Source organism: Zea mays, chromosome 5, assembly GCF_902167145.1.
Source record: "Zea mays cultivar B73 chromosome 5, Zm-B73-REFERENCE-NAM-5.0, whole genome shotgun sequence".
In the NCBI taxonomy this organism is placed as follows: Eukaryota; Viridiplantae; Streptophyta; class Magnoliopsida; order Poales; family Poaceae; genus Zea; species Zea mays.
Window position 1 is genome coordinate 219,178,710 of NC_050100.1, and position 72,089 is coordinate 219,250,798.

A 72,089-nucleotide genomic window follows, 5' to 3' on the forward strand; every position below is an offset into this window, starting at 1 on the left:
TTCTTCCTCTTCAACTTGAACATCCTGTGCTCCCCCTTGATCATGCGCCTCCACTTGAGGTACCTGTTCGTCACCTTGGGTTGGAGGATGCACTATAGTTGAGGAAGACGGTTGATCTTGCTCCAAATGTTCTTGAGGCCGTACATCTCCAATCGCCATGGTGCGTATCGCGGCCGTTGGAACGTCTTCTTCATCTACATCATCAAGATCAACAACTTGCTCTCTTGGAGAGCCATTAGTCTCATCAAATACAACGTCGCTAGAGACTTCAACCAAACCCGATGATTTGTTGAAGACCCTATACGCCTTTGTATTTGAATCATAACCTAATAAAAACCCTTCTACGGCTTTGGGAGCAAATTTGGAATTCCTACCCTTCTTCACTAGAATGTAGCATTGTCGGCGTTTCGGGACAGGGGGGTCCCTAAGCCGACGAGTGAGTGTGCTGCGTGCCCCAGCCCAGATGGGTCGAGCGCGTGGGCGAGCGTGAAGGGGGGAGAGGCGAGGTGGCCCGGAGTCGAGCGTGAGAGAGGTGGAAGTCCCGCGGCCTTCGTGTTCGTCCCGCGCCCAGGTCAGGTGCGCTTGCAGTAGGGGGGTTACAAGCGTCCACGCGGGTGAGGGAAGCGAGCGGCCCCAAGGGAGCGCCTGTCCCGTCCTCGGTCCCGCGCGGCCAACCCTCTCTAAGAAGGCCCTGGTCCTCCCTTTTATAGTCGTAAGGAGAGGATCCAGGTGTACAATGGGGGGTGTAGCAGAGTGCTACGTGTCTAGCGGAGGGAGAGCTAGCGCCCTGGGTACATGCCAATGTGGCAGCCGGAGAGATCTTGGCACCTTGCTGGCGTGATGTCGTGGCTGTCGGAGGTGCATCGGAGCCTGGCGGAGGGACAGCTGTTGGAGCGGTCGAGTCCCTGCTGACGTCGTCCTGCTTCCGTAAGAGAGCTGGGGGCCACAGTCGTCATAGAGCTTGTGGAGCGCCATCATTGCCCATCCGGCGGAGCTGGCCGGATGGGACGCCGGTCTTGTTCTCCGTGACCCGGGTCGATTCGGGGTAGGATGATGATGGCGCTTCCTGTTGACGTGGCGGGTCTGTGCCCTAGGCAGGGTGACGTGGGGGCTCCTCCGAAGCCGAGTCTGTCTTCTGTTGCCGAGGCCGAGCCCGAGCCATGGGGTCGGGCGAGGCGGAAGTCGTTCGGCCGAGGCCAGGGCGGAGTCCGAGCCCTGGGGTCGGGCGAGGCGGAGTTTCGTCGTCTTCCGGGTGTTAGCCCGAGTCCGAGCCCTGGGGTCGGGCAGAGCGGAGTTCGCCGTCTTCCGGGTGTTAGCCCGAGTCCGAGCCCTGGGGTCGGGCGGAGCGGAGTTCGCCGTCTTCCGGGTCTTAGCCCGAGTCCGAGCCCTGGGGTCGGGCGGAGCGGAGTTCGCCGTCTTCCGGGTCTTAGCCCGAGTCCGAGCCCTGGGGTCGGGCGGAGCGGAGTTCGCCGTCTTCCGGGTCATAGCCCGAGTCCGAGCCCTGGGGTCGGGCGGAACGGAGTTCGCCGTGGCGCTTTTGGCAAGGCCTGACTGCCTGTCAGACTCACTCTGTTGAGTGGTACTGTAGTCGGAGTGGCGCAGGCGGCGCTGCCCTTCTGTCAGACTGGCCAGTGGAGCGGTGGAGTGATGGCGGTCACTTCGGCTCTGCCGGGGGCGCGCGTCAGGATAAAGGTGTCAGGCCACCTTTGCGTTAAATGCCCCTGCAATTTGGTCAGTCGGTGTGGCGATTTAGTCAAGGTTGCTTCTGAGCGAAGCCAAGGCCTCGGGCGAGCCGGTGATGTGTCCGCCATAAAAAGGGGGCCTCGGGCGAGACGGAAGCCTCTCGAGGTCGGCCGCCCTTGGCCGAGGCTAGGCTCGGGTGGAGCGTGATCGAGTCACTCGTGTGGACTGATCCCTGACTTAATCGTACCCATCAGGCCTTTGCAGCTTTACGCTGATGGGGGTTACCAGCTGAGAATTAGGCGTCTTGAGGGTACCCCTAATTATGGTCCCCGACAGTAGCCCCCGAGCCTCGAAGGGAGTGTTAGCACTCGCTTGGAGGCTTTCGTCGCACTTTTTTGCAAGGGGACCAGCCTTTCTCGGTTGCATTTCGTTCCGGTGGGTGCGCGCGAGCGCACCCGCCGGGTGTAGCCCCCGAGGCCTCGGAGGAGTGGTTACACTCCTTCGAGGTCTTAATACCTCGCATAACGCTTCGGCTGGTCTGGTCGTTCCCTCATGCGAACTGGCCGTAGCCCGGGTGCACGGTCGGGGCCCAAGCTCTCGGGCTGGTATGTTGACGCTGTCAACGATTTGGCCGGAGCCGGTTTTTGCGAGAGCAGCCCCCGAGCCTCCGCACAGGGCGAGAGGACGATCAGGGACAGACTCGACTTTTTACATACGCCCCTACGTCGCCTTTCCGCAAGGAGGAGGGGGGGAGTGCGCCATGTTACCCTCGATGGGCACCGAACATGGTGTCTCCGGTGAGCTGCAAGCGGGTAATCCGAGTGGACGTCCGTGCCCCGTTCGTTGGGGGTCGGCTAGGGGCCCAGAGGCACGCCCAAAAGTACCTGCGGGTGATTTGCCGGACCCGGTCCCCTGGCGACGGGGTCCGAGGGCTCGATGCCTCCCTCCGATGGGATTCCGTTACAAGATCGTTCCCGCTGGTCTCGGAAATGTCCTAGGGTACCTTGGGAGCGCAGCCCGAGCCTTGGTTATGTATCGAACGTACCCCTGGTCATCCCTCGCTCGGTGTCTGAGGCGACTGTGAACCCTTCGGGGGCCAGCCTTCGAACCCCTGATCAGTAATGGGCGCGGAGCCCGAGTAGCCTGAGGCGGCCATGGAACCCTTCGGGGGGCTGGCCTTCGAACCCCTGACCAGTAGTGGGTGTCGGGCCCACGCGATCTGGGGCGACTGTAGAACCCTTCGGAGGGCCAGTCTTCGAACCCCTGATCAGTAGGGGGGGCTCGGAGCCCGGTTCCTTCGCGGAGAAGGGTCCCTTTCAGGGTATCCCCCTTTCCCGGTCCCTGTTGCAAGAGATAGAGAAAGAGGAAAAAGGAAAAGGATACGAAATCGAATGACGTGGCGTACCTTTTCAGACGCGGTTATTACGGCGAATGGTGAAGCGTTGCGCGCTCCTCCCGCCAGAGGCGCCGTGTGTCCCGCCGCGGAGTTAATGCGACGGGGCGAGTGGTTGACGGGACGGCCGTTGCGCGTGCGCGATCCGTTCGAGGAACGGGTCACGAGTGTACCGTCTTCGCGCCGTGAGAGGAGGCTCTCTTGCTGTCCCAGGGTGGGACGTGAGCCTGGCTGACGACGTGACTGCTGCGCCTGCCCGCCTGTCATCGCTATTACTGCCGGCCCACTTTCGGTCGCTTTGACCGACGCGCCAGGCTGGCGCTGTTGGGTCGCCTCGAGTCGCGGCATAGGCTCCGCAACCGAAGAGGCGCGATGGTGGCACAAGTGGCGGTGCGGTTGCTTGCATGCAGCAACTGGCGCGCCGGGTGCTTGACGCGTGGGCCTGGGCTTCCAAGCTGGCGTGTCAGAAGTCGGAGAAGCACGTCCACCTGGCGCGGTTGCATGCCGCCTGCATGGCTGCCCGCCCCTTCCGCCCGTTGGTCTGGACCAAAGTGGGGGGTTGCTTGTGTCCGCTGGACGGTCGTGCGCACCACGCGCGGCGGTTTGGCTTCTTCTGCCCTGAGCCGGTTTGCATGACATGCGGGACCCAGCCCCCGAGTCGCAGGGGAGGGCCTTGGAGCGTGTTGGAGAAGACTCAGCCCGCGGCGCCTGGGGGCGCACGTAGGGAGAGTTGCCTTTAAAAGGAGGGAGACTCCTTTCGGGAGGCAACCATGTCTTCTTCCTCCCTTATGCGTCGTGTCTTTCCATCTTCCAAGCCCCCGGATGGGGGGTATCCGCCGCCTTTCCGCCTCCTCGTTGGAGGAACGCAACTCCATGGGAGTTGGTACCTCTCAGCCATCGTTCGGCTTCAAGGATTTTCATCACGCAGCCCGGTCGCACCCCTCCACCGGCGGTCACCCGAGATGGCGACCTCCGGCTTGATGGTGGGGGAAAGCGAGCCGGGCTGCGGCCTCTGCCCCTCCCTCAGCCTCAAGGATTTTCATCACCAAGGCTGGGGAGGGGAGAGTGCCGAGTTGGGGTCGGCCCCTGCGTGGACGGTGGCCCGCTCCTTCACTCAGTGATGGGGGGAGGAGCGGGTGTTGCCCGTGGCGTCCGGCAGCTGCAGCGTGCCCGGTCTTCAGCCGCGAGTGGCTTCGGGGCCGCTTGCGGCGCCTGCGTCCGCCACGGCAGCTGGAAGAGGTTCTTCCGCCGGCGCGGTGGCCGGGGCCGGCCACGGGCTGACCTCCAACTTCTCGACCTTCTGCCCGTCCCTGCCTCACAAGTTTTGGCACGGGCGGGGGCCTCCTGGCAGCGGCATCCATCCTGAGGTCAGTGCTGCCGCTGTTCGGCCCCCGGAGCAGAAGTCGTCGTCGTCGCTGCTGCCGGAGCAGGTGGCGCGCCGTTCGTCGGCCTTCCGTTGCTCCGCAGGCCTTCCCCCTCGGAGGGGGGTTGTTCGTACCTGCGGAGGGGGAACCGGAGTTCCGTTTGTAACAGCATCTTGAATGCCAGTGTTCTTTGTTCATTGTGGCTGTCGGGGCCTGAACATGTACGTAATTTTGGCACGGAGCCGTGTTTTTTCCTCATTTTCGAGCACTAAGCTTCGCCTGTTGATTATCTGAACCGCTTTACCAAGCATGAGTCGCCCCGTGTCAAGGTGACGGGTGAGGTATCCGTATCCCGGAGGCGTAGGAATCCCTCGGTCCGTTCGGCCTTGTTGTCTGGGGCTCCTCTAGCTTAGTTAAAGAGACCCCTCGGTCGCCCTTCGATGGACCGAGGTCAGGGGTAGCGATATCAGTATGAACAGAGGCGGAGTTGGCTCGAGAATGGGAACCTGGTTGGCCGGAGCCTAGTTGTGTTGTCCGTCAGTGGAGCCGACGCCAAAGTCGATCAGCCGAGGCCTCGGGTCGGGCTGGCGCCCTCGGAAGCTGGTTGACCGAGGCCTCAGGGGCAACCGGCCGAGCCGCCTGCTCGGGCCGGATTCCCAGAGGAGTCCCTGAACCGCGCCGCCGTCCGAGGCCGGGTCGGACTTTGCTGAAGACGCCGTCGATGCCGAGGGTGCTATGGCTCCCTTCAGCGTGAAGACCCGAGCCTGCAGGATCAGATCATCTTGTAGCGTGTGCTTTCTGCGGCCGCCGGGGCCAGAAAAACACACCCTCGCCGCGCTTGCGAAGCTGCGTCTTTTTTTTTCTCTCGTTTCGAGCATCTGGACTCTGTCGGTAACATGGATGTTTGTGTGAGCGAGAGTTGCTTCTCGCGGAAGGGACGAGTGAGGTATCCGTATCCCAGAGGCGTGGGAATCCCTCGGCTCGGTCGGCCTTGCCGCTTACGCGTACTTTCACCCGTCCATGAGGCCCTGTCCCCGACTTAGTCGAGAAAGCTTGAAGGACTGCTTGGGCAGGAGAGCTTCCAAACGTGAAGACTTGTTCGGTCCACGGAGTCGCTTTATCCGAGCGCAAGTTACTTATCGCAGAAGGTGATGAGTGAGGTATCCGTATCCCGGAGGCGTAGGAGTCCCTCGGCTCGGTCAGCCTTGGCTGCTTACGTGTACTCCGTCGTTTCCAGGATCCGCTTTCCGAAGTAGTCAAGAAGCACGAAAGAAATCCTGCTAAAAAGAGACCCTTTTTCGAGGAAAAATTCGACGCAGAGGGGGTCTCCCCCCTTTTAGCCCCCGAGGGAGGGTCGGGCTTTGCCGAGGCTAGGCCGACCCTTCCTTGACGACTAAACTTTGCGTAGGTGCGAGGTATATGAACAACTTGAAAACATCTTAAGGGTAGAAGCGACGTAGCTGTTTGATGTTCCAAGCGTTACCGTAGATCTCGCCTTGACTGTTGGCCAGCTTGTATGTTCCGGGCTTCAGAACTTTGGCGATGACGAATGGCCCTTCCCAGGGGGGCGTGAGCTTGTGCCTCCCTCGGGCGTCTTGCCGTAGCCGAAGCACCAGATCGCCCACCTGGAGGTCTCGGGACCGGACCCCTCGGGCGTGGTAGCGTCGCAGGGACTGCTGGTACCGCGCCGAGTGTAGTAAGGCCCTGTCCCGAGCCTCCTCCAGCTGGTCCAGTGATTCCTCTCGGCTAGCTTGGTTGCTTTGATCGGTGTAGGCCCTCGTCCTCGGGGAGCCGTATTCCAGGTCAGTGGGCAAGATGGCTTCAGCCCCGTAGACCAGGAAAAACAGCGTGAAACCCGTGGCACGACTCGGCGTCGTCCTTAGGCTCCAGACCACCGAGGGGAGTTCCTTCATCCATCGCTTGCCGAATTTGTTGAGGTCTTTGTAGATCCGAGGCTTGAGCCCTTGTAGAATCATGCCGTTGGCACGCTCTACTTGCCCATTCGACATGGGGTGAGCCACGGCGGCCCAGTCCACCCGGATATGGTGATCCTCGCAAAAATCCAAGAATTTTTTGCCGGTGAACTGGGTGCCGTTGTCGGTGATGATGGAGTTCGGGACCCCGAAGCGATGGATGATGTTGGTGAAGAACGCCACCGCCTGCTCGGACCTGATGCCGTTCAGAGGTCGGACCTCGATCCACTTGGAGAATTTGTCGATGGCGACCAGCAGGTGCGTGTAGCCCCCGGGCGCCTTCTGCAAGGGACCGACGAGGTCCAGACCCCATACAGCGAAGGGCCAGGTGATGGGTATCGTCTGTAGAGCCTGAGCGGGCAGGTGAGTCTGCTTCGCATAGAATTGGCACCCTTCACAGGTGCGGACAATTCTAGTGGTGTCGGCCACCGCCGTTGGCCAGTAGAAGCCTTGTCGGAAAGCATTCCCGACAAGGGCTCGGGGCGCTGCGTGGTGGCCGCAAGCCCCCGAGTGTATTTCTTGCAGCAGTTCCCGACCTTCGGCGATGGGGATGCATCGCTGGAGGACGCCCGAGGGGCTGCGATGGTAGAGCTCCTCTTCGTCGCCCAGCAAGACGAACGACTTGGCGCGTCGCGCTACCCGCCGAGCCTCGACTTGGTCAAGGGGTAGCTCTCCTTGACGGAGATATTGCAGGTACGGGGCCTGCCAATCTTGATCTGGCGTGGCCCCGCTCTGCTCTTCCTCGACGTCAAGTGCCTCGCCCTCGGGGGCCGAGGGTTCCTCGGGCTGTGCCGAGGGTACCTCGGGCGCGTCGTCGATCTTGACGGAGGGTTGATGCAGATCCCGGGAGAAGACGTCCGGGGGGACCGTCGTTCGCCCCGAGGCTATTTTAGCCAGCTCGTCTGCAGTTTCGTTGTAGCGCCGAGCGATGTGGTTGAGCTCGAGCCCGAAGAACTTGTCTTCCAGGCGCCGCACCTCGTCGCAGTAGGCCTCCATCTTCGGGTCGCGGCAGTGGGAGTTCTTCATGACTTGGTCGATGATGAGCTGCGAATCACCGCGAGCGTCGAGGTGTCTGACCCCTAGCTCGATGGCGATCCGCAACCCGTTGACCAGAGCTTCGTACTCGGCCACATTGTTGGACGCCGGGAAGTGGAGGCGCAGCACGTAGCGCAGGTGCTTCCCGAGGGGTGAGATGAAGAGCAGGCCCGCGCCGGCTCCCGTCTTCATCAGCGACCCGTCGAAAAACATGGTCCAGAGCTCCGGTTGGATCGGAGCCGTTGGCAACTGGGTGTCGACCCATTCTGCCACGAAATCCGCCATCACCTGGGACTTGATGGCCTTCCGAGGGGCGAACGAGATCGTTTCGCCCATGATTTCCACCACCCACTTTGCGATCCTGCCCGAGGCCTCTCGGTACTGGATGATCTCCCCCAGGGGGAAGGATGACACCACAGTTACCGGATGAGACTCGAAGTAGTGTCGCAGCTTCCGCCTTGTCAGGATCACGGCATACAGCAGCTTTTGAACTTGTGGGTAGCGGATCTTGGTCTCGGACAGCACTTCGCTGACGAAGTAGACCGGCCTCTGAACGGGCAATGCATGCCCTTCCTCTTGTCTCTCGACCACAATCGCGGCGCTAACCACCTGAGTGGTCGCGGCGACGTAGACCAAGAGGGCCTCTCCATCCGCCGGGGGCACCAAGACAGGCGCCTTCGTAAGGAGCGCCTTCAGGTTGCCGAGGGTTTCCTCGGCCTCAGGGGTCCAAGCGAAACACTCGGCCTTCCTTAAGAGGCGGTACAGAGGCAGACCCCTTTCGCCGAGGCGTGAGATGAAACGGCTCAGGGCCGCGAGGCATCCCATGACCCTCTGTACCCCTTTTAAGTCCTTGATGGGTCCCATGCTGGTGATGGCTGCGATCTTCTCCGGGTTGGCTTCGATGCCTCGCTCGGAGACGATGAACCCTAGGAGCATGCCTCGGGGCACCCCGAAAACACACTTCTCAGGATTGAGCTTGACTCCTTTCGCCTTGAGACACCGGAATGTCACTTCAAGGTCGGAGAGGAGGTCGGAAGCCTTCCTTGTCTTGACTACGATGTCATCGACGTAGGCCTCGACTGTGCGACCGATGTGTTCGCCGAACACATGGTTCATGCACCGTTGGTACGTCGCGCCCGCATTCCTCAAACCGAACGGCATGGTGACATAGCAGTACATGCCGAACGACGTGATGAAAGAAGTCGCGAGCTGGTCGGACTCTTTCATCCGGATCTGGTGATACCCTGAGTAGGCATCGAGGAAGGATAGGGTTTCACACCCAGCGGTGGAATCCACGATTTGGTCGATGCGAGGTAGAGGGTAGGGAACCTTCGGACATGCTTTGTTGAGACCAGTGTAGTCTACACACATCCGCCATTTCCCCCCTTTCTTCCTCACAAGCACAGGGTTGGCAAGCCATTCGGGATGGAATACCTCTTTGATGAACCCTGCTGCCATTAGCTTGTGGATCTCTTCGCCAATCACTCTGTGCTTCTCCTCGTCGAATCGGCGCAGAGGCTGCCTGACGGGTCGGGCTCCGGCCCGAATATCCAGCGAGTGCTCGGCGACATCCCTCGGTATGCCGGGCATGTCCGAGGGACTCCACGCAAAGACGTCGGCATTTGCGCGGAGAAAGTCGACGAGCACTGCTTCCTATTTGGGGTCGAGCCCAGAACCGATCCGGACCTGCTTGGTGGTGTCGCCACTGGGGTCGAGAGGGACGGCCTTGACCGTCTCCGCTGGCTCGAAGTTGCCGGCATGACGCTTCACGTCTGGCACCTCCTTGGAGAGGTTCTCCAGGTCGGCGATGAGGGCCTCGGACTCGGCGAGGGCCTCGGCGTACTCCACGCACTCCACGTCGCATTCGAACGCGTGTTTGTACGTGGGGCCGACGGTGATGACCCCGTTGGGGCCCGGCATCTTGAGCTTCAGGTAGGTGTAGTTGGGGACAGCCATGAACTTCGCGTAGCATGGCCTCCCTAGTACGGCGTGGTAGGTTCCTCGGAACCCGACCACCTCAAACGTCAGGGTCTCCCTTCGGAAGTTGGAGGGCGTCCCGAAGCAGACGGGGAGGTCGAGTCGCCCGAGGGGCTGGACGCGTTTCCCAGGGATGATCCCGTGGAAGGGCGCAGCGCCTGCTCGGACGGAGGACAGATCGATGCGCAGGAGCTTGAGGGTCTCAGCGTAGATGATGTTGAGGCAGCTGCCCCCATCCATCAGGACCTTGGTGAGCCTGACATCGCCGACGACGGGGTCGACGACGAGCGGGTATTTCCCCGGGCTCGGCACATGGTCGGGGTGGTCGGCCCGGTCGAAGGTGATGGGCTTGTCGGACCAGTCTAGGTAGACTGGTGCCACCACCTTCACCGAGCAGACCTCCCGGCGCTCTTGCTTGCGATGCCGAGCCGAGGCATTCGCCGTATGCCCTCCATAGATCATGAAGCAGTCGCGGACCTCGGGGAACTCTCCTGCTTGGTGATCTTCGTTCTTGTCGTCGTCGCGGGCCCTGCCACCCTCGGCGGGTGGCCCGGCCCTGTGGAAGTGACGCCGGAGCATAACGCACTCCTCGAGGGTGTGCTTGACGGGCCCCTAATGGTAGGGGCACGGCTCCTTGAGCATCTTGTCGAAGAGGTTTGCACCTCCGGGGGGCTTCCGAGGGTTCTTGTACTCGGCGGCGGCGACAAGGTCCGCGTCAGCGGCGTCGCGTTTCGATTGCGACTTCTTCTTGCCTTTCTTCTTGGCGCCGCGCGGAGCAGACGTCTCGGGAGCCTCTTCCGATGGGCGGCCCTGGGGCTGCTTGTCCTTTCGGAAGATAGCCTCAACCGCCTCCTGGCCAGAGGCGAACTTGGTGGCGATGTCCATCAGCTCGCTCGCCCTGGTGGGAGTCTTGCGACCCAGCTTGCTCACCAGGTCGCGGCAAGTAGTGCCGGCGAGGAACGCGCCGATGACATCCGAGTCGGTGATGTTGGGCAGCTCGGTGCGCTGCTTCGAGAATCGCCGGATGTAGTCCCGGAGCGACTCCCCCGGCTGTTGCCGGCAGCTTCGAAGGTCCCAGGAATTCCCGGGGCGCACGTATGTGCCCTGGAAATTGCCAGCGAAGGCTTGGACCAAGTTGTCCCAGTTGGAGATCTGCCCCGGAGGCAGGTGCTCCAACCAGGCGCGAGCAGTGTCGGAGAGGAACAGGGGGAGGTTACGGATGATGAGGTTGTCGTCGTCCGTTCCACCCAATTGGCAGGCAAGGCGGTAGTCCGTGAGCCACAGTTCCGGTCTCGTTTCCCCCGAGTACTTCGTGATAGTAGTCGGGGGTCGGAACCGGGTCGGGAATGGCGCCCGTCGGATGGCCCGACTGAAGGCCTGTGGACCGGGTGGTTCGGGCGAGGGACTCCGATCCTCCCCGCTGTCGTAGCGCCCCCCGCGCCTGGGGTGGTAGCCTCGGCGCACCCTTTCGTCGAAGTGGGCCCGACGGTCGCGCCGATGGTGCTCGTTGCCGAGGTGGCCCGGGGCCGCAGGCGCGGTGTTGCGCGTGCGCCCGGTGTAGACCGAGGCTTCCCGCACGAATCGGGAAGTCGCGGCCTGAGGTTCCGAGGGATATCCCTGCCTTCGGGAGGCAGTGCTTTCGGGCCGTCGGGCCGCAGCGCCTTCCAGGAGATTCTTGAGCTCTCCTTGGATTCGCCGACCCTCGGTGGTTGATGGCTCCAGCATTGCGCGGATGAGCATCGCTGCGGCTGCCAGGTTCTGACCAACCCCGCTGGATGCAGGCGGCGGCCTGACCCTGACATCGTTGGCGACGTGATGCTGGAGACCTTGGGGCAGGCGACGTATTTCTCCGGCCCGGGGTTGGCCCACCCATGCCTGTCCGACGTCCCGACGGACCGGCTCAAGCGCTCCTGTTTCCTCGTTGAGCCTGGCTTGCGCCTCGCGGACTTGCTCGAGTTGTGGGTCGTAACCCCCCGCCGGAGCGGGGACCACAGCTAGCTCCCGTTGGATGTCGGCGCGAGGCACCGGCCTAGGGAGATCACCGTCCTCTGGCATGCCGAGATGGTTGCCTTCGGAGGGATCCCCTAGCTCGATGTGGAAACATTCGCAGCTTGGGCCGCAGCTCTCGTCGCCAAGGCTGCGGCTCCCGTCGGAACAGTCGGATAGGCAGTAGTCACATGCGGTCATGAAGTCCCGCATGGCACTGGGGTTGCCAAGTCCGGAGAAATCCCAACAGATGCTGGGATCGTCATCTTCCTCGGACCCAAAGGGCCCGTAGGTCGAGACGTCCATCAGTCGGTCCCAAGGCGACCGCATACAAAACCCCAGTGGGGTTGCATTCGCCTCAATGAGAGCGCCCGCCAAAGCGAGGTCGTTTGGCGGGTTGAGGCCGAGTCGAAATGACGCAAGATGGGAGTTAGTCGGTACCTTTTGGTCGACGAGGAGCGACGTAGTCACATCGGGGACTGGTTGCACCGTCATCTCAGGTACGAGGGCGACGTCCTGCAGGCTTTCCGCGAGCGCGCCGGCGTCGTCTTCTTGCTCGGGGTCGGCGTGTCGCGGGGGGACGGCGCTTGCCTCCGTCTTGAACGCGAGGTCGACGTCCGGCGTGCCTTCCGTCGGGACGTCGGGGCGTCGATTTGCTCGACGGCCGACGAAGCGCGGCCTCCCGCCTGGCCTTGATGGCCCCGCCTCCTCCTCCGTTGGCGGGGGAGAGAACGGAGCGAGCCCGAATGTTGCTCTTCCACCACGCGGGGAAGAGGTTGTCGATTCCGCCGCCGGCGGGCGGGTTGTCGGCCGCCATTGTCGTTGTCGCGCGGCGGTGGAAGAAGTATCATGTCGTAGCTGCTGTCGAAGGACATGAACTCAAGAGTCCCGAAACGAAGCACCGTCCCGGGGCGGAGAGGTTGCTGGAGACTGCCCATCTGGAGCTTGACGGGGAGTCGTTCGTCAGCACGCAGCAGGCCCCTACCTGGCGCACCAACTGTCGGCGTTTCGGGACAGGGGGGTCCCTAAGTCGACGAGTGAGTGTGCTGCGTGCCCCAGCCCAGATGGGTCGAGCGCGTGGGCGAGCGCAAAGGGGGGAGAGGCGAGGTGGCCCGGAGTCGAGCGTGAGAGAGGTGGAAGTCCCGCGGCCTTTGTGTTCGTCCCGCGCCCAGGTCAGGTGCGCTTGCAGTAGGGGGGTTACAAGCGTCCACGCGGGTGAGGGAAGCGAGCGGCCCCAAGGGAGCGCCTGTCCCGTCCTCGGTCCCGCGCGGCCAACCCTCTCTAAGAAGGCCCTGGTCCTCCCTTTTATAGTCGTAAGGAGAGGATCCAGGTGTACAATGGGGGGTGTAGCAGAGTGCTACGTGTCTAGCGGAGGGAGAGCTAGCGCCCTGGGTACATGCCAATGTGGCAGCCGGAGAGATCTTGGCACCTTGCTGGCGTGATGTCGTGGCTGTCGGAGGTGCATCGGAGCCTGGCGGAGGGACAGCTGTTGGAGCGGTCGAGTCCCTGCTGACGTCGTCCTGCTTCCGTAAGAGAGCTGGGGGCCACAGTCGTCATAGAGCTTGTGGAGCGCCATCATTGCCCATCCGGCGGAGCTGGCCGGATGGGACGCCGGTCTTGTTCTCCGTGACCCGGGTCGATTCGGGGTAGGATGATGATGGCGCTTCCTGTTGACGTGGCGGGTCTGTGCCCTAGGCAGGGTGACGTGGGGGCTCCTCCGAAGCCGAGTCTGTCTTCTGTTGCCGAGGCCGAGCCCGAGCCATGGGGCCGGGCGAGGCGGAAGTCGTTCGGCCGAGGCCAGGGCGGAGTCCGAGCCCTGGGGTCGGGCGAGGCGGAGTTTCGTCGTCTTCCGGGTGTTAGCCCGAGTCCGAGCCCTGGGGTCGGGCGGAGCGGAGTTCGCCGTCTTCCGGGTGTTAGCCCGAGTCCGAGCCCTGGGGTCGGGCGGAGCGGAGTTCGCCGTCTTCCGGGTCTTAGCCCGAGTCCGAGCCCTGGGGTCGGGCGGAGCGGAGTTCGCCGTCTTCCGGGTCTTAGCCCGAGTCCGAGCCCTGGGGTCGGGCGGAGCGGAGTTCGCCGTCTTCCGGGTCTTAGCCCGAGTCCGAGCCCTGGGGTCGGGCGGAACGGAGTTCGCCGTGGCGCTTTTGGCAAGGCCTGACTGCCTGTCAGACTCACTCTGTTGAGTGGTACTGTAGTCGGAGTGGCGCAGGCGGCGCTGCCCTTCTGTCAGACTGGCCAGTGGAGCGGTGGAGTGACGGCGGTCACTTCGGCTCTGCCGGGGGCGCGCGTCAGGATAAAGGTGTCAGGCCACCTTTGCGTTAAATGCCCCTGCAATTTGGTCAGTCGGTGTGGCGATTTAGTCAAGGTTGCTTCTGAGCGAAGCCAAGGCCTCGGGCGAGCCGGTGATGTGTCCGCCATAAAAAGGGGGCCTCGGGCGAGACGGAAGCCTCTCGAGGTCGGCCGCCCTTGGCCGAGGCTAGGCTCGGGTGGAGCGTGATCGAGTCACTCGTGTGGACTGATCCCTGACTTAATCGTACCCATCAGGCCTTTGCAGCTTTACGCTGATGGGGGTTACCAGCTGAGAATTAGGCGTCTTGAGGGTACCCCTAATTATGGTCCCCGACAAGCATTTACTCCCAAAAACACGAAAATATGATACATTAGGTTTGTTACCGGTTAGCAGCTCATACGACGTCTTCTTGAGGAGGCGGTGAAGGTAGACCCTGTTGATGGCGTGGCAAGCCGTGTTCACGGCTTCCGACCAAAAGCACTCGGGGGTCTTGAATTCTCCAAGCATAGTCCTCGCCATATCTATGAGCGTCCTGTTCTTCCTCTCTACCACACCATTTTGCTGAGGTGTGTAGGGAGCGGAGAACTCGTGCTTGATCCCCTCCTCCTCAAGAAACTCCTCCACTTGAAGGTTCTTGAATTCGGACCCGTTGTCGCTCCTTATCTTCTTCACCTTGAGCTCAAACTCATTTTGAGCTCTCCTTAGGAAGCGCTTGAGGGTCCCTTGGGTTTCAGACTTATCCTGCAAAAAGAACACCCAAGTGAAGCGGGAAAAGTCATCAACGATAACTAGACCATACTTACTTCCTCCTATGCTCAGATAGGCGACGGGTCCGAAGAGGTCCATATGTAGCAGCTCCAGGGGTCTTGATGTTGTCATCACATTTTTGGTGTGATGAGAGCCTCCCACCTGTTTCCCTGCTTGACAAGCTGCACAAGGTCTATCTTTTTCGAAATGAACATTGGTTAGACCTATCACGTGTTCTCCCTTTAGAAGCTTGTGGAGGTTCTTCATCCTCACATGTGCTAAGCGGCGATGCCACAGCCAGCCCATGCAAGTCTTAGCCATTAAGCATGCATCTAGACCGGCCTCTTCTTTTGCAAAATCAACTAAGTAAAGCTTGCCGTCTAGTACACCCTTAAAAGCTAGTGAACCATCACATCTTCTAAAGACAGACACATCTACATTTGTAAACAAACAGTTATATCCCATATTGCATAATTGACTAACAGATAGCAAATTATATCCAAGAGACTCTACTAAAAACACATTAGAGATAGAGTGCTCATTTGAGATTGCAATTTTACCTAACCCTTTTACCTTGCCTTGATTCCCATCACCGAATATTATTGAATCTTGGGAATCTTTATTCTTGACGTAGGAGGTGAACATCTTCTTCTCCCCCGTCATATGGTTTGTGCATCCGCTGTCAATAATCCAGCTTGAACCCCCGGATGCATAAACCTGCAAGGCAAATTTAGGCTTGGGTCTTAGGTACCCAACTCATGTTGGGTCTTGCAAGGTTAGCACAAATATCCTTAGGGACCCAAATGCAAGTTTTGTCTCCCTTGCATCTTGCCCCTAATTTTCTAGCAACTATCTTCCTATCCTTTCTACAAATAGCAAAAGAGGCATTTAAAGCATGATATATTGTAGAAGGTTCATTTACTTTCCTAGGAACATTAACAACATTTCTCCTAGGCACATTATGAACAGCATTTCTCCTACCAACATTTCTACCATGCACATAAGAAGAACTAGAAGTAAACATGGCATGAGGATCAAAGGCATTAGATGCATTACAACTCCTATAAGCATTTCTAGGTTGTCTTCTATCATAGTACATAAAGGCATGGTTCTTTTGCACACTACTAGCCATAGGGGCCTTCCCTTTCTCCTTGGCGGAGATGGGAGCCTTATGGCTTGTCAAGTTCTTGGCTTCCCTCTTGTAGCCAAGTCCATCCTTAATTGAGGGGTGTCTACCAATCGTGTAGGCATCCCTTGCAAATTTTAGCTTGTCAAATTCATTCTTGCTAGTCTTAAGTTGGGCATTAAGACTAGCTAATTCATCATTTAATTTGGAAATTGAAACTAAATGATCACTACAAGCATCAATGTTAAAATCTTTACACCTATTACAAGTTTCAACAATTTCTACACAAGAATTATATTTACTAGCTACTTCTAGTTTAGCATTTAAATCATCATTAAAACTTTTTAACTTAGCAATAGTTTCATGACAAGAAGATAATTCACTAGAGAGCATTTCATTCCTCTTAATTTCTAGAGCAAGAGATTTCTGAGCTTCTACAAATTTATCATGTTCTTCATACAACAAATCTTCTTGCTTTTCTAAAAGTATATTTCTATCATTCAAGGCATCAATCAATTCATTAATTTTGTCTACCTTGGTTCTATCTAATCCCTTGAATAGACATGAGTAATCTATCTCATCATCATCACTAGACTCATCCTCACTTGAAGAAGCATAAGTACTAGTATTATGAGTGCTTACTTTCTTCTCCCTTGCCATGAGGCAAGTGTGACGCTTGTTGGGGAAGAGGGATGACTTGTTGAAGGCGGTGGCGGCGAGTCCTTCATTGTCGGAGTCGGACGAAGAGCAGTCCGAATCCCACTCCTTGCCAAGATGAGCCTCGCCCTTTGCCTTCTTATAGTTCTTCTTTTTCTCCCTCTTGTTCCCTTGATCCTGATCACTATCATTGTCGGGACAGTTAGCAATAAAATGACCAAGCTTACCGCATTTGAAGCATGAGCGCTTCCCCTTGGCTTTGGTCTTGCTTGGCTGTCCCTTGCGACCTTTAAGCACCGTCTTGAATCTTTTGATGATGAGAGCCATCTCTTCATCATTAAGTCCGGCCACCTCAATCTGTGCCACCTTGCTAGGTAGCGCCTCCTTGCTTCGTGTTGCCTTGAGAGCAAGGGGTTGCGGCTCGTTGATCGGACCATTCAAGGCGTCGTCCACGTACCTCGCCTCCTTGATCATCATCGCCCGCTAACGAATTTCCCAAGAACTTCTTCAGGCGACATCTTGGTGTACCTGGGATTTTCACGTATATTGTTCACCAAATGAGGATCAAGAACGGTAAATGACCTTAGCATTAGGTGGACGACGTCGTGGTCCGTCCATCGCGTGCTCCCGTAGCTCCTTATTTTGTTGATAAGGGTCTTGAGCCGGTTGTATGTTTGTGTCGGCTCCTCGCCCCTTATCATCGCGAACCGTCCAAGCTCGCCCTCCACCAACTCCATTTTGGTGAGCAAGGTGACGTCGTTTCCCTCATGAGAGATCTTGAGAGTGTCCCAGATCTGCTTGGCATTGTCCAAGCCGCTCACCTTGTGATACTCGTCCCTGCACAAAGAGGCTAGCAACACAGTAGTAGCTTGTGCATTTTTATGAATCTGTTCATTAATAAACACAGGGCTATCCGAGCTATCAAATTTCATTCCACTTTCCACAATCTCCCAAATGCTTGGATGGAGAGAAAACAGGTGAGTACGCATTTTGTGGCTCCAAAATCCGTAATCCTCTCCATCAAAGTGAGGGGGCTTGCCAAGTGGAATGGGGAGCAATTGAGCATTTGAACTATGCGGGATGCGCGAATAATCGAAAGAAAAGTTTGAGTTAACCGTCTTTCGTCTATCGTAGTCGTCGTCGTCCTTTTGGGAGGAGGAAGATTCGTCGCTGTCGTAGTAGACAATTTCCTTGATGCGCCTTGTCTTCTTCTTCCTCCCGTCTTTTCTTTTGTGGCCCAAGCCTGAGTCGGTGGGCCTGTCATCATTGGGCTCGTTGACGAAGGTCTCCTTCTCCTTGTCATTGATCACCATCCCCTTGCCCTTAGGATCCATCTCTTCGGGCGGTTAGTCCCTTTCTTGAAGAGAACGGCTCTGATACCAATTGAGAGCACCTAGAGGGGGGGTGAATAGGTGATCCTGTAACACTTCAAAATCTTAAGCCACAAAACTTGATTAATTGTTAGCACAGTAATTTGCCAAGTGGCTAGAGAAGGGTCTCAACACAACACAATAACCAAGAGATATCAATCACAGAGATGGCACGGTGGTTATCCCGTGGTTCGGCCAAGACCAACGCTTGCCTACTCCACGTTGTGGCATCCCAACGGACGAGGGTTGCAATCAACCCCTCTCAAGCGGTCCAAAGACCAACTTGAATACCACGGTGTTGCTTTGCTTTTCTTAATCCCACTTGCGAGGAATCTCCATAGCTTGGAGCCTCTCGCCCTTACAAAAGATGTTCACAAAGAATCACGGAGCAAGGGAGGGATTATCAACTCACACACGACACAAAGATCACAGCGAATACGCACATGCAAAACCCAGACTTGAGCTCAAAAGACTAGCACACTAGAACGGAGCTCAAATCACTAGAATGTCGAACAAGTGCGCAAGAATGAAGTGTGAGTGATCAATGATGCTCAAAGGATGCTTGGTATCCTCTTCCATGCGCCTAGGGGTCCCTTTTATAGCCCCAAGGCAGCTAGGAGCCGTTGAGCACAAATCTGGAAAGCCATTCTTGCCTTCTGTCATCGGGGGCACCGGACAGTCCGGTGCACACCGGACACTGTCCGGTGCCTGATTTCCTTCCTTAAATAGCGAAGCCGACCGTTGGCAGACTTGGAGCCGTTGGCGCACCGGACATGTCCGGTGCACACCGGACAGTCCGGTGCCATCTTCTAGCCGTTGGCTCAGCCACGTGTCTCGCGCAGATTGCGCGGCCGACCGTTGGCCTGGCCGACAGTTGGCTCACCGGACAGTCCGGTGCACACCGGACAGTCCGGTGAATTTTAGCCGTACGTCGCCGGTGAATTCCCGAGAGCGGCCACTTCGCTCGAGCCAGCCTGGCGCACCGGACACTGTCCGGTGCACCACCGGACACTGTCCGGTGCACCACCGGACAGTCCGGTGCTCCCAGACACAGCAGATTCTTGGCTGCTCGAGCCAAGACATTTCCAATTGGATTTTTCCTGTTTCCAGCACTTAGACACAATACATTAGTCCATAAAACAATGTACTAAGTCTGAGAAACATACCTTTATGCTTGATTTGTACTTTGTCCACCTTTTTACACTTAGATACTTGTGTTGGACACTAAATCACCAAAACACTTAGAAATGGCCCAAGGGCACATTTCCCTTTCAGAATGCTATAGCTCTTGTAAGGTGTAGGAAGTCTGAAAACTTGGATGCCATGAATGTGGGTTGGTTGGGGGTATTTATAGCCCCACCCACCAAAAGTGGCCGTTGGGAGGCTGTCTGTCGCATGGCGCACCGGACAGTCCGATGCGCCACCGGACACTGTCCGGTGCGCCAGCCACGTCACCCGACCGTTAGGGTTCGACCGTTGGAGCTTCTGTCTTCTGGGTCACCGGATAGTCCGGTGGTGCACCGGACAGCCACTGTACACTGTCCGGTGCGCCTTCTGGCGCTGCTCTGACTCTAGCGCGCACTGTACCGCATTGAATGCGTTTTGCAGACGACCGTTGGCGCGAAGTAGCCGTTGCTCCGCTGGCACACCGGACAACCCGGTGCTACACCAGGCAGTCTGGTGAATTATAGCGGAGCGGCTCCCAGAATTCCCGAAGGTGGCAAGTTCGGAGTTGAGTTCCCTGATGCACCGGACACTGTCCGGTGCGCCAGACCAGGGCACACTTCGGTTGTCTTTTGCTCCTTTTGTTTGAACCCTTTCTTTTGACTTGTATTGGTTTGTTGTGAACCTTTGGCACCTGTAGAACTCATAATCTAAAGCAAACTAGTTAGTCCAGTAATTTGTGTTAGGCAATTCAACCACCAAAATTCATATTGGAAAAGGTTTGATCCTATTTCCCTTTCAATCTCCCCCTTTTTGGTGATTGATGCCAACACAAACCAAAGCAAATATAAAAGTGCAGAATTGAACTAGTTTGCATAATGTAAGTGCAAAGGTTGCTTGAAATTGAAACCAATATACTTATTCAAATAGATGCACATGGAGGGTTTTTCTTCTTATTAAAAATTTTGGACCACGTTTGCACCACGAGTTTTGTTTTGCAAATCCTTTATAAAATTCTTTTCAAAGTCCTTTTGCAAATAGTCAAAGGTAAATGAATAAGATTTTGAGAAGCATTTTCAAGATTTGAAATTTTCTCCCCCTGTTTCAAATGCTTTTCCTTTGACTAAACAAAACTCCCCCTTAATGAAATCCTCCTCTTAGTGTTCAAGAGGGTTTTGGATATTAATTTTTAAAGAGGGTATACCAATTGAAATTATATCAAAAGTAAGATTCCGATTGAGAAATTCTTTTCTTAACTCAAATTTGAAAGACTATATTTTTGAAATTTGTGGTGATGCAGTCCTTTTGCTTTGGGCTAATACTCTCTCCCCCTTTAGCATGAATCGCCAAAAACGGATACTTGTGAGTGAAATATAAGCCCTTTGTAACTACTTTCTCCCCCTATGGTAAATAATATATGAGTGAAGATTATACCAAAGTTGGAGAGGTGTGCGGAGCGACGGCGAAGGATGAATGATTCGATGGAGTGGAGTGGAAGCCTTGTCTTTGCCAAAGACACCATTTCCCCTTTCAATCTATGACTTAGCATAAGGTGCACTTGAAAAACACATTAGTCATAGCACATGAAAGAGATGATCAAGGGTATAGATATGAGCTATGTGTGCAAAGTATCAATCAAAATTCCTAGAATCAAGAATATTTAGCTCATGCCTAAGTTTGGTAAATGTTTGCTCATCTAATGGCTTGGTAAAGATATCGGCTAATTGTTCTTTGGTGTTAACATATGCAATCTCGATATCCCCCTTTTGTTGGTGATCCCTTAGAAAATGATACTGAATGGCTATGTGTTTAGTGCGGCTATGCTCAACGGGATTATCCGCCATGCGGATAGCACTCTCATTATCACATAGAAGAGGAACTTTGGTTAATTTGTAACCATAGTCCCTAAGGGTTTGTCTCATCCAAAGCAATTGCGCGCAACAATGACCTGCGACAATATACTCGGCTTCGGTGGTAGAAAGAGCGACAGAATTTTGCTTCTTTGAAGCCCAAGACACCAGAGATCTTTCCAATCATTGGCAAGTCCCTGATGTGCTCTTTCTATTAATTTTACACCCTACCCAATCAGCATCAGAATAACCAATTAAATCAAATGTGGATCCCCTGGGGTACCAAAGTCCAAACTTAGGAGTATAAACTAAATATCTCAAGATTCATTTTACGGCCCTAAGGTGAACTTCCTTAGGATCGGCTTGGAATCTTGCACACATGCATACGGAAAGCATAATATCCGGTTGAGATGCACATAAATAGAGTAAAGAACCTATCATCGACCGGTATACCTTTTGATCTACGGATTTACCTCCCGTGTCGAGGTCGAGATGCCCATTGGTTCCCATGGGTGTCTTGATGGGCTTGGCATCCTTCATTTGAAACTTGGTGAGAATATCTTGAATATACTTTGTTTGACTGATGAAGGTTCCCTCTTGGAGTTGCTTTACTTGAAAGCCTAGAAAATATTTCAACTCCCCCATCCTAGACATCTCAAATTTTTGAATCATGATCCTACTAAACTCTTCACAAATAGATTTGTTAGTAGACCCAAATATGATATCATCAACATAAATTTGGCATACAAACAAATCATTCTCAATGATTTTAGTGAATAAAGTAGGATCAGCTTTTCCGACTTTGAAGCCATTAGTGATAAGAAAATCTCTTAGACATTCATACCATGCTCTTGGGGCTTGCTTGAGCCCATAAAGCGCCTTAGAGAGTTTGTAAACATGGTTAGGATACTCACTATCTTCAAAGCCGGGAGGTTGCTCAACATAGACCTCTTCCTTGATAGGTCTATTGAGGAAGGCACTCTTCACGTCCATTTGGTAGAGCTTAAAGTCATGATGAGTAGCATAGGCAAGTAATATTCGGATTGACTCAAGCCTAGCTACGGGTGCATAGGTTTCACCGAAATCCAAACCTTCGACTTGTGAATACCCTTTGGCCACAAGTCGTGCCTTGTTCCTTGTCACCACACCATGCTCATCTTGTTTGTTGCGGAAGACCCACTTGGTTCCTACAACATTTTGGTTAGGACGTGGAACTAAATGCCATACCTCATTCCTCTTAAAGTTGTTGAGCTCCTCTAGCATCGCCAACACCCAATCCGAATCTTGAAGTGTGAAGCGTCCCGAATCCTCTGGGACTCAAATGTGATACAATTACTAGTCCCAGGAGGCTAGTAAACACATTTATACATCAGATGATACCAAATCTGCTTAAACGAGACAAACCTACAAAGGTGGCGAACAACTTTAAGAGTTGGTCCACAACTCGGGACATATCATCAGAGTGGGGCTAAAGCAGCCCGATATACGCAGCGAAGCAATTCAGCGGTCCAACAGCCACAAGCAAGGTTGGGAACAGTCGTAGCTCTTACCTGATCTCCTTTTTCTGAAAAAACAACAAATAAGCAAGGGTGAGTACAAACGTACTCAGCAGCCCACCTTCACCCGCGGAATGGGGAAATCAGATATAATGCATGGAATATTGTCGGGGACCATAATTAGGGGTACCCTCAAGACGCCTAATTCTCAGCTGGTAACCCCCATCAGCATAAAGCTGCAAAGGCCTGATGGGTACGATTAAGTCAGGGATCAGTCCACACGAGTGACTCGATCACGCTTCACCCGAGCCTAGCCTCGGCCAAAGGCAGCCGACCTCGAGAGACTTCCGTCTCGCCCGAGGCCCCCTTTTTATGGCGGACACATCACCGGCTTGCCCGAGGCCTTGGCTTCGCTCAGAAGCAACCTTGACTAAATCGCCGCACCGACTGACCAAATTGCAGGGGCATTTAACGCAAAGGTGGCCTGACATCTCTATCCTGACACGCGCCCCCGGCAGAGCCGAAGTGACCGCCGTCACTCCACTGCTCCACTGGCCAGTCTGACAAAAGGACAGCGCCGCCTGCGCCACTCCGACTGCAGTGCCACTCGACAGAGTAAGTCTGACAGGCAGTCAGGCCTTGCCAAAGGCGCCACGGCGAACTCCGCTCCGCCCGACCCCAGGGCTCGGACTCGGGCTAAGACCCGGAAGACGGCGAACTCCGCTCCGCCCGACCCCAGGGCTCGGACTCGGGCTAAGACCCGGAAGACGGCGAACTCCACTCCGCCCGACCCCAGGGCTCGGACTCGGGCTAAGACCCGGAAGACGGCGAACTCCGCTCCGCCCGACCCCAGGGCTCGGACTCGGGCTAAGACCCGGAAGACGGCGAACTCCGCTCCGCCCGACCCCAGGGCTCGGACTCGGGCTAAGACCCGGAAGACGGCGAACTCCGCTCCGCCCGACCCCAGGGCTCGGACTCGGGCTAAGACCCGGAAGACGGCGAACTCCGCTCCGCCCGACCCCAGGGCTCGGACTCGGGCTAGCACCCGGAAGACGACGAAACTCCGCTTCGCCCGACCCCAGGGCTCGGACTCCGCCCTGGCCTCGGCTGAACGACTTCCGCCTCGCCCGACCCCTTGGCTCGGGCTCGGCCACGGCAACAAAAGGCAGACTCAACCTCGGCTTCGGAGGAACCCCCACGTCACCCTGCCTAGGGCACAGACCGCCACGTCAACAGGAGGCGCCATCATCATCCTACCCCGAATCGACTCGGGTCACGGAGAACAAGACCGGCGTCTCATCCGGCCAGCTCCGCCAGAGGGGCAATGATGGCGCTCCACAAGCTCTATGACGACGGCGGCCCCCGGCTCTCTTACGGAAGCAGGACAACGTCAGCAGGGACTCGACCGCTCCAACAGCTGTCCCTCCATCAGGCTCCGCCGCACCTCCGACAGCCACGACATCACGCCAGCAGGGTGCCCAGATCTCTCCGGCTGCCACATTGGCATGTACCTAGGGCGCTAGCTCTCCCTCCGCTAGACACGTAGCACTCTGCTACACCCCCCATTGTACACCTAGATCCTCTCCTTACGACTATAAAAGGAAGGACCAGGGCCTTCTCAGAGGAGGTTGGCCGCGCGGGACCGAGGACGGGACAGGCGCTCTCTTGGGGCCGCTCGCTTCCCTCACCCGCGTGGACGCTTGTAACCCCCCTACTGCAAGCGCACCTGACCTGGGCGCGGGACGAACACGAAGGCCGCGGGACTTACACCTCTCTCACGCTCGACTCCGGCCACCTCGCCTCTCCCCCCTTCGCGCTCGCCCACGCGCTCGACCCATCTGGGCTAGGGCACGCAGCACACTCACTCGTCGGCTTAGGGACCCCCCTGTCTCGAAACGCCGACAGTTGGCGCGCCAGGTAGGGGCCTGCTGCGTGCTGACGAACAGCTCCCCGTCAAGCTCCAGATGGGCAGTCTCCAGCAACCTCTCCGGCCCGGGACGGTGCTTCGTTTCGGGACTCTTGAGTTCATGTCCTTCGATGGCAGCTACGACATGATACTTCTTCCACCGCCTCGCGACTACGACAATGGCGGCCGACAACCCGCCCGCCGGCGGCGGAATCGACGACGTCTTCCCCGCGTGGTGGAAGAGCAACATTCGGGCTCGCTCCGTTCCCTCCCCCGCCAACGGAGGAGGAGGCGGGGCCGTCAAGGCCAGACGGGAGGCCGCGCTTCGTCGGCCGTCGAGCGAATCGACGCCCCCAACGCCCCGACGGAAGGCACGCCGGACGTCGACCTCGCGTTCAAGATGGAGGCAAGCGCCGTCCCCCCGCGCCACGCCGACCCCGAGCAAGAAGACGACGCCGGCGCGCTCGCGGAAAGCCTGCAGGACGTCGCCCTCGAACCGGAGATGATGGCACAACCAGTCCCCGATGTGACTACATCGCTCCTCGTCGACCAAAAGGTAACGACTAACTCCCATCTTGCGTCATTTCGACTCGGCCTCAACCCGCCAAACGACTTCGTTTTGGCGGGCGCTCTCATTGAGGCGAGTGCAACCCCACTGAGGTTCCGTATGCGGTCGCCTTGGGACCGACTGACGGACGTCTCGACCTACGGGCCCTCTGGGTCCGAGGAAGATGACGATCCCGGCATCGGTTGGGATTTCTCCGGACTTGGCAACCCCAGTGCCGTGCGGGACTTCATGACCGCATGTGACTACTGCCTATCCGACTGTTCCGATGGAAGCCGCAGCCTTGGCGACGAGAGCTGTGGCCCAAGTCGCGAATGTTTCCACATCGAGCTAGGGGATCCCACCGAAGGCAACCATCTTGGCATGCCGGAGGATGGTGATCTCCCTAGGCCGGTGCCTCGCGCCGACATCCCACGGGAGCTAGCTGTGGTCCCCGCTCCGGCGGGGGGTTACGACCCACAACTCGAGCAAGTCCGCGAGGCGCAGGCCAGGCTCAACGAGGGAACAGGAGCGCTTGAGCCGATCCGTCGGGACGTCGGACAGGCATGGGTGAGCCAACCCCTGGCCGGAGAAATACGTCAGCTGCCCCAAGGTCTCCAGCACCGCGTCGCCAACGATGTCAGGATCAGGTCGCCGCCCGCATCCAGCGGGGTCGGTCAGAACCTGGCAACCGCAGCAATGCTCATCCGCGCGATGTCGGAGCCGTCAACCACCGAGGGTCGGCGAATCCAGGGAGAACTCAAGAATCTCCTGGAAGGCGCTGCGGCCTGGCGGGCCGAGAGCACTGCATCCCGAAGGTAAGGATATCCCTCGGAACCTCATGCCGCGACTTCCCGATTCATGCAGGAAGCCTCGGTCTACACCGGGCGCACGCGCAACACCGCGCCTGCGGCCCCGGGCCACCTCGGCAACGAGCACCATCGACGCGACCGTCGGGCTCACCTCGACGAAAGGGTGCACCGAGGCTACCACCCCAGGCGTGGGGGGCGCTACGACAGCGGGGAGGATCGGAGTCCCTCGCCCGAGCCACCCGGTCCGCAGGCCTTCAGTCGGGCCATCCGACGGGCGCCATTCCCGACCCGGTTCCGACCCCCGACTACTATCACGAAGTACTCGGGGGAAACGAGACTGGAACTGTGGCTCGCGGACTACCGCCTTGCCAGCCAACTGGGTGGAACGGACAACGACAACCTCATCATCCGTAACCTCCCCCTGTTCCTCTCCGACACTGCTCGCGCCTGGTTGGAGCACCTGCCTCCGGGGCAGATTTCCAACTGGGACGACTTGGTCCAAGCCTTCGCTGGCAATTTCCAGGGCACATACGTGCGCCCCGGGAATTCCTGGGACCTTCGAAGCTGCCGGCAACAGCCGGGGGAGTCGCTCCGGGACTACATCCGGCGATTCTCGAAGCAGCGCACCGAGCTGCCCAACATCACCGACTCGGATGTCATCAGCGTGTTCCTCGCCAGCACCACTGGCCGCGACCTGGTGAGCAAGCTGGGTCGCAAAACCCCCACCAAGGCGAGCGAGTTGATGGACATCGCCACCAAGTTCGCCTCTGGCCAGGAGGCGGTCGAGGCTATCTTCCGAAAGGACAAGCAGCCCCAGGGCCGCCCATCGGAAGAAGCTCCCGAGGCGTCTGCTCCGCGCGGCGCCAAGAAGAAAGGCAAGAAGAAGTCGCAATCGAAACGCGACGCCGCCGACGCGGACCTTGTCGCCGCCGCCGAGTATAAGAACCCTCGGAAGCCCCCCGGAGGTGCAAACCTTTTCGACAAGATGCTCAAGGAATCGTGCCCCTACCATCAGGGGCCCGTCAAGCACACCCTCGAGGAGTGCGTTATGCTTCGGCGTCATTTCCACAGGGCTGGGCCACCCGCCGAGGGTGGCAGGGCCCGCGACGACGACAAGAACGAAGATCGCCCAGCAGGAGAGTTCCCCGAGGTCCGCGACTGCTTCATGATCTACAGAGGGCATGCGGCGAATACCTCGGCTCGGCACCGCAAGCAAGAGCGCCGGGAGGTCTGCTCGGTGAAGGTGGCGGCGCCAGTCTACCTAGACTGGTCCGACAAGCCCATCACTTTCGACCGGGCCGACCACCCCGACCATGTGCCGAGCCCGGGGAAATACCCGCTCGTCGTCGACCCCGTTGTCGGCGATGTCAGGCTCACCAAGGTCCTGATGGACGGAGGCAGCTGCCTCAACATCATCTACGCCGAGACCCTCAAGCTCCTGCGCGTTGATCCGTCCTCCGTCCGGGCAGGCGCTGCGCCCTTCCACGGGATCATCCCTGGGAAGCGCGTCCAGCCCCTCGGGCGACTCGACCTCCCAGTCTGCTTCGGGACACCCTCCAACTTCCGAAGGGAGACCCTGACGTTCGAAGTGGTCGGGTTCCGAGGAACCTACCACGCCGTGCTAGGGAGGCCATGCTACGCGAAGTTCATGGCCGTCCCCAACTACACCTACCTGAAGCTCAAGATGCCGGGCCCCAACGGGGTCATCACCGTCGGCCCCACGTACAAACACGCGTTCGAATGCGACGTGGAGTGCGTGGAGTACGCCGAGGCCCTCGCCGAGTCCGAGGCCCTCATCGCCGACCGGGAGAACCTCTCCAAGGAGGTGCCAGACGTGAAGCGCCCTGCCGGCAACTTCGAGCCAGCGGAGACGGTCAAGGCCGTCCCCCTCGACCCCAGTGGCGACACCACCAAGCAGATCCGGATCGGTTCCGGGCTCGACCCCAAATAGGAAGCAGTGCTCGTCGACTTTCTCCGCGCAAACGCCGACGTCTTTGCGTGGAGTCCCTCGGACATGCCCGGCATACCGAGGGATGTCGCCGAGCACTCGCTGGATATTCGGGCCGGAGCCCGACCCGTCAGGCAGCCTCTGCGCCGATTCGACGAGGAGAAGCGCAGAGTGATTGGCGAAGAGATCCACAAGCTAATGGCAGCAGGGTTCATCAAAGAGGTATTCCATCCCGAATGGCTTGCCAACCCTGTGCTTGTGAGGAAGAAAGGGGGGAAATGGCGGATGTGTGTAGACTACACTGGTCTCAACAAAGCATGTCCGAAGGTTCCCTACCCTCTGCCTCGCATCGACCAAATCGTGGATTCCACTGCTGGGTGCGAAACCCTGTCCTTCCTCGATGCCTACTCAGGGTATCACCAGATCCGGATGAGAGAGTCCGACCAGCTCGCGACTTCTTTCATCACGCCGTTCGGCATGTACTGCTATGTCACCATGCCGTTCGGTTTGAGGAATGCGGGCGCGACGTACCAGCGGTGCATGAACCATGTGTTCGGCGAACACATCGGTCGCACAGTCGAGGCCTACGTCGATGACATCGTAGTCAAGACGCGGAAGGCTTCCGACCTCCTCTCCGACCTTGAAGTGACATTCCGGTGTCTCAAGGCGAAAGGAGTCAAGCTTAATCCTGAGAAGTGTGTCTTCGGGGTGCCCCGAGGCATGCTCCTAGGGTTCATCGTCTCCGAGCGAGGCATCGAAGCTAACCCGGAGAAGATTGCGGCCGTCACCAGCATGGGACCCATCAAGGACTTAAAAGGGGTACAGAGGGTCATGGGATGCCTCGCGGCCCTGAGCCGCTTCATCTCACGCCTCGGCGAAAGAGGTCTGCCTCTGTACCGCCTCTTAAGGAAGGCCGAATGTTTCGCTTGGACCCCTGAGGCCGAGGAAGCCCTCGGCAACCTGAAGGCGCTCCTTACAAAGGCGCCTGTCTTGGTGCCGCCGGCGGACGGAGAAGCCCTCTTGGTCTACGTCGCCGCGACCACTCAGGTGGTTAGCGCCGCGATTGTAGTCGAAAGGCAAGAGGAAGGGCATACGTTGCCCGTTCAGAGGCCGGTCTACTTCATCAGCGAAGTGCTGTCCGAGACTAAGATCCGCTACCCGCAAGTTCAAAAGCTGCTATATGCTGTGATCCTGACAAGGCGGAAGCTGCAACACTACTTCGAGTCCCATCCGGTAACTGTGGTGTCATCCTTCCCCCTGGGGGAGATCATCCAGTGCCGAGAGGCCTCGGGCAGGATCGCGAAGTGGGCGGTGGAAATCATGGGCGAAACGATCTCGTTCGCCCCTCGGAAGGCCATCAAGTCCCAAGTGTTGGCGGATTTCGTGGCCGAATGGGTCGACACCCAACTGCCAACGACCCCGATCCAACCGGAGCTCTGGACCATGTTTTTCGACGGGTCGCTGATGAAGACGGGGGCCGGCGCGGGCCTGCTCTTCATCTCGCCCCTCGGAAAGCACGTGCGCTACGTGCTGCGCCTCCACTTCCCGGCGTCCAACAATGTGGCCTAGTACGAAGCTCTGGTCAACGGATTGCGGATCGCCATCGAGCTAGGGGTCAGACGCCTCGACGCCCGCGGTGATTCGCAGCTCGTCATCGACCAAGTCATGAAGAACTCCCACTGCCGCGACCCGAAGATGGAGGCCTACTGCGACGAGGTTCGGCGCCTGGAAGACAAGTTCTTCGGGCTCGAGCTCAACCACATCGCTCGACGCTACAACGAAACCGCAGACGAGCTGGCTAAGATAGCCTCGGGGCGAACGACAGTCCCCCCGGACGTCTTCTCCCGGGATCTGCATCAACCCTCCGTCAAGCTCGACGACACGCTCGAGCCCGAGGTACCCTCGGCTCAGCCCGAGGTACCCTCGGCTCAGCCCGAGGTACCCTCGGCACAGCCCGAGGTACCCTCGGCCCCCGAGGGCAGAGCACTGAACGTCGAGGAAGGGCAGAGCGGGGCCACACTAGATCAAGATTGGCAGGCCCCGTACCTGCAATATCTCCGTCGAGGAGAGCTACCCCTCGACCAAGTCGAGGCTCGGCGGGTAGCGCGACGCGCCAAGTCATTCGTCTTGCTGGGCGACGAAGAGGAGCTCTACCATCGCAGCCCCTCGGGCATCCTCCAGCGGTGCATCTCCATCGCCGAAGGTCGGGAACTGCTGCAAGAAGTACACTCGGGGGCTTGCGGCCACCACGCAGCGCCCCGAGCCCTTGTCGGAAATGCTTTCCGGCAAGGCTTCTACTGGCCAACGGCGGTGGCTGACGCCACTAGAATTGTCCGCACCTGCGAAGGGTGCCAATTCTATGCGAAGCGGACACACCTGCCCGCTCAGGCCCTGCAGACAATACCCATCACCTGGCCCTTCGCTGTATGGGGTCTGGACCTCGTCGGTCCCTTGCAGAAGGCGCCCGGGGGCTACACGCACCTGCTGGTCGCCATCGACAAATTCTCCAAGTGGATCGAGGTCCGACCTCTGAACAGCATCAGGTCCGAGCAGGCGGTGGCATTCTTCACCAACATCATCCATCGCTTCGGGGTCCCGAACTCCATCATCACCGACAACGGCACCCAGTTCACCGGCAAAAAATTCTTGGATTTTTGCGAGGATCACCATATCCGGGTGGACTGGGCCGCCGTGGCTCATCCCATGTCGAATGGGCAAGTAGAGCGTGCCAATGGCATGATTCTACAAGGGCTCAAGCCTCGGATCTACAACGACCTCAACAAGTTCGGCAAGCGATGGGTGAAGGAACTCCCCTCGGTGGTCTGGAGCCTAAGGACGACGCCGAGTCGTGCCACGGGCTTCACGCCGTTTTTCCTGGTCTACGGGGCTGAAGCTATCTTACCCACTGACCTGGAATACGGCTCCCCGAGGGCGAGGGCCTACACCGAACAAAGTAACCAAGCTAGTCGAGAGGAATCGCTGGACCAGCTGGAGGAAGCTCGGGACAGGGCCTTACTACACTCGGCGCGGTACCAACAGTCCCTGCGACGCTACCACGCCCGAGGGGTCCGGTCCCGAGAACTCCAGGTGGGCGACCTGGTGCTTCGGCTGCGGCAAGACGCCCGAGGGAGGCACAAGCTCACGCCCCCCTGGGAAGGGCCATTCGTCATCGCCAAAGTTCTGAAGCCCGGAACATACAAGCTGGCCAACAATCAAGGCGAGATCTACGGCAACGCTTGGAACATCAAACAGCTACGTCGCTTCTACCCTTAAGATGTTTTCAAGTTGTTCATATACCTCGCACCTACGCAAAGTTTAGTCGTCAAGGAAGGGTCGGCCTAGCCTCGGCAAAGCCCGACCCTCCCTCGGGGGCTAAAAGGGGGGAGACCCCCTCTGCGTCGAATTTTTCCTCGAAAAAGGATCTCTTTTTAGCAGGATTTCTTTCGTGCTTCTTGACTACTTCGGAAAGCGGATCCTGGAAACGACGAGGTACACGTAAGCAGCCAAGGCTGACCGAGCCGAGGGACTCCTACGCCTCCGGGATACGGATACCTCACTCGTCCCTTCCGCGAAAAGCAGCTCTCGCTCACACAAACATCCCTGTTACCGACAAAGTCCAGATGCTCGAAACAAGAGGAAAAAAGACGCGGCTTCGCAAGCGCGGCGAGTGTGTGTTCTTCTGGCCTCGGCGGCCGCAGAAAGCACACGCTACAAGATGATCTGATCCTGCAGGCTCGGATCTTCACACTGAAGGGAGCCGTAGCACCCTCGGCATCGACGACGTCTTCAGCAAAGCCCGACCCGAGGCCTCGACTGATCGACTTTGGCGTCGGCTCCGCTGACGGACAACACGGCTAGGCTCCGGCCAACCAGGTTCCCATTCTCGAGCCAACTCCGCCTCTGTTCATACTGATATCGCTACCCCTGGCCTCGGTCCACCGAAGGGCGGCCGAGGGGTCTCTTCAACTAAGCTAGAGGAGCCCCAGACAACAAGGCCAAACGGGCCGAGGGATTCCTACGCCTCCGGGATACGGATACCTCACCCGTCACCTTGACATGGGGCAACTCATGCTTGGTAAAGCGGTTCAGATAATCAACAGGCGAGACTTAATGCTTGAAAATGAGGAAAAACACGGCTCCGTGCCGAAATTACATACACGTTCAGGCCTCGACAGCCACAATGAACGAAGAACACTGGCATTCGAAGTGCCATTACAAACGGAACTCCGGTTCCCCCTCCGCAGGTACGAACAACCCCACTCCGAGGGGGAAGGCCTGCGGAGCGACGGAAGGCCGACGAACGGCGCGCCATCACCTGCTCCAGCAGCGGCGACGACGACGACTTCTGCTCCGGGGGGGCCGAACAGCGGCAACACTGACCTCAGGGTAGATGCCGCTGCCAGGAGGCCCCCGCCCATGCCAAAACTCGTGAGGTAAGGACGGGCAGAAGGCCGTAGAAGTTGGAGGTCAGCCCGTGGCCGGTCCCGGCCGCCGCGCCAGCGGAAGAACCTCTTCCAGCTGCCGTGGCTGACGCCGGTGCCGCAAGTGGCCCCGAAGCCACTCGCGGCTGAAGACCAGGCACGCTGCAGCTGCCGGACGCCACGGGCAATGCCCGCTTCTTCCCCCATCACTGAGTGAAGGAGCGGGCCACCGCCCACGCAGGGGCCGACCCCAACTCGGCACTCTCCCCTCCCCAGCCTTGGTGATGAAAATCCTTGAGGCTGAGGAAGGGGCAGAGGCCGCAGCCCGGCTCGCTTTCCCCCACCATCAAGCCGGAGGTCGCCATCTCAGGTGACCGCCGGCGGAGGGGAGCAGCCGGGCAGCATGATGAAAATCCTTGAAGCCGAACGATGGCTGAGAGGTACCAACTCCCATGGAGTTGCGTTCCTCCAACGAGGAGGCGGAAAGGCGGCGGATACCCCCCATCCGGGGGCTTGGAAGATGGGAAGACACGACGCTTAAGGGAGAAAGAAGACATGGTTGCCTTACGAAAGGAGTCTCCCTCCTTTTAAAAGGCAACTCTCCCTACGTGCGCCCCCAGACGCCGCGGGCTGAGTCTTCTCCAACACGCTCCAAGGCCCTCCCCTGCGACTCGGGGGCTGGGTCCCGCATGTCATGCAAGCCAGCCCAGGGCAGAAGAAGCCAAACCGCCGCGCGTGGTGCGCACGACCGTCCGGCGGTCACAGGCGACCCCCCATTTCCGCCCAGACCAACGGGCAGAAGGGGCGGGCAGCCATGCAGGCGGCATGCAACCGCGCCAGATGGACGCGCTTCTCTGACTTCTGACACGCCAGCTTGGGAACCCAGGCCCACGCGTCGAGCAACCGGCGCACCAGTTGCTGCATGCAAGCAACCGCACCGCCACTTGTGCCACCATCGCGCCTCTTCGGTTGCAAAGCCTATGCCACGACTCGAGGCGACCCAACAGCGCCAGCCTGGCGCGTCGGTCAAAGCGACCGAAACTGGGCCGGCAGTAATAGCGGTGGCAGGCGGGCGGGCGCAGCGGTCACGTCGTCAGCCAGGCTCACGTCCCATCCTGAGACAGCAAGAGAGCCTCCTCTCACGGCGTGGAGACGGTGCACCCGTGACCCGTTCCTCGAACGGATCGCACGCGCGCAACGGCCGCCTCACCAACCACTCGCCCCGTCGCATTAACTCCGCGGCGGGACACGCGGCGCCTCCGGCAGGAGGAGCGCGCGGCGCTTCACCTTCGCCGTAATAACCGCGTCAGAAAAGGTACGCCACGTCGTCCGATTTCGTATCCTTTTCCGTTTTCCTCTTTCTCTATCTCTTGCAACAGGGACCGGGAAAGGGGGATACCCCGAAAGGGATCCTTCTCCGCGAAGGAACCGGGCTCCGAGCCCCCCATTACTGATCAGGGGTTCGAAGGCTGGCCCTCCGAAGGGTTCAACAGTCGCCTCAGATCGCGTGGGCCCGACACCCACTACTGGTCAGGGGTTCGAAGGCCAGCCCCCCGAAGGGCTCCATGGCCGCCTCAGGCTACTCGGGCTCCGCGCCCATTACTGATCAGGGGTTCGAAGGCTGGCCCCCGAAGGGTTCACAGTCGCCTCAGACACCGAGCGAGGGATGACCAGGGGTACGTTCGATACATAACCAAGGCTCGGGCTACGCTCCCGAGGTACCCTAGGACATTTCCGAGACCAGCGGGAACGATCTTGTAACGGAATCCCATCGGAGGGAGGCATCGAGCCCTCGGACCCCGTCGCCAGGGGACCGGGTCCGGCAAATCACCCGCAGGTACTTTTGGGCGTGCCTCTGGGCCCCTAGCCGACCCCCAACGAACGGGGCACGGACGTCCACTCGGATTACCCGCTTGCAGCTCACCGGAGACACCATGTTCGGTGCCCATCGAGGGTAACATGGCGCACTCCCCCCCTCCTCCTTGCGGAAAGGCGACGTAGGGGCGTATGTAAAAAGTCGAGTCTGTCCCTGATCGTCCTCTCGCCCTGTGCAGAGGCTCGGGGGCTGCTCTCGCAAAAACCGGCTCTGGCCAAATCGTTGACAGCGTCAACATACCAGCCCGAGAGCTTGGGCCCCGACCGTGCACCCGGGCTACGGCCAGTTCGCATGAGGGAACGACCAGACCAGCCGAAGCGTTAAGCGAAGTATTAAGACCTCGAAGGAGTGTAACCACTCCTCCGAGGCCTCGGGGGCTACACCCGGCGGGTGCGCTCGCGCGCACCCACCGGAACAAAATGCAACCGAGAAAGGCTGGTCCCCTTGCAAAAAAGTGCGACAAAAGCCTCCAAGCGAGTGCTAACACTCCCTTCGAGGCTCGGGGGCTACTGTCGGGGACCATAATTAGGGGTACCCTCAAGACGCCTAATTCTCAGCTGGTAACCCCCATCAGCATAAAGCTGCAAAGGCCTGATGGGTACGATTAAGTCAGGGATCAGTCCACACGAGTGACTCGATCACGCTTCACCCGAGCCTAGCCTCGGCCAAAGGCAGCCGACCTCGAGAGACTTCCGTCTCGCCCGAGGCCCCCTTTTTATGGCGGACACATCACCGGCTTGCCCGAGGCCTTGGCTTCGCTCAGAAGCAACCTTGACTAAATCGCCGCACCGACTGACCAAATTGCAGGGGCATTTAACGCAAAGGTGGCCTGACATCTCTATCCTGACACGCGCCCCCGGCAGAGCCGAAGTGACCGCCGTCACTCCACTGCTCCACTGGCCAGTCTGACAAAAGGACAGCGCCGCCTGCGCCACTCCGACTGCAGTGCCACTCGACAGAGTAAGTCTGACAGGCAGTCAGGCCTTGCCAAAGGCGCCACGGCGAACTCCGCTCCGCCCGACCCCAGGGCTCGGACTCGGGCTAAGACCCGGAAGACGGCGAACTCCGCTCCGCCCGACCCCAGGGCTCGGACTCGGGCTAAGACCCGGAAGACGGCGAACTCCGCTCCGCCCGACCCCAGGGCTCGGACTCGGGCTAAGACCCGGAAGACGGCGAACTCCGCTCCGCCCGACCCCAGGGCTCGGACTCGGGCTAAGACCCGGAAGACGGTGAACTCCGCTCCGCCCGACCCCAGGGCTCGGACTCGGGCTAGCACCCGGAAGACGACGAAACTCCGCTTCGCCCGACCCCAGGGCTCGGACTCCGCCCTGGCCTCGGCCGAACGACTTCCGCCTCGCCCGACCCCTTGGCTCGGGCTCGGCCACGGCAACAAAAGGCAGACTCAACCTCGGCTTCGGAGGAACCCCCACGTCACCCTGCCTAGGGCACAGACCGCCACGTCAACAGGAGGCGCCATCATCATCCTACCCCGAATCGACTCGGGTCACGGAGAACAAGACCGGCGTCTCATCCGGCCAGCTCCGCCAGAGGGGCAATGATGGCGCTCCACAAGCTCTATGACGACGGCGGCCCCCGGCTCTCTTACAGAAGCAGGACAACGTCAGCAGGGACTCGACCGCTCCAACAGCTGTCCCTCCATCAGGCTCCGCCGCACCTCCGACAGCCACGACATCACGCCAGCAGGGTGCCCAGATCTCTCCGGCTGCCACATTGGCATGTACCTAGGGCGCTAGCTCTCCCTCCGCTAGACACGTAGCACTCTGCTACACCCCCCATTGTACACCTGGATCCTCTCCTTACGACTATAAAAGGAAGGACCAGGGCCTTCTCAGAGGAGGTTGGCCGCGCGGGACCGAGGACGGGACAGGCGCTCTCTTGGGGCCGCTCGCTTCCCTCACCCGCGTGGACGCTTGTAACCCCCCTACTGCAAGCGCACCTGACCTGGGCGCGGGACGAACACGAAGGCCGCGGGACTTACACCTCTCTCACGCTCGACTCCGGCCACCTCGCCTCTCCCCCCTTCGCGCTCGCCCACGCGCTCGACCCATCTGGGCTGGGGCACGCAGCACACTCACTCGTCGGCTTAGGGACCCCCCTGTCTCGAAACGCCGACAAATATGTAGAGCTCAGGATATTTGCAGAAACAGCAATATTTTATGCAGGGTTGTTTTGAAAAACATTTTGTATTTTGCAAAGTGCATCCTCTCCAAAAGGAGCAGGAAGTTTTTCAGTATTATAACAAAATCCCCTGGACTAAACCATCCAGGTATCTCAGCAGTTTCCCACTGGTTTTCATTTTCAAAAACAGCTATTGGACTTCCCGTCCACCATAGCTCACGGCTCAACCGCCGGTCCTTTTAAAAACCACTTTTCTCAAACACACCCTTTTTTTGGAAAAACCAAACACTAATTGCCATACCACACCAGACTCGTCCATTCCTGTGGACACAGACTATTCGAATAGGTTCTCAAACTCTGCGCAGAGGTGTACACTTTACCCACTAGTCCGGCTCTGCGATCTCATGGCCGATGAGATCCGAATCCGAATCTCTTTCTTTCCTCGCACGTCCTAACCTTAACAGTTATACCGGAAGGAGTCAGGCCACCGCCATGTCCAAACCGGACAAAACTTTCCCCCTCCTTATCCTCCCGGTGCTCCCCAGCCTTCATAACCCTGGGGTTGGACCGTACGAGTTCAGATTGAGTGACTGCCCACACAGTCTCGAGTGGTTGTACTTATCATGAGTACAGGTAGTGAAAGATGACAAACCGGTCCTTATAAGAGGGGACAATCCTTCTGCTCACGCCTAAACCAGCTGAGCCATCACCTTAGGCCCTCCCCTAAACCAGGGAGTCCTTGATCATCCCTACTCAAAGCTGATAAGGGTGAAAACCCTTCATCAAACACATTTTGAAAAGCATTTTCTTTTGAAAACTCACACCTTTCCTCAAATCATTTGTAACAATTATATCAGGGATTGATTGCGGCAAGCGGCTGGGTGGCCATAATAACTTGTCTCAAAATCATATTATGCATAAAATAACAGGCTGAGGGTTTGAAGCATCCCGAATCCTCTGGGACTCAAATGTGATACAATTACTAGTCCCAGGAGGCTAGTAAACACATTTATACATCAGATGATACCAAATCTGCTTAAACGAGACAAACCTACAAAGGTGGCGAACAACTTTAAGAGTTGGTCCACAACTCGGGACATATCATCAGAGTGGGGCTGAAGCAGCCCGATATACGCAGCGAAGCAATTCAGCGGTCCAACAGCCACAGGCAAGGTTGGGAACAGTCGTAACTCTTACCCGATCTCCTTTTTCTGAAAAAACAACAAATAAGCAAGGGTGAGTACAAACGTACTCAGCAGCCCACCTTCACCCGCGGAATGGGGAAATCAGACATAATGCATGGAATATGTAGAGCTCAGGATATTTGCAGAAACAACAATATTTTATGCAGGGTTGTTTTGAAAAACATTTTGTATTTTGCAAAGTGCATCCTCTCCAAAAGGAGCAGGAAGTTTTTCAGTATTATAACAAAATCCCCTGGACTAAACCATCCAGGTATCTCAGCAGTTTCCCACTGGTTTTCATTTTCAAAAATAGCTATTGGACTTCCCGTCCACCATAGCTCACGGCTCAACCGCCGGTCCTTTTAAAAACCACTTTTCTCAAACACACCCTTTTTTTTGGAAAACCCAAACACTAATTGCCATACCACACCAGACTCGTCCATTCCTGTGGACACAGACTATTCGAATAGGTTTGAACTCTGCGCAGAGGTGTACACTTTACCCACTAGTCCGGCTCTGCGATCTCATAGCTAGTGAGACCCGAATCCGAATCTCTTTCTTTCCCCGCACGTCCTAACCTTAACGGTTATCCGGAAGGAGTCAGGCCACCACCATGTCCAAACCGGACAAAACTTTCCCCCTCCTTATCCTCCCGGTGCTCCCCAGCCTTCATAACCCTGGGGTCGGACCGCACGAGTTCAGATTGAGTGACTGCCCACACAGTCTCGAGTGGTTGCACTATTAAAGAGTACAAGTAGTGAAGATGACAAACCGGTCCTTATATGAGGGGACAATCCTTCTGCTCACGCCTAAACCAGCTGAGCCATCACCTTAGACCCTCCCCTAAACCAGGGAGTCCCTGATTATCCCACTCACAAGGTGATAAGGGTGAAAACCCTTCATCATACACATTTTGAAAAGCATTTTCTTTTGAAAACTCACACCTTTTCTCAAATCATTTGGAACATATATATCAGGGATTGATTGCGGCAAGCGGCTGGGTGGCCATAATAACTTGTCTCAAAATCATATCATGCATAAAATAACAGGCTGAGGGTTGTGGTTGAAAAACATAGGTAATTTATGCATCAAAGGGATCCAGTGAGCTTGCCGTGCTTATTCGGCGAAGGGGGAAGGAGAGCTCGCGGAACTGGCTTCTGGCTCCACCGCCTGGCGTAGACTTGCAGATCTGGCCTCCACGAGATGGCACGAACGCTCCGATAACTATGCAACATGAACAAGCAAACATACAAACCAGCAAGTATACCAACAAATATTTAGTATAGTGGTCAGAATAGCGATATATGGATGGGTAGAGTCTTGAGTAGAATCTGTGTCATGTGGTGTTGTGATATTACTGATGGTGGAGTGGAGGTGCTTACCAGGAGGGTGGACTGGAGGCGAAGCGACACTATGTGTGTAGCCGGCAGAGCAGAGTAACTGAGTGGGTGGGGTGTTTGCCTTGGCTGAGGGTGTTGAGTGTGTGTGGAGAGGGAGAGGGTAGCTAGGTGTATTTATAGCTGGGTGTATGTGGTGGCACAGTGAAGTTCACTGTTGGTGAGAATAGTGACGAATGAATCGTCTGACTTAGTATGAACAGGAGAGTTATAGGCAGAATATGGGACAAGAGTATTTTGGGAGTTTTCTGGAATATGGACCATGATTAAGGGATGACATGGTTGGGTAGGGAATAGTTTGATAAGAATTTAGAAACGAGATTTATTGGAATCTGAGTTTGGGAGCCTGGTTCGAAGGATTCTCAAAGTTAAGCGTGCTCAACTTGGAGAAACCTAGGATGGGTGACCAGATGGGAAGTTCCCTACTGGAAGAAAAATCACAGTCACCGGAGTTCGTATGACTGGAATATGGGTCTGGCTGGTCTTAGGTGGACTGGACAACATGATGTACGAGTAGTTGAAATTTGGGATGACTAGATGACCGATGAATAGTAACGATGATCAGTAACGATGAATAGTGGCGATGGAAAAGAAATTATAGATATCATCGATGAATAGTAATGATGATGAATAGTAATTATAAATAGTAACGATGATGAATAGTGTATGTGAATAGTAACGATGAATAGTAATAGTGAATAGTAATGGTGAATAGTAATGGTGAATAGTGATAGTAAATAGTTCGTATGAACGAACGATGAATGATGAATATGAACTATGAACGAACGGACGAACGATCGAATGATCGGACGAACGAACGATCGGAATTTCGGTAGCATAACGGCAGGAAAAGATTATTTGGACGAACGAACGGACGAACGATCGAATGATCGTACGAACGAACGATCGGAATTTCGGCAGCATAACGACAGGACAAAGATTATCTAGAAGAACGATGAATAGGGACTATGAACGAACGATGAACGATGAATAGGGACTATGAACGAACGATGAACGATCGAATGATCGAACGAACGAACGATCGGAATTTCGGCAGCATAACGGCAGGACAAAGATTATCTGGAAGAACGATGAATAGGGACTATGAACGAACGATGAACGATGAATAGGAACTATGAACGAACGATGAACGATCGAATGATCGAACGAACGAACGATCGGAATTTCGGCAGCATAACGGTAGGAAAAAGATTATTTGGACGAACGAACGGACGAACGATCGAACGATCGAACGAACGGACGAACGAACCATGAACGATCGGACGAACGATCGAACGATCGGACGAACGAACGAACAAACTAAGAACAGGGGGACGAACGATCGAAGAACGATCGAACGATCCTTGTGCTAGTGTGTGCTTGTGTGGAACATGGAGTGGGTGTGTGGGGGGGGGAGAGAGAGTTGCCATGAAATGGCTTGGGGTGGGATGAGAGGAGGCCCTTGCCCCTCTATTTATAGCCATGGTGGGGGGATTAGGGGGAGGGATGAGAGGATTAGTGGGAGGATGAGAGGATTAGTGGGAGATTAGCATGTATTTGTCTTGTATAAGTGAGATTTGCTTGTAGAGCTCACCGTATGACACTGGAGGCATACGTATACGTATGAGCATGAGGAAATTTATGAAGAAAATATTTATAGGGACTTGAAAAATGATTCTAAAGGTATTTCTCAGGAGGAAAATATCTGGAGATATATCGGTGGAATATTTGGGCAGTATTTCTGGAAAGAACTTGAAGAGGATCACTAGGGAAATATCTGGGCAGTATTTCTGTAAACAATTTGAGGGGGATCACTGAGGAAATATTTGTAGGGTATTTTGAGGAGGATTTTAGAGAGAATATAGACCACTATACTTTATTTGTTGATATCAACTCGCAAACAAACATTTTGAAATGAAATTTGAAATTCATTTTGAATTTAGGGCGAGTTTGAGAAAATTTCAGAATTTGAATTTTTGGGATGCTACAAATCTACCCCACTTAAAAGGAATCTCGTCCTCGAGATTCGGTTTAGAAGGGTTATGGGTATAGCTTTACTTCAGCTACATATCTTCACTTTGCAACTCTTCGAGGAGATGAAACTTCAACAAAGTCTGGCCTTTGAGGAACATCTGGTTGCTGATTGAAAACACTGATTCTGGCTACTCAAAGATCATCTTCAGGCTTCTAGCTTTCGCTTGGCAGCTTGCTTATTGAAGGAGCATAGATGCCAACACACAAACCTTTCTCTTGCAAACTCCCACATGGATTCCTTCCTTGATTGTTCTTCTGGTGCTTCATCAACGGAACTTGGGTGACCACTTCTCATACAGAAACTTATAAGCTTTGGTGATCTGGTCCTCCACAAGCTTGCTACATGCCTTCTTATTTTTCTCCATGACAGGAACCTTATTGGAACACTACCCCACTTAAAATGAATGAGGGTAGATCTCTTGAATCTTGGGGATTTGAACTCCTTGAAGTACCTCATAACAAAGGTGTTACGGGGCCTTCTTCTCCTGTTGCTGCTTGAGCAGGCTGCGGAGAAATGACTGACACAGGGTTGATTCTGGGACAACCTTCTTCTCATCTTCTCTTCACTATCTTCTTTTCTCTTCTCACTTTTCACTTTTCACTGCCTCTTTCTTTCTCTTTGCTCTTCCCACTCGAGGATTCTATCAAAGAGTATTACCATCATACAGAGGAGGAAACCGAAGATGTTGAACCATATACAACAGTCTTCAACCCAAGAATCACCAAGCATTGTGATCTTAGGGGCGAGGGAGTGGAAAAATGGAGTTGCTTGCGATTTGGCAGAGGGGATTTATCTGGAGTGTGCTTTTGCTTTGAGCGAGATGGGAGTTGAGGGAGATGGTGGGGGGGTTTTATAGGCGAGCGGGGGTGTTCGGTTGCGGAGCAGTGGTGATGGAGTAGGTGCTACGCGGCAGCGGGTGCGATAAGGGGAGGGGGGCCTGGTGTTGCCGGCGATGATGGTGGCGGTGGGTGCGCTGCAAAGGTGGCGTGGGCGGCGGTAGTGCGCTGCAAAGGGCGGCGTGGGGCGGTGGTAGTGCGCATGGAGGCGGGCACGCGTGGGGGGGGCACGGGTGAGTGGTGGGGTCGATGACCCTGATGTTTGTGGTCTCTGGTTCCAAGAATCTTTGCCTCTGTGTATGGTAATAACTCCTTCTGTCCTCTTTTCCTGTTTACTTTGACTCAGGGGCAGTGCTTTGATTCTCACGGTCGGTCCTTTTGACTGAGCGGCTGGACTGGCTTCTTCTGTAGCTTGTTCCAGGCTTCAAGGGTAAGCTTCCCGGTATCTTCTTGGGTAAGGCACTTTTCTCTTGAGATGGGTTAAGATGAGAATGGAAGCATAAGGTGAGGATTAGATCTAATTTGTGATCTATGTTTTTTAGAGAAAACCTTTCTTAAAAAACACACAAGCTCAGCAATGATAAGCACAAACAAATCGAATGTTTTGAATAAGGGAAGAATAGAGTTTTTCCAAAGCACGGACTACTCAGATTCGGGGGCTAAGCATAACTACTATTGCTTGGCTCCTGAATTGAGAACTATGCTAAATGCAACTTATGAGCACTAACGTTAAAGCATCACATATGCACTCAAAAGGGAGGAAACATCAAGCGAAATTCATTTTGAAATGCCCTAGGGGGCCACACAATTAGAGTTTTTCAAAACACGGTCTACACGATTACCTCTCATACATGCAGGGTTCTAGCCAAAGTGAAGAAAACTTCACTACCCAATGCATGCAGAGGACTGGGCATACTAACTCAGATCTGGCAGCTTCTCTTCTGGCAAGGCTGGCTCACAGCTTCAATCTGAGACATCTCCTGGATGGGTCAACAGGGAGCTGATGTTGATGACTTCTTCTGGTGGCGACTGAGATGGCAAGACACGGTCGAACTCTTCTTCAAGTTGGACTGGCTCTTGTAGCTCCTCAGAGGGCGGTGGTGCTGGCGGGGTGCTTGCAGCTTCTTCCTTGACCTCACGGTACGATGCTGGAATCTTCTTCATGGTGAGGGGCTCAAACAACTCTGGCAGGGGATCTTGGGAGGACTCGGGGTGCTCTTGCTTATCCATAGCCAGAGGGGAGACTGGAATTCCTTCCAAGACTATGGATCCTTCCGGGAGTTCCCAAGCCTTCTTTTCTCCTCTGATAGAGACCGGGTGACCTTCAAGAATCTGGGGGTCTTCAGCTTTGATGGGTTGAACAGGGTTGGATGGAGCAGGCTCTTGGATCCGCAGGGCTCTACGTTGGTTATGGTGACCAAGTAGGCCTCCATCAACTTCTGGACGTGCTCATCCTTGGCTTGCTTCAGGGCTTCCACAGCAATGACTTCACGACTTTCCAAGGCAGCTACACGGGCTTGAGCTGTGGTGAGATCCACATGGAGCTTACGGTTGAGCTTCTCTGCATCTTCTGCTCGAGCAATCATCTGACGGTGGTGCCGAGCCAAGAAATCATATTGTGCATCCAGGGTGAGCAGGTATGCAGTGAGGTACACGACTGTGGGGTCATCCTCAAGCAGCAGCTGCCCTTCCAATGCACGCATCCTGGCCATCCAAGCGGGACGGTCTCTCTGAAAGGGCGGAAAGAATCTGAGTGGGGTGTCAGGCACTTCTTCTTCATAGATCTGACACAGGGCCCTCAATGCCTTGCGAGCGACGACTTGGCAGGTGTCTTTGAATCTGTGCCCAGCAGCAGTGACACTCCATTCCACATGGTGTGGACTGGATCCAATGTATACAGTCACGACACACTTCTCTGTGCCATGCTCGATGAATTCATGACCATCATACTCTGGCTGGTTCCTGATTCCGAGGCGGACTGTGCATGCTCTCAGCAACTTTGGGAAACCATCTTCATTCTGGCAAAAGTTGGTTTGGCAGCGAACCTCCATCTGACTTCTGAGAGAAGGAAAGGGGAAAACATTTTTGAAATGAAGGGATGAGAGCCAGATTTTTTTTAAGAAAATAGTTTTGACTCAAAAACTTTTGATCGGGCTAAGGGTTACGTCCTGCGGCCAACCTAACAGCTCTGATACCACCTGAAGCGTCCCGAATCCTCTGGGACTCAAATGTGATACAATTACTAGTCCCAGGAGGCTAGTAAACACATTTATACATCAGATGATACCAAATCTGCTTAAACGAGACAAACCTACAAAGGTGGCGAACAACTTTAAGAGTTGGTCCACAACTCGGGACATATCATCAGAGTGGGGCTGAAGCAGCCCGATATACGCAGCGAAGCAATTCAGCGGTCCAACAGCCACAGGCAAGGTTGGGAACAGTCGTAACTCTTACCCGATCTCCTTTTTCTGAAAAAACAACAAATAAGCAAGGGTGAGTACAAACGTACTCAGCAGCCCACCTTCACCCGCGGAATGGGGAAATCAGATATAATGCATGGAATATGTAGAGCTCAGGATATTTGCAGAAACAACAATATTTTATGCAGGGTTGTTTTGAAAAACATTTTGTATTTTGCAAAGTGCATCCTCTCCAAAAGGAGCAGGAAGTTTTTCAGTATTATAACAAAATCCCCTGGACTAAACCATCCAGGTATCTCAGCAGTTTCCCACTGGTTTTCATTTTCAAAAATAGCTATTGGACTTCCCGTCCACCATAGCTCACGGCTCAACCGCCGGTCCTTTTAAAAACCACTTTTCTCAAACACACCCTTTTTTTTGGAAAAACCAAACACTAATTGCCATACCACACCAGACTCGTCCATTCCTGTGGACACAGACTATTCGAATAGGTTTGAACTCTGCGCAGAGGTGTACACTTTACCCACTAGTCCGGCTCTGCGATCTCATAGCTAGTGAGACCCGAATCCGAATCTCTTTCTTTCCCCGCACGTCCTAACCTTAACGGTTATCCGGAAGGAGTCAGGCCACCACCATGTCCAAACCAGACAAAACTTTCCCCCTCCTTATCCTCCCGGTGCTCCCCAGCCTTCATAACCCTGGGGTCGGACCGCACGAGTTCAGATTGAGTGACTGCCCACACAGTCTCGAGTGGTTGCACTATTAAAGAGTACAAGTAGTGAAGATGACAAACCGGTCCTTATATGAGGGGACAATCCTTCTGCTCACGCCTAAACCAGCTGAGCCATCACCTTACACCCTCCCCTAAACCAGGGAGTCCCTGATTATCCCACTCACAAGGTGATAAGGGTGAAAACCCTTCATCATACACATTTTGAAAAGCATTTTCTTTTGAAAACTCACACCTTTTCTCAAATCATTTGGAACATATATATCAGGGATTGATTGCGGCAAGCGGCTGGGTGGCCATAATAACTTGTCTCAAAATCATATCATGCATAAAATAACAGGCTGAGGGTTGTGGTTGAAAAACATAGGTAATTTATGCATCAAAGGGATCCAGTGAGCTTGCCGTGCTTATTCGGCGAAGGGGGAAGGAGAGCTCGCGGAACTGGCTTCTGGCTCCACCGCCTGGCGTAGACTTGCAGATCTGGCCTCCACGAGATGGCACGAACGCTCCGATAACTATGCAACATGAACAAGCAAACATACAAACCAGCAAGTATACCAACAAATATTTAGTATAGTGGTCAGAATAGCGATATATGGATGGGTAGAGTCTTGAGTAGAATCTGTGTCATGTGGTGTTGTGATATTACTGATGGTGGAGTGGAGGTGCTTACCAGGAGGGTGGACTGGAGGCGAAGCGACACTATGTGTGTAGCCGGCAGAGCAGAGTAACTGAGTGGGTGGGGTGTTTGCCTTGGCTGAGGGTGTTGAGTGTGTGTGGAGAGGGAGAGGGTAGCTAGGTGTATTTATAGCTGGGTGTATGTGGTGGCACAGTGAAGTTCACTGTTGGTGAGAATAGTGACGAATGAATCGTCTGACTTAGTATGAACAGGAGAGTTATAGGCAGAATATGGGACAAGAGTATTTTGGGAGTTTTCTGGAATATGGACCATGATTAAGGGATGACATGGTTGGGTAGGGAATAGTTTGATAAGAATTTAGAAACGAGATTTATTGGAATCTGAGTTTGGGAGCCTGGTTCGAAGGATTCTCAAAGTTAAGCGTGCTCAACTTGGAGAAACCTAGGATGGGTGACCAGATGGGAAGTTCCCTACTGGAAGAAAAATCACAGTCACCGGAGTTCGTATGACTGGAATATGGGTCTGGCTGGTCTTAGGTGGACTGGACAACATGATGTACGAGTAGTTGAAATTTGGGATGACTAGATGACCGATGAATAGTAACGATGATCAGTAACGATGAATAGTGGCGATGGAAAAGAAATTATAGATATCATCGATGAATAGTAACGATGATGAATAGTGTATGTGAATAGTAGCGATGAATAGTAATAGTGAATAGTAATGGTGAATAGTAATGGTGAATAGTGATAGTAAATAGTTCGTATGAACGAACGATGAATATGAACTATGAACGAACGGACGAACGATCGAATGATCGGACGAACGAACGATCGGAATTTCGGCAGCATAACGACAGGAAAAGATTATTTGGACGAACGAACGGACGAACGATCGAATGATCGTACGAACGAACGATCGGAATTTCGGCAGCATAACGACAGGACAAAGATTATCTAGAAGAACGATGAATAGGGACTATGAACGAACGATGAACGATGAATAGGGACTATGAACGAACGATGAACGATCGAATGATCGAACGAACGAACGAACGGAATTTCGGCAGCATAACGGCAGGACAAAGATTATCTGGAAGAACGATGAATAGGGACTATGAACGAACGATGAACGATGAATAGGAACTATGAACGAACGATGAACGATCGAATGATCGAACGATCGGAATTTCGGCAGCATAACGGTAGGAAAAAGATTATTTGGACGAACGAACGGACGAACGATCGAACGATCGAACGAACGGACGAACGAACCATGAACGATCGGACGAACGATCGAACGATCGGACGAACGAACGAACAAACTAAGAACAGGGGGACGAACGATCGAAGAACGATCGAACGATCCTTGTGCTAGTGTGTGCTTGTGTGGAACATGGAGTGGGTGTGTGGGGGGGAGAGAGAGTTGCCATGAAATGGCTTGGGGTGGGATGAGAGGAGGCCCTTGCCCCTCTATTTATAGCCATGGTGGGGGGATTAGGGGGAGGGATGAGAGGATTAGTGGGAGGATGAGAGGATTAGTGGGAGATTAGCATGTATTTGTCTTGTATAAGTGAGATTTGCTTGTAGAGCTCACCGTATGACACTGGAGGCATACGTATACGTATGAGCATGAGGAAATTTATGAAGAAAATATTTATAGGGACTTGAAAAATGATTCTAAAGGTATTTCTCAGGAGGAAAATATCTGGAGATATATCGGTGGAATATTTGGGCAGTATTTCTGGAAAGAACTTGAAGAGGATCACTAGGGAAATATCTGGGCAGTATTTCTGTAAACAATTTGAGGGGGATCACTGAGGAAATATTTGTAGGGTATTTTGAGGAGGATTTTAGAGAGAATATAGACCACTATACTTTATTTGTTGATATCAACTCGCAAACAAACATTTTGAAATGAAATTTGAAATTCATTTTGAATTTAGGGCGAGTTTGAGAAAATTTCAGAATTTGAATTTTTGGGATGCTACAGGGTTGTGGTTGTAAAACATAGGTAATTTATGTATCAAAGGGATCCAGTGAGCTTGCCGTGCTTATTCGGCGAAGGGGAAGGGGAGCTCGCGGAACTGGCTTCTGGCTCCACCGCCTAGCGTAGACTTGCAGATCTGGCCTCCACGAGACGGCACGAACGCTCCGATAACTATGCAACATGAACAAGCAAACATACAAACCAACAAGTATACCAACAAATATTTAGTATAGTGGTCAGAATAGCGATATATGGATGGGTAGAGTCTTGAGTAGAATCTGTGTCATGTGGTGTTGTGATATTACTGGTGGTGGAGCGAAGGTGCTTACCAGGAGGGTGGACTGGAGGCGAAGCGACACTATGTGTGTAGCCGGCAGAGCAGAGTAACTGAGTGGGTGGGGTGTTTGCCTTGGCTGAGGGTGTTGAGTGTGTGTGGAGAGGGAGAGGGTAGCTGGGTGTATTTATAGCTGGGTGTATGTGGTGTAGCACAGTGAAGTTCACTGTTGGTGAGAATAGTGACGAATGAATCGTCTGACTTAGTATGAACAGGAGAGTTATAGGCAGAATATGGGACAAGAGTATTTTGGGAGTTTTCTGGAATATGGACCATGCTTAAGGGATGACATGGTTGGGTAGGGAATAGTTTGATAAGAATTTAGAAACGAGATTTATTGGAATCTGAGTTTGGGAGCCTGGTTCGAAGGATTCTCAAAGTTAAGCGTGCTCAACTTGGAGAAACCTAGGATGGGTGACCAGATGGGAAGTTCCCTACTGGAAGAAAAATCACAGTCACCGGAGTTCGTATGACTGGAATATGGGTCTGGCTGGTCTTAGGTGGACTGGACAACATGATGTATGAGTAGTTGAAATTTGGGATGACTAGATGACCGATGAATAGTAACGATGATCAGTAACGATGAATAGTGGCGATGGAAAAGAAATTATAGATATCATCGATGAATAGTAACGATGATGAATAGTAATTATAAATAGTAACGATGATGAATAGTGTATGTGAATAGTAACGATGAATAGTAATAGTGAATAGTAATGGTGAATAGTGATAGTAAATAGTTCGTATGCACGAACGATGAACGATGAATATGAACTATGAACGAACGGACGAACGATCGAATGATCGGACGAACGAACGATCGGAATTTCGGCAGCATAACGACAGGAAAAGATTATTTGGACGAACGAACGGACGAACGATCGAATGATCGTACGAACGAACGATCGGAATTTCGGCAGCATAACGACAGGACAAAGATTATCTAGAAGAACGATGAATAGGGACTATGAACGAACGATGAACGATGAATAGGGACTATGAACGAACGATGAACGATCGAATGATCGAACGAACGAACGATCGGAATTTCGGCAGCATAACGGCAGGACAAAGATTATCTGGAAGAACGATGAATAGGGACTATGAACGAACGATGAACAATGAATAGGAACTATGAACGAACGATGAACGATCGGAATTTCGGCAGCATAACGGTAGGAAAAAGATTATTTGGACGAACGAACGGACGAACGATCGAACGATCGAACGAACGGACGAACGAACCATGAACGATCGGACGAACGATCGAACGATCGGACGAACGAACGAACAAACTAAGAACAGGGGGACGAACGATCGAAGAACGATCGAACGATCCTTGTGCTAGTGTGTGCTTGTGTGGAACATGGAGTGGGTGTGTGTGGGGGGGGGAGAGAGTTGCCATGAAATGGCTTGGGGTGGGATGAGAGGAGGCCCTTGCCCCTCTATTTATAGCCATGGTGGGGGGGATTAGGGGGAGGGATGAGAGGATTAGTGGGAGGATGAGAGGATTAGTGGGAGATTAGCATGTATTTGTCTTGTATAAGTGAGATTTGCTTGTAGAGCTCACCGTATGACACTGGAGGCATACGTATACGTATGAGCATGAGGAAAGTTATAAAGAAAATATTTATAGGGACTTGAAAAATGATTCTGAAGGTATTTCTCAGGAGGAAAATATCTGGAGATATATCGGTGGAATATTTGGGCAGTATTTCTGGAAAGAACTTGAAGAGGATCACTAGGGAAATATCTGGGCAGTATTTCTGTAAACAATTTGAGGGGGGTCACTGAGGAAATATTTGTAGGGTATTTTGAGGAGGATTTTAGAGAGAATATAGACCACTATACTTTATTTGTTGATATCAACTCGCAAACAAACATTTTGAAATGAAATTTGAAATTCATTTTGAATTTAGGGCGAGTTTGAGAAAATTTCAGAATTTGAATTTTTGGGATGCTACAAATCTACCCCACTTAAAAGGAATCTCGTCCTCGAGATTCGGTTTAGAAGGGTTATGGGTATAGCTTTACTTCAGCTACATATCTTCACTTTGCAACTCTTCGAGGAGATGAAACTTCAACAAAGTCTGGCCTTTGAGGAACATCTGGTTGCTGATTGAAAACACTGATTCTGGCTACTCAAAGATCATCTTCAGGCTTCTAGCTTTCGCTTGGCAGCTTGCTTATTGAAGGAGCATAGATGCCAACACACAAACCTTTCTCTTGCAAACTCCCACATGGATTCCTTCCTTGATTGTTCTTCTGGTGCTTCATCAACGGAACTTGGGTGACCACTTCTCATACAGAAACTTATAAGCTTTGGTGATCTGGTCCTCCACAAGCTTGCTACATGCCTTCTTATTTTTCTCCATGACAGGAACCTTATTGGAACACTACCCCACTTAAAATGAATGAGGGTAGATCTCTTGAATCTTGGGGATTTGAACTCCTTGAAGTACCTCATAACAAAGGTGTTACGGGGCCTTCTTCTCCTGTTGCTGCTTGAGCAGGCTGCGGAGAAATGACTGACACAGGGTTGATTCTGGGACAACCTTCTTCTCATCTTCTCTTCACTATCTTCTTTTCTCTTCTCACTTTTCACTTTTCACTGCCTCTTTCTTTCTCTTTGCTCTTCCCACTCGAGGATTCTATCAAAGAGTATTACCATCATACAGAGGAGGAAACCGAAGATGTTGAACCATATACAACAGTCTTCAACCCAAGAATCACCAAGCATTGTGATCTTAGGGGCGAGGGAGTGGAAAATGGAGTTGCTTGCGATTTGGCAGAGGGGATTTATCTGGAGTGTGCTTTTGCTTTGAGCGAGATGGGAGTTGAGGGAGATGGTGGGGGGGTTTTATAGGCGAGCGGGGGTGTTCGGTTGCGGAGCAGTGGTGATGGAGTAGGTGCTACGCGGCAGCGGGTGCGATAAGGGGAGGGGGGCCTGGTGTTGTCGGCGATGATGGTGGCGGTGGGTGCGCTACAAAGGTGGCGTGGGCGGCGGTAGTGCACTGCAAAGGGGGGCGTGGGGCGGTGGTAGTGCGCATGGAGGCGGGCACGCGTGGGGGGGCACGGGTGAGTGGTGGGGTCGATGACCCTGATGTTTGTGGTCTCTGGTTCCAAGAATCTTTGCCTCTGTGTATGGTAATAACTCCTTCTGTCCTCTTTTCCTATTTACTTTGACTCAGTGGCAGTGCTTTGATTCTCACGGTCGGTCCTTTTGACTGAGCGGCTGGACTGGCTTCTTCTGTAGCTTGTTCCAGGCTTCAAGGGTAAGCTTCCCGGTATCTTCTTGGGTAAGGCACTTTTCTCTTGAGATGGGTTAAGATGAGAATGGAAGCATAAGGTGAGGATTAGATCTAATTTGTGATCTATGTTTTTTAGAGAAAACCTTTCTTAAAAAAACACACAAGCTCAGCAATGATAAGCACAAACAAATCGAATGTTTTGAATAAGGGAAGAATAGAGTTTTTCCAAAGCACGGACTACTCAGATTCGGGGGCTAAGCATAACTACTATTGCTTGGCTCCTGAATTGAGAACTATGCTAAATGCAACTTATGAGCACTAACGTTAAAGCATCACATATGCACTCAAAAGGGAGGAAAACATCAAGCGAAATTCATTTTGAAATGCCCTAGGGGGCAACACAAATAGAGTTTTTCAAAGCACGGGACTACACGATTAACTCTCATACATGCAGGGCTCTAGCCAAAGTGAAGAAAAACTTCACTACCCAATGCATGCAGAGGACTGGGCATACTAACTTCAGACCAGACAACTTCTCTTCTGGCAGGGCTGGCACACAACTTCAATCTGAGACATCTCCTGGATGGGTCAAGAGGGAGCTGACGTTGATGACTTCTTCTGGCGGCGACTGAGATGGCAGGACAGGGTCGAACTCTTCTTCAAGCGGGACTGGCTCTTGTAGCTCCTCTGAGGGCGGCGGTGCTGGCGGGGTGCTTGCAGCTTCTTCCTTGACCTCAAGGGATGGTGCTGGAATCTTCTTCATGGTGAGGGGCTCAAACAACTCTGGCGGGGGATCTTGGGAGGATTCAGGGTGCTCTTGCTTATCCATAGCCTGAGGGGAGACTGGAATTCCTTCCAAGACTATGGCTCCTTCCGGGAGTTCCCAAGCCTTCTTTTCTCCTCTGATAGAGACCGGGTGACCTTCAAGAATCTGGGGGTCTTCAGCTCTCCTGGGTTGAACTGGGTTGGATGGAGCAGGCTCTTGGATCCGCAGGGCTCTACGTTGGTTATGGGTTACCAAGTAGGCCTCCATCAACTTCTGGATGTGCTCATCCTTGGCTTGCTTCAGGGCTTCAATAGCAATGACTTCACGACTTTCCAAGGCAGCTACACGGGCTTGAGCTGTGGTGAGATCCACATGGAGCTTACGGTTGAGCTTCTCTGCATCTTCTGCTCGAGCAATCATCTGACGGTGGTGCCGAGCCAAGAAATCATATTGTGCATCCAGGGTGAGCAGGTATGCAGTGAGGTACACGACTGTGGGGTCATCCTCAAGCAGCTGCTGCCCTTCCAATGCACGCATCCTGGCCATCCAAGCGGGACGGTTTCTCTGAAAGGGCGGAAAGAATCTGAGCGGAGTGTCAGCCACTTCTTCTTCATAGATCTGACACAGGGCCCTCAATGCCTTGCGAGCGACGACTTGGTAGGTGTCTTTGAATATGTGCCCAGCAGCAGTGACACTCCATTCCACATGGTGTGGACTGGATCCAATGTATACAGTCACGACACACTTCTCTGTGCCATGCTCGACGAACTCACGACCATCATACTCTGGCTGGCTCCTGATTCCGAGGCGGACTGTGCATGCTCTCAGCAACTTGGGGAACCCATCTTCATTCTGGCAGAAGCTGGTTTGGCACTGAACCTCCATCTGACTTCTGAGAGAAGGAAAGGGGGAAAACATTTTTGAAATGAAGGGATGCGAGCAAGAATTTTTTTAAGAAAATAATTTGGACTCAAAAACTTTTGGATCAGGCTAAGGGTTACGTCCTACGGCCAACCTAACAGCTCTGATACCACCTGAAGCGTCCCGAATCCTCTGGGACTCAAATGTGATACAATTACTAGTCCCAGGAGGCTAGTAAACACATTTATACATCAGATGATACCAAATCTGCTTAAACGAGACAAACCTACAAAGGTGGCGAACAACTTTAAGAGTTGGTCCACAACTCGGGACATATCATCAGAGTGGGGCTGAAGCAGCCCGATATACGCAGCGAAGCAATTTAGCGGTCCAACAGCCACAAGCAAGGTTGGGAACAGTCGTAACTCTTACCTGATCTCCTTTTTCTGAAAAAACAACAAATAAGCAAGGGTGAGTACAAACGTACTCAGCAGCCCACCTTCACCCGCGGAATGGGGAAATCAGATATAATGCATGGAATATGTAGAGCTCAGGATATTTGCAGAAACAACAATATTTTATGCAGGGTTGTTTTGAAAAACATTTTGTATTTTGCAAAGTGCATCCTCTTCAAAAGGAGCAGGAAGTTTTTCAGTATTATAACAAAATCCCCTGGACTAAACCATCCAGGTATCTCAGCAGTTTCCCACTGGTTTTCATTTTCAAAAACAGCTATTGGACTTCCCGTCCACCATAGCTCACGGCTCAACCGCCGGTCCTTTTAAAAACCACTTTTCTCAAACACACCCTTTTTTTGGAAAAACCAAACACTAATTGCCATACCACACCAGACTCGTCCATTCCTGTGGACACAGACTATTCGAATAGGTTCTCAAACTCTGCGCAGAGGTGTACACTTTACCCACTAGTCCGGCTCTGCGATCTCATGGCCGATGAGATCCGAATCCGAATCTCTTTCTTTCCTCGCACGTCCTAACCTTAACAGTTATACCGGAAGGAGTCAGGCCACCGCCATGTCCAAACCGGACAAAACTTTCCCCCTCCTTATCCTCCCGGTGCTCCCCAGCCTTCATAACCCTGGGGTTGGACCGTACGAGTTCAGATTGAGTGACTGCCCACACAGTCTCGAGTGGTTGTACTTATCATGAGTACAGGTAGTGAAAGATGACAAACCGGTCCTTATAAGAGGGGACAATCCTTCTGCTCACGCCTAAACCAGCTGGGCCATCACCTTAGGCCCTCCCCTAAACCAGGGAGTCCTTGATCATCCCTACTCAAAGGTGATAAGGGTGAAAACCCTTCATCAAACACATTTTGAAAAGCATTTTCTTTTGAAAACTCACACCTTTCCTCAAATCATTTGTAACAATTATATCAGGGATTGATTGCGGCAAGCGGCTGGGTGGCCATAATAACTTGTCTCAAAATCATATTATGCATAAAATAACAGGCTGAGGGTTGTGGTTGTAAAACATAGGTAATTTATGCATCAAAGGGATCCAGTGAGCTTGCCGTGCTTATTCGGCGAAGGGGAAGGGGAGCTCGCGGAACTGGCTTCTGGCTCCACCGCCTAGCGTAGACTTGCAGATCTGGCCTCCACGAGACGGCACGAACGCTCCGATAACTATGCAACATGAACAAGCAAACATACAAACCAGCAAGTATACCAACAAATATTTAGTATAGTGGTCAGAATAGCGATATATGGATGGGTAGAGTCTTGAGTAGAATCTGTGTCATGTGGTGTTGTGATATTACTGGTGGTGGAGCGGAGGTGCTTACCAGGAGGGTGGACTGGAGGCGAAGCGACACTATGTGTGTAGCCGGCAGAGCAGAGTAACTGAGTGGGTGGGGTGTTTGCCTTGGCTGAGGGTGTTGAGTGTGTGTGGAGAGGGAGAGGGTAGCTGGGTGTATTTATAGCTGGGTGTATGTGGTGTAGCACAGTGAAGTTCACTGTTGGTGAGAATAGTGACGAATGAATCGTCTGACTTAGTATGAACATGAGAGTTATAGGCAGAATATGGGACAAGAGTATTTTGGGAGTTTTCTGGAATATGGACCATGCTTAAGGGATGACATGGTTGGGTAGGGAATAGTTTGATAAGAATTTAGAAACGAGATTTATTGGAATCTGAGTTTGGGAGCCTGGTTCGAAGGATTCTCAAAGTTAAGCGTGCTCAACTTGGAGAAACCTAGGATGGGTGACCAGATGGGAAGTTCCTTACTGGAAGAAAAATCACAGTCACCGGAGTTCGTATGACTGGAATATGGGTCTGGCTGGTCTTAGGTGGACTGGACAACATGATGTACGAGTAGTTGAAATTTGGGATGACTAGATGACCGATGAATAGTAACGATGATCAGTAACGATGAATAGTGGCGATGGAAAAGAAATTATAGATATCATCGATGAATAGTAACGATGATGAATAGTAATTATAAATAGTAACGATGATGAATAGTGTATGTGAATAGTAACGATGAATAGTAATAGTGAATATTAATGGTGAATAGTAATGGTGAATAGTGATAGTAAATAGTTCGTATGAACGAACGATGAACGATGAATATGAACTATGAACGAACGGACGAACGATCGAATGATCGGACGAACGAACGATCGGAATTTCGGCAGCATAACGGCAGGAAAAGATTATTTGGACGAACGAACGGACGAACGATCGAATGATCGTACGAACGAACGATCGGAATTTCGGCAGCATAACGACAGGACAAAGATTATCTAGAAGAACGATGAATAGGGACTATGAACGAACGATGAACGATGAATAGGGACTATGAACGAACGATGAACGATCGAATGATCGAACGAACGAACGATCGGAATTTTGGCAGCATAACGGTAGGACAAAGATTATCTGGAAGAACGATGAATAGGGACTATGAACGAACGATGAACGATGAATAGGAACTATGAACGAACGATGAACGATCGAATGATCGAACGAACGAACGATCGGAATTTCGGCAGCATAACGGTAGGAAAAAGATTATTTGGACGAACGAACGGACGAACGATCGAACGATCGAACGAACGGACGAACGAACCATGAACGATCGGACGAACGATCGAACGATCGGACGAACGAACGAACAAACTAAGAACAGGGGGACGAACGATCGAAGAACGATCGAACGATCCTTGTGCTAGTGTGTGCTTGTGTGGAACATGGAGTGGGTGTGTGTGTGGGGGGGTGAGAGTTGCCATGAAATGGCTTGGGGTGGGATGAGAGGAGGCCCTTGCCCCTCTATTTATAGCCATGGTGGGGGGATTAGGGGGAGGGATGAGAGGATTAGTGGGAGGATGAGAGGATTAGTGGGAGATTAGCATGTATTTGTCTTGTATAAGTGAGATTTGCTTGTAGAGCTCACCGTATGACACTGGAGGCATACGTATACGTATGAGCATGAGGAAAGTTATAAAGAAAATATTTATAGGGACTTGAAAAATGATTCTGAAGGTATTTCTCAGGAGGAAAATATCTGGAGATATATCGGTGGAATATTTGGGCAGTATTTCTGGAAAGAACTTGAAGAGGATCACTAGGGAAATATCTGGGCAGTATTTCTGTAAACAATTTGAGGGGGATCACTGAGGAAATATTTGTAGGGTATTTTGAGGAGGATTTTAGAGAGAATATAGACCACTATACTTTATTTGTTGATATCAACTCGCAAACAAACATTTTGAAATGAAATTTGAAATTCATTTTGAATTTAGGGCGAGTTTGAGAAAATTTCAGAATTTGAATTTTTGGGATGCTACAAAGTGCTTCCTCCACCCTGTGTGGCTCAAAAGAGAAAACAAACGAGTAGTGTTCACAAAAATGAGCAACACGAGATCGAGTAGTAACCCCCTTATGAATATCTCCTAGAATGGTGTTCACGGGGTGATCTTGTTGGATTGCTTGGTGGACTCTTGGGTGTGGCGATCTTGGATTTTGTTCATCCTCTTTGTCTTGATCATTTGCATCTCCCCCTTGATCATTGTCGTCTTCTTGAGGTGGCTCATCTTTTTGATCTTCTCCTTCATCATCTTGAGTCTCATCCTTATCTTGAGTTGGTGGAGATGCTTGTATGGAGGAGGATGATTGATCTTGTGCTTGAATGGGCTCTTCGGATTCCTTAGGACACACATCCCCAATGGACATGTTCCTTAGCGCGATGCACGGAGCCTCTTCATCATCTAATTCATGAAGATCAACTTGCTCTACTTGAGAGCCGTTAGTCTCATCAAACACAATGTCACAAGAAACTTCAACTAGTCCAGTGGACTTGTTAAAGACTCTATATGCCCTTGTGTTTGAATCATATCCTAGTAAAAAGCCTTCTACAGCCTTAGGAGCAAATTTTGATTTTCTACCTCTTTTAACAAGAATAAAACATTTGCTACCAAAGACTCTAAAATATGAAACATTGGGCTTTTTACCGGTGAGGAGTTCGTATGATGTCTTCTTGAGGATTCGGTGTAGATACAACCGGTTGATGGCGTAGCAAGCGGTGTTGACCGCCTCGGCCCAAAACCGATCCAAAGTCTTATACTCATCAAGCATGGTTCTTGCCATGTCCAATAGAGTTCTATTCTTCCTCTCCACTACACCATTTTGTTGTGGCGTGTAGGGAGAAGAGAACTCATGCTTGATGCCCTCCTCCTCAAGAAAGTCTTCTATTTATGAGTTCTTGAACTCCGTCCCGTTGTCGCTTCTTATTTTCTTGATCCTTAAGCCGAACTCATTTTGAGCCCGTCTCAAGAATCCTTTCAAAGTCTCTTGGGTTTGAGATTTATCCTATAAGAAGAATACCCAAGTGAAGCGAGAATAATCATCCACAACAACAAGACAGTACTTACTCACGCTGATGCTTATGTAAGCTATCGGGCCGAATAGATCTATATGAAGGAGCTCCAAAGGCCCGTCAGTCGTCATGATGTTCTTATGTGGATGATTAACACCAACTTGCTTCCCTGCTTGGCATGCGCTACAGATCCTGTCTTTCTCAAAATGCACATTTGTTAGTCCCAAAATGTGCTCTCCCTTTAGAAGCTTGTGAAGATTCTTCATCCCAACATGAGCTAGTCGGCGATGCCAGAGCCAACCCATGTTACTCTTAGCGATTAAGCAAGTATCGAGTTCAGCTCTATTAAAATCAACCAAGTATAGCTGACCCTCTAATACTCCCTTAAAGGCTACTGAATCATCACTTCTTCTAAAGATAGTAACACCTGTATCCGTAAAAAGACAGTTGTAGCCCATTTTACATAATTGAGAAACGAAAAGCAAGTTGTAATCTAAAGAATCTACAAGAAAAACATTTGAAATAGAATGGTCAGGTGATATAGCAATTTTACCCAATCCTTTGACCAAACCTTGATTTCCATCCCCGAATGTGATAGCTCGTTGGGAATCCTGGTTTTTCTCATAGGAGGAGAACATCTTTTTCTCCCCAGTCATATGGTTTGTGCACCCGCTGTCAATGATCCAACTTGAGCCCCCAGATGCATAAACCTACAAAACAAATTTAGTTCTTGATTTTAGGTACCCAAATGGTTTTGGGTCCTTTGACATTAGATACAAGAACTTTGGGTACCCAAACACAAATTTTTGATCCCTTGTGTTTGCCCCCAACATACTTGGCAACTACCTTGTCTGATTTGTTGGTTAGCACATAAGAAGCATCAAAAGTTCTAAATGAAACATTATGATCATTTGATGCTTTAGGAGTTTTCTTCTTAGGCAATTTAGCATGGGTTGATTGCCTAGAACTAGATGCCTCACTCTTATACATAAAAGCATGATTAGGGCCAGAGTGAGACTTCCTAGAGTGAATTCTCCTAATTTTGTGTTCGGGATAACCGGCAGGGTATAAAACGTAACCCTCGTTATCCTGAACCATGGGAGCCTTGCCCTTAACAAAATTGGACAATCTTTTAGGTGTGGCATTAAGCTTGACATTGTCTCCCTGTTGGAAGCCAATGCCATCCTTAATACCAGGGCGTCTCCCACTATAGAGCATGCTTCTAGCAAATTTAAATTTCTCATTTTCTAAATCATGCTCATTAATTTTGGCACTAAGTTGAGCTATGTGATTATTTTGTTGTTTAATTAAGGCTAGGTGATCATGAATAGCATCAACATTAATATCTCTACATCTAGTACAAAAAGTAACATGCTCAACGGAAGATGTAGAGGGTTTGCAAGTATTTAATTCAACAATCTTAGCATGCAATATATCATTCTCATCTCTAAGATTGGAAATAGAAGCATTGCAAACATCTAAATCATTAGCCTTAGCAATTAATTTTTCATTTTCAATTTTAAGGCTAGAAAGAGAAGCATTCAATTTGTCAATCTTAGCAATTAAATTGGCATTGTCATTCCTAAGACTAACAATTGAATCATCACACACATCAAGCTTTTCAACCTTAGCAATTAGTTTTGCATTTTCATTTCTAAGGTTGGAAACAATGTCATGGCAAGTGCTTAGCTCACTAGTTAATTTTTCATTTTTCTCTACTTCTTGAGCATAAGCATTTTTAACTTTAACATGCTTTTTGTTCTCTTTAATTAGAAAGTCCTCTTGGCTATCTAAGAGTTCATCCTTATCATGAATAGTGCTAATCAATTCATTTAATTTTTTCTTTTGTTGCATGTTTAAGTTGGCAAAGAGAGTAAACAAATCATCCTCATCATCACTAGAATTGGCCTCATCACTAGATGTTGCATACTTAGTGGAGGATTTGGATTTTACCTTCTTTCTCTTGCCATCCTTTGCCATAAGACATTTGTGGCCGACGTTGGGGAAGAGGAGCCCTTTGTTGATGGCGATGTTGGCGGCGTCCTCGTCGGAGGAGGAGTCGGTGGAGCTCTCGTTGGAGTCCCACTCCCAGCAAACATGGGCATCGCCGCCTTTCTTCTTGTAGTATCTCTTCTTTTCCCTCCTCTTTCCCTTCTTGTCGTCGCCCCTGTCACTATCACTAGATAATGGACATTTAGTAACGAAATGACCGGGCTTACCACACTTGTAGCACACCTTCTTGGAACGGGGCTTGTAATCTTTCCCTTTCCTTTGTTTGAGAATTTGACGGAAGCTCTTGATGATGAGCGTCATCTTCTCGTTGTCGAGCTTGGAGGCGTCGATGGGGATTCTACTTGGAGTAGAATCTTCTTTCTTCTCCTCCGTTGCTTTGAATGCAACGGGTTGTGCTTCGGGTACGGAGAAGGATGCGCCTTGCTCGATGATCTTTTTGGAGCCTTTGATCATTAGTTCAAAGCTTACAAATTTACCTATCACTTCCTCGGGAGACATTATTTTATATCTAGGATCACCACGAATTAATTGTACTTGAGTAGGATTAAGAAAAACTAGTTGTCGGGGACCATAATTAGGGGTACCCTCAAGACTCCTAAATCTCAGCTGGTAACCCCCATCAGCACAAAGCTGCAAAGGCCTGATGGGTGTGATTAAGTCTAGGATCGGTCCATTCGAGGGACGCGATCACGCCTCGCCCGAGCCTAGCCTCGGGCAAGGGCAGCCGACCCCGGAGGATTTACGTCTCGCCCGAGGACCCCCTCCAGCAACGGACACACCTTCGGCTCGCCCGAGGCTCAGTCTTCACCAAGAAGCAACCTTGGCCAAGTCGCCGCGCCAACCGACCGAATCGCATGGGCATTTAATGCAAAGGTGGCCTGACACCTTTATCCTGATGCGCGCCCTCTAGTCGACAGAGCCGAAGTGACCGTAGTCACTTTGCCGCTCCACTGACCGGCCTGACAAGGGGACAGCGCCACCTGCGCCGCCCCGACTGCTGTGCCACTCGATAGAGTGAGGCTGTCAGCAACCCAGTCTGGCCTCAGGCGCCATAGGAAACTCCGCCTCGCCCAACCCCAGGGCTCGGACTCGGGCTCGGCCCCGGAAGACGACGAACTCCGTTTCGCTCGACCCTAGGGCTCGGACTCGGGCTCAGCCCTAGAAGACGACGAACTCCGCTTCGCCCGACCCCAGGGCTCGGACTCGGGCTCAGCCCCGGAAGACGACGAACTCCACTTCGCCCGACCCCAGGGCTCGGACTCGGGCTCAGCCCCGGAAGACGACGAACTCCGCTTCGCCCGACCCCAGGGCTCGGACTCAGCCCTGGCCTCAGCCGACGGTCTCCGCCTCGCCCGACCCAGGGGCTCGGACTCGACCTCGGCCTTGGAAGACAGACTCGACCTCGACCTCGGAGGAGCCTCCGCCTCGCCCAACTCAGGGCTCGGACCGACCACGTCACGGGAGGCGCCATTCCTTACCCTACCCCAAGCTGACTCAGGTTACGGGGGACAAGACCGGCGTCCCATCTGGCTCGCTCCGCTAAACAAGTGATGATGGTGCCCCACATGCTCTATGACGACGGCGGCTCTCGGCCCCCTAACGAAAGCAAGAGGACGTCAGAAAGGACTCGACAGCCCCGACAGCTGTCCTTCCGCCAGGCTCCAGCGCTCCCCCGACGGCCACGACACCACACGAACTGGGTGCCAAAACCTCTCCGGCTGCCACAATGGCATGTACTTAGGGCGCTAGCTCTCCTTCGCTAGACACGTTAGCACACTGCTACACCCCCCATTGTACACCTGGATCCTCTCCTTACGCCAATAAAAGGGAGGTCCAGGGACCTCTTACAGAGGGTTGGCCGCGCGGGGAAGGACGGGACGGCGCTCGTGCAAGGCCGCTCGCTCCCTCCCGCGTGGACGCTTGTAACCCCCTACTGCAAGCGCACCCAACCTGGGCGCGGGGCTAACACGAAGGCCGCGGGTTCCACCTCCCACGCGTGTCTCCCTCCGGCTGCTTCCCCCCCTTTGCGTTCCGCCTCGCGCCGACCGATCTGGGCTGGGGCACGTGGCGACAATTTACTCGTCGGTCCAGGGACCCCCCAGGGTCGAAATGCCGACAGTTGGCGCGCCAGGTAGGGGGCTGCTGCGTGTTGACGAACAGCTTCCCGTCAAGCTCCAGATGGGCAGTCTCCAGCAACCTCTCCAGCCCGGGACGGTGCTCCGTTTCGGGAGTCTTGAGTTCATGTCCCTCGACGGCAGCTACGACATGATACTCCTTCCCCCGCCGCGCGACAGCGACAATGGCGGTCGACAACCCGCCCGCCGGCGGGGAAATCGACGACGCCTTCCCCACGTGGTGGAAGGACGACATTCGGGCTTGTCCCGTCCCCTCCCCCGTCGACGGAGGAGGAGGCGGGGCAACCAAGGCCAAGCAGGAGGCGGCACCTCGTCGGCTGTCGAGCGAGTCGACGGTGCCGGCGCCCCAACGGAGAGCGCGTCGGGCATCGGCCTCGCGTCTGAGACGAAGACGAGCGTCGTCTCCCCGCAACACACCAACCTCAAGCAAACGGACGACGCCAGCACGCTCGTGAAGGACTTGCTGGGCGTCACCCTCGTACCTGAGACGACGGTGCAGTCAGTCCCTGATGTGACTTCGTCACCGCCCGTCGACCAAGAGGTACCGACCGATTCCCATCTCGCGCCTTTTGGATTCAGCCTCGACCCATCGAGCGACTCTGCTTCAGTGGATATTCTCATAGAGGCCAGTCCAAACCCTCTGGGGTATCGTGTGCGGTCACCCTAGGACCGACTGACGGTCGTCTCGACCTACGGGCCCTCGGGGTCCGAGAAAGATGGCGAGCCCGACCTCTGTTGGGATTTCTCCGGACTTGGTAACCCCAGTGCTGTGCGGGACTTCATGACCGCATGCGACTACTGCCTTTCCGACTGTTCTGACGGTAGCCGCAGCCTCGACGACGAGGACTGCGGCCCAAGTCGCGAATGTTTCCACGTCGATCTAGGGGGTCCCGGCGAAGGCAACCATCTTGGTATACCGGAGAACGGTGATCCCCCTAGGCCCGTGCCTCACGTTGACATCCTTCGGGAGCTAGCTGTGGTCCCCGTCCCGGCGGGGGGTCATGACCCACAGCTCGAGCAAATCCGCGAGATGCAGGCCAGGCTCGACGAGGGAGCAGGAACGCTTGAGCCGATCCGCCGAGACATCGAGCAGGAATGGGCAGGCCAACCTCCGGCCGGAGAAGCGCGTCATCTCCCCCAGGGCATCCAGCACCGCATCGCCGACGACGTCAGGGTAAGGCCGCCACCGGTTTCCAGTGGAGTCGGCCAAAACCTGGCCGCAACGGCAATACTTCTCCGCGCGATGCCGGAGCCATCAACCACCGAGGGGCGGCGTATCCAGGGAGAGCTCAAGAACCTCCTGGAGGATGCCGCGGTCCGACGGGCCGAGAGCTCCGCCTCCCGAAGGCAGGGGTACCCCTCGGAACCTCGCGCCGCGACTTCCCGATTCATGCGGGAAGCCTCGGTCCACACCGGGCGCACGCGCAACACGGCGCCTGCGGCCCCGGGTCGCCTCGGCAACGAGCACCATCACCGCAGCCGTTGGGCCCACCTCGACGAGAGGGTGCGCCGAGGCTACCATCCCAGGCGTGGGGGACGCTACGACAGCGGGGAGGATCGGAGTCTTTCGCCCGAACCACCCGATCCGCAGGCTTTCAGCCGCGCCATACGACGGGCGCCGTTCCCGACCCGGTTCCGAACCCCGACTACTATCACAAAGTACTCGGGGGAGACGAGATCGGAACTGTGGCTCGCGGACTATCGGCTGGCCTGCCAACTGGGTGGAACGGACGATGATAATCTCATCATCCACAACCTCCCCCTGTTCCTATTCGACACCGCTCGAGTCTGGCTGGAGCACCTGCCTCCGGGGCAGATCTCCAACTGGGACGACCTGGTCCAAGCCTTCGCCGGCAATTTCCAAGGCACGTATGTGCGCCCTGGAAACTCCTGGGATCTCCGAAGCTGTCGCCAGCAGCCGGGAGAGTCTCTCTAGGACTACATCCGGCGATTCTCGAAGCAGCGCACCGAGCTGCCCAATGTCACCGATTCGGATGTCATCGGCGCGTTCCTCGCCGGCACCACCTACCGCGACCTGGTGAGCAAGCTGGGTCGCAAGACCCCCACTAGGGCGAGCGAGCTGATGGCCATCGCCACCAAATTCGCCTCTGGCCAGGAGGCGGTTGAGGCCATCTTCCGGAAGGACAAGCAGCCCCAAGGCCGCCCACCGGAAGATGTCCCTGAGGCGTCAACTCAGCGCGGCACCAAGAAGAAAGGCAAGAAGAAGTCGCAAGCGAAACGCGACGCCGCCGACGCGGACCTTGTCGCCGCCGCCGAGTGCAAGAACCCTCGAAAACCTCCCGGAGGTGCCAACCTCTTCGACAAGATGCTCAAGGAGTCGTGCCCCTGTCATCAGGGGCCCGTCAAGCACACCCTTGAGGAGTGCGCCATGCTTCGACGCCACTTTCACAAGACCGGGCCACCCGTGGAGGGTGGCAAGGCTCTCGACGACGCTAAGAAGGAAGATCACAAGGCAGGAGAGTTCCCTGAGGTCCGCGACTGCTTCATGATCTACGGTGGGCAAGTGGCAAACGCCTCGGCTCGGCATCGCTAGCAAGAGCGTCGGGAGGTCTACTCGGTAAAGGTGGCGGCGCCAGTCTACCTAGACTGGTCCGGCAAGCCCATCACCTTTGACCAGGGCAACCATCCCGACCATGTGCCGAGCCCGGGGAAATACTCGCTCGTTGTCGACCCCATCATCGGCAACGTCAGGCTCACCAAGGTCCTCATGGACGGAGGCAGCAGCCTCAACATCATCTACGCCGAGACCCTCGGGCTCCTGCGGATCGATCTGTCCTCGGTCCGGACGGGCGCTGCGCCTTTCCACGGGATCATCCCCGGGAAGCGCGTCCAACCCCTCGGACAACTCGATCTACCCGTCTGCTTTGGGACGCCCTCCAACTTTCGAAGGTAGACCCTCACGTTCGAAGTGGTCGGGTTTCGAGGAACCTACCACACAGTGCTGGGGAGGCCATGCTACGCCAAGTTCATGGCCATCCCCAACTACACCTACCGCAAACTCAAGATGTCGGGCCCCAACGGGGTCATCACCGTCGGCCCCACGTACCGACACGCGTACGAATGCGACGTAGAGTGCGTGGAGTACGCCGAGGCCCTCGCCGAATCCGAGGCCCTCATCGCCGACCTGGAGAACCTCTCTAGGGAGGCGCCAGACGTGAAGCGCCACGCCAGTAACTTTGAGCCAGCGGAGACGGTTAAGTCCGTCCCTCTCGACCCCTGCAACGACGCCTCCAAGCAGATCCGGATCGGCTCCGAGCTTGACCCCAAATAGGAAGCAGTGCTTGTCGACTTTCTCCACGCAAATGCCGACGTTTTCGCGTGGAGTCCCTCGGACATGCCTGGCATACCGAGGGAAGTCGCCGGGCACTTGCTGGATATCCGAGCTGGAGCCCGACCTGTGAAGCAGCCTCTGCGCCGATTCGACGAAGAAAAGCGCAGAGCCATAGGCGAGGAGATCCACAAGCTAATGGCGGCAGGGTTCATCAAAGAGGTATTCCATCCCGAATGGCTTGCCAACCCTGTGCTTGTGAGAAAGAAAGGGGGGAAATGGCGGATGTGTGTAGACTACACTGGTCTAAACAAAGCATGTCCGAAAGTTCCCTACCCTCTGCCTCGCATCGATCAAATTGTGGATTCCACTGCTGGGTGCGAAACCCTGTCTTTCCTCGATGCCTACTCAGGGTATCACCAGATCAGGATGAAAGAGTCCGACCAGCTCGCGACTTTTTTCATCACACCCTTCAGCATGCACTGCTATGTTACCATGCCGTTTGGTTTGAGGAATGCGGGTGCAATGTACCAGCGATGCATGAACCATGTGTTCAGCGAACACATTGGCCGAACGGTCGAGGCCTACGTCAATGACATCGTAGTCAAGACGAGGAAAGCCTCCGACCTCCTTTCTGACCTTGAAGCGACATTCCGATGTCTCAAGGCGAAAGGTGTAAAACTCAATCCCGAGAAGTGTGTCTTCGGAGTCCCTCGAGGCATGCTCTTGGGGTTCATCGTCTCCGAGCGGGGCATCGAGGCCAACCCGGAGAAGATCGCGGCCATCACCAGCATGGGGCCCATCAAGGACTTGAAAGGCGTACAAAGGGTCATGGGATGCCTCGTGGCTCTGAGCCGTTTCATCTCGCGCCTCGGCGAAAAAGGCCTGCCTCTGTACCGCCTCTTAAGGAAGGTCGAGTGCTTCGCTTGGACCCCTGAGGCCGAGGAAGCCCTCGGGAACCTGAAGGCGCTCCTCACGAATGCGCCCATCTTGGTGCCCCCCACTACCGGAGAAGCCCTCTTGATCTACATCGCTGCTACCACTCAGGTGGTTAGCGCCGCGATTGTGGTTGAGAGACGAGAAGAGGGGCATGCATTGCCCGTCCAGAGGCTAGTCTACTTCATCAGTGAGGTACTGTCCGAGACCAAGATCCGCTACCCACAAATTCAGGAGCTGCTGTACGCGGTGATCCTGACGCGGCGGAAGTTGCGACACTACTTCGAGTCTCATCCGGTAACTGTGGTGTCATCCTTCCCCCTGGGGGAGATCATCCAGTCCCGAGAGGCCTCGGGTAGAATTGCAAAGTGGGCGGTGGAGATCATGGGCGAGACGATCTCGTTCACCCCTCGGAAAGCCATCAAGTCCCAGGTCTTGGCGGACTTTGTGGCCGAATGGGTCGACACCCAGCTCCCAACCGCTCTGATCCAACCAGAACTCTGGACCATGTTTTTCGACGGGTCGCTGATGAAGACGGGGGCAGGCGCGGGCCTGCTCTTCATCTCGCCCCTCGGGAAGCACCTACGCTACGTGCTACGCCTCCACTTCCCGGCGTCCAACAACGTGGCTGAGTACGAGGCTCTGGTAAACGGGTTACGAATCGCCATCGAGCTAGGGGTCTGACGCCTCGATGCAAGCGGTGACTCGCAGCTCATCATCGACCAAGTCATGAAGAACTCCCACTGCCGCGACCCAAAGATGGAAGCCTACTGCGATGAGGTTCGGCGACTGGAAGACAAGTTCTACGGGCTCGAGCTCAACCACATCGGCCGACGCTACAACGAGACTGCGGACGAGCTGGCTAAAATAGCCTCGGGGCGAACAACGGTTCCCCCGGACGTATTCTCCCGAGACCTGCATCAACCCTCCGTCAAGACCGACGACACGCCCGAGCCCGAGAAGGCCTCGGCCCAGCCCGAGGCACCCTCGGCTCAGTCCGGGGCGACCTCGGCTCAGCCCGAGGCACCCTCGGCTCAGCCCGAGGTACCCTTGGCTCCCGAGGGTGAGGCACTGCGCGTCGAGGAGGAGCGGAGCGAGGTCACGCCTAATCGGAACTGGTAGACCCCGTACCTGCGATATCTCCACCGAGGAGAGCTACCCCCCGACCGAGACGAAGCTCGGCGGTTGGCGCGGCGCGCCAAGTCGTTCGTCTTGCTGGGAGACGAGAAGGAGCTCTACCACCGCAGCTCCTCGGGCATCCTCCAGCGATGCATTTCCACCTGCGCCACCCCGACTGCTGTGCCACTCGACAGAGTGAGGCTGTCAGCAACCCAGTCCGGCCTCAGGCGCCATAGGAAACTCCGCTTTGCCCGACCCCAGGGCTCGGACTCGGGCTCAGCCCCGAAAGACGACGAACTCCGCTTCGCCCGACCCCAGGGCTTGGACTCGGGCTCAGCCCCGGAAGACGACGAACTCCGCTTCGCCCGACCCCAGGGCTCGGACTCAGCCCTGGCCTCAGCCGACGGTCTCCGCCTCACCCGACCCAGGGGCTCGGACTCGACCTCGGCCTTGGAAGACAGACTCGACCTTGACCTCGGAGGAGCCTCCGCCTCGCCCAACTCAGGGCTCGGACCGACCACGTCACGGGAGGCGCCATCCTTACCCTACCCCAAGCTGACTCAGGCTACGGGGGACAAGACCAGCGTCCCATCTAGCTCGCTCCGCTAAACAAGTGATGATGGCGCCCCGCATGCTCTATGACGACGGCGGCTCTCGGCCCCCTTACGAAAGCAAGAGGACGTCAGCAAGGACTCGACAGCCCCGACAACTGTCCTTCCGCCAGGCTCCAGCGCTCCCCCGACGGCCACGACACCACACGAACTGGGTGCCAAAACCTCTCCGGCTGCCACGATGGCATGTACTTAGGGCGCTAGCTCTCCTCTGCTAGACACGTTAGCACACTGCTACACCCCCCATTGTACACCTGGATCCTCTCCTTACGCCTATAAAAGGAGGTCCAGGGCCCTCTTACAGAGGGTTGGCCGCGCGGGGAAGGACGGGACGGCGCTCGCGCAAGGCCGCTCGCTCCCTCCCGCGTGGATGCTTGTAACCCCCTACTGCAAGCGCACCCGACCTGAGCGCGGGGCTAACACGAAGGCCGCGGGTTCCACCTCCCACGACTGTCTCCCTCCGGCTGCTTTCCCCCCTTTGCGTTCCGCCTCGCGCCGACCCATCTGGGCTGGGGCACGCGGCGACAATTTACTCGTCGGTCCAGGGACCCCCCGGGGTCGAAACGCCGACACTAGTGATCTTAGAATAACCTTGACCATTTCATGGTCATCCCACTTTGTGCTCCCGAGGTTGCGCACTTGGTTCACCAAGGTCTTAGCCGGTTGTACATCGCTTGTGGCTCCTCCCCTTGGTGAAGCATGAATCGACCGAGCTCCCCCTTGATCGTCTCCCTTTTGGTGATCTTGGTCACCTCATCTCCTTCGTGCGCCGTTTTGAGTACGTCCCAAATCTCTTTGGCGCTCTTCAATCCTTGCACCTTGTTATACTCCTCTCGACTTAGAGAGGCGAGGAGTATAGTGGTGGCTTGGGAGTTGATGTGCCGGATTTGGGCAACTTCGTCCGAATCGTAGTCCTCATCCCCTACGGATGGTACCTGTACACCAAACTCAACAACGTTCCAAATACTAGTGTGGAGTGAGGTTAGGTGATGCCTCATTTTGTCACTCCACATGTTATAATCTTCACCGTAAAAAACTGGTGGTTTGCCTAATGGAACGGAAAGTAATGGAGTACGTTTAGAAATTTGAGGGTAGTGTAGGGGAATCTTACTAAACTTCTTGCGCTCATGGCGCTTAGAAGTTACGGATGGCACGTCGGAGCCGGAGGTCGATGGCGATGAAGAGTCGGTCTCGTAGTAGACCACCTTCCTCATCTTCTTCTTCTTTTCGCCACTCCGATGCGACTTATGTGAAGGGGATTTCTTCTCCTTCCCCTTGTTGCGGGACTCTCCCGATGGAGCCTTCCCGTGGCTTGTAACGGGCTTGCACTACAAGAAACTAATAAATGTTCGTGGGTTAATTTAAGAACGTGGGTACCGACGTTCTTAATTAAATTATGTTCGTGGGTTAATTTAAGAACGTGGGTACCCAAGTTCTTATATTAAATTCGTGGGTCCGGAGTAAAACCGTCGAACTTATCGTATTAAGAACGTGGGTACTCACGTTCTTAATTTAAGTTCGTGGGCCACATGGACACCGTCGAACTTAACCCAAAAACCTAAATCTCTCTACCGCCCACGCGTCTCTCTTCTTTACCCCTTCTAGCTGTCTACCGCGCGCACGCGCCTCTCTCTTCAACCCTCTGTCTACCGCGCGCGCGCCTACCACTACGACCTGCCCGTCGCCAGCGCCTCGCCGCGCGTGCCCTGCCGCCAGCCCGCGCCCGCCCCACCGCCGCCACCTAGCGCGGCCCGCCCTCGCCACCCCGCGGCCCCGCCGCCGCCGCCGCCAGCGCCCCGCCGCGCGCGCCCCTCCACCCCCCCGCGCGCGCCCCGCCGGCCCACCGCGCCCCTCCGGTTAGTCCCTCTCGATTTTTTAGATAGGCTTTGGAGTCATTTTGTGCTTACGCAATTGATAGATTGCCAGCATATACCTAATGAAGGTTGTATCCAGGGTTGAACTATATTTTGTGTTTGGTAGATTTAGAACTGCTTTGTAGAACATGCATATGGCCTTTGTGTTGTGAACCTGGGCATCTATGTTTTGAACAGGCTTATGGCCTTTGTGTTGTCAATGATGAACAATTCCGTCTCCTATGTTTGCAATACGAAATGTGAAAAAAAATCAGCATTTCTGTTTAGTGAACTTCACCCACCAGGAGGTGTTTTTTTTGTCATACTTCTGAACTGCAGCTACTATTATTCACATGCAAACTTGTTCTGTTCTGTGAACTACAGCTACCATTATTCAACAACAAGGACCACTTGCAAACAGATCTGTGAACTGATGCTACAAAAAAACTAGGAAACTAGTTTTACACATGACATCTGTCCTTATTTTCTAGACATCATTCATCTTCTTCTTTGGAGTCAGTTTTTCCCCTAGTTCTACCTGCTGTGAAGATGAATTTGCTAGTTGTGTTGGCAACAATTGTGATCCACAAGCATGGCCTTCTCATCATCATCAGTGAAGGTTTGATTGTCAGAAATCAGCCTAGCCACAAAGTTTTTCGTTTTCCTATACCTGACATGCATGTACATGTGGAACAGCCAGAACTGAGTACTTGAGACACGGCACTGCATAATTCCAACTGAATCATGCATCTTGGCTACAGACTTGACACCTATCCAAATAATGAATATAAATTGTATGGGGTAGGTCAGTCATTTCTATTGGAGGTACAATTAATCAGACTTGACACCTATCCAAATAATTCCAACTGAATCATGCATCCCCCAAACAATCAGACTTGACACCTATCCAAATACATGTTACTCATTTCATTCTGTCGTGGATTGTTCATGGTCTGCAGTTTTCGGTGTGTTTGTCATGTTGTTCAGGCTTATATTGACTTTTGAAAATTCAGCTGCACAAATTTGTTAGGAGGAATACCCAATTAATTAGGCCCACAGGATTATATAGTAGAAGAGTACATCAAAGTTTTCTTCTACCTACGTATATCTATTTAGATGAAGGAATTACTCTTTTTGGTTTATTTGTGTTCTTTGTTAGTGCTTTGCAGGAAACATATATGTGAAAATGTGTAAACAAATTAAGTTCTTCAACTGATGATGACTGTTGCATTTTTTATGAAACCTAAAGTCGTGTTTCCATCTAATTGTAGGCCCATTTGACTCTAGTCTCCGGTCTCTCTCTCCACTCTAACTACAGCTGGCCCGCGTCTCCTCGACCATCACCACCTTGACGGTCTTCGTGAAGGTATTTTTCTTCTTTCTTTGATGCATATTATTAGAATTAGTTTGTTAGTTAAAATTTGATGCATGATTTTGGCTAGTTGTTACAATTGATGCATAATTTCTTGTTCATTGTAAATTATTCGATGTTAGGTTCAATGTTTGGTTAATTTTTTTATGTCTAGTGATCCTTCCTAATAGAAGAAGGGCTTAATGATGTTTATTTACACATTTTTTATTTACGTTTGTATGCTTAATGATGTTTATTTACACATTTTTTTATTTACGTTTGTATGCTTAATGAGGTTTACTTACATATTTTTTATACATTGGGTTATTTAGTTTTGCAAATGGATGACAATAGAAGAAGGGCGATGTATGATGGATTCAATAGCGTGACTCTAGGTCACTCAAAGGAATGGGTTAGGGTTGCAAAACAATTCGTGGATCTCGCATTTTCCGGTGGACCTCGTGTGGTGAAGTGTCCGTGTACCAAGTGTCGGAATTTTAAGTATGTGAGAAAGATCGAAGAACTGGAGCATCACCTTTGCAAGAATGGGTTTATGCCTAACTATCTTGTGTGGCGCTCACATGGAGAAGTAGAGCAGAATATCACAGAGTCAGAAATAATTGATGATGATGAGGAGGATCGGATGGATGACTTGGTGGCTGATATTAGTAGAGAGTATCCAACATTGGCCTCAGAACAGGATACACCAAATGAAGTGCAGGAGTTTTACAAGCTTCTTCACGCGTCAGAGGAAAAAGTGCATGACGACACCACTGTGACTGTGTTGCAGGTGGTTACACGTCTTATGGCAATGAAGGCAAAGTATAACTTCTCGAATAATTGCTATAATGATATAATCAATCTGATTATTGATCTCATCCCATCGAACCATAAGATGCCAAAAGACTTATACCAGTCTAAAAAGATTGTGTCCGGTCTTGGGATGAAGTATAAGAAGATTGATGTGTGCGAAGATAATTGCATGTTGTTCTGGAAGGAATATGAAGCGAGCACCCATTGTCAGAAATGCGGTAAATCAAGATATGCGGAGGTACTAAAAGAGGATGGAGCTACTTTTGCTACAAAAGTGGCAGTTAAACAACTTCGATATATGCCCATCACTCCAAGGCTTAAACGTCTGTTTTTAACCCCAGAAACTGCGAAGCTAATGTTGTGGCATAAGGAAGGAGAACGTGAGATCCAAGACCTAGACATTATGATGCATCCATCAGATGGCGATGCTTGGAAGGCTCTGGATCGTTTTGACCCAGAATTTGGAAGAGACGCTAGGAGTGTTCGTCTAGGCTTGTCCACTGATGGTTTCACTCCTTACGACAACAGTTCAACTTCATACTCTTGTTGGCCGGTTTTCATCATGCCCTACAACCCCCCTCCCAACAAATGCATGAAAGAAGGGTTCATATTTCTTGCCCTTATTATTCCAGGGCCTAAACATCCTGGAAAGAAGATCAATGTATTCATGCAACCGTTGATTGAAGAGTTCAAAGAGCTATGGGTAGGGGTAAAGGCTTATGATGGTCATCTAAAACGTGAATTTACCTTACGTGCGGCATATTTGTGGTCAATTCATGATTTGCCTGCATATGGTATTTGGTCTGGCTGGTGTGTTCACGGTCGACTGTGTTGTCCCATATGCATGGGGGACACACAAGCATATCGATTGGAGCATGGTAAAAAGGTCTCATTCTTTGATTGTCATCGACGGTTTCTTCCATCCAATCATCTGTT